This window comes from Zingiber officinale, chromosome 11A (genome assembly GCF_018446385.1).
Source record: "Zingiber officinale cultivar Zhangliang chromosome 11A, Zo_v1.1, whole genome shotgun sequence".
In the NCBI taxonomy this organism is placed as follows: domain Eukaryota; kingdom Viridiplantae; phylum Streptophyta; class Magnoliopsida; order Zingiberales; family Zingiberaceae; genus Zingiber; species Zingiber officinale.
In genome coordinates this window covers 64,383,601-64,455,689 of record NC_056006.1, presented here as the reverse complement: position 1 = coordinate 64,455,689, position 72,089 = coordinate 64,383,601, and the positions used below count along the sequence as shown (strand labels likewise).

The 72,089-nt window shown below is 39.0% G+C and overlaps 1 protein-coding gene and 1 non-coding gene across 2 annotated transcripts; both read right to left on the bottom strand.

The window, feature by feature from the left end:
- Nucleotides 1-38,383: 38,383 nt before the first annotated feature.
- Nucleotides 38,384-38,489, bottom strand: LOC122033096. The gene has a single exon (XR_006126357.1). It is a non-coding gene; the product is annotated as a small nucleolar RNA R71 (small nucleolar RNA).
- Nucleotides 38,490-43,311: 4,822 nt separating this feature from the next.
- LOC122031424 (translation initiation factor IF-2-like) lies at nucleotides 43,312-46,619 on the bottom strand. Its single transcript, XM_042590543.1, has 2 exons — nucleotides 46,606-46,619; nucleotides 43,312-43,924 (listed from the first exon to the last, which is right to left on the bottom strand). Exons 1-2 carry the CDS (start codon nucleotides 46,617-46,619, stop codon nucleotides 43,312-43,314), a joined length of 627 nt encoding a protein of 208 aa, XP_042446477.1.
- Nucleotides 46,620-72,089: the final 25,470 nt, after the last annotated feature.

Genomic DNA, 72,089 nt, shown 5'->3' with positions numbered 1-72,089 from the left:
GAGCATCCAACTACAACGAATCCCTCTACATGCTTCCATGTGCTCTAAACTAAACATGATCTAATATCCATTAACAACACTAACAGAACAGAGCAATAATAGAAGGATCTAGAGATACATCACCAAAGGAAACTCACCTAAATTGATCCCCACCTCTTCAACCGAGACCTCCACAGCTACTAGAAGTGAAGAGATAGTGAATGGCAACAGGGAAAGTCCACAATCCATGCCTTTCTCTATTCTAAAACAAGAAGAACATCACAATTGAGACCAATTAGGCAAGAACTTTGAATCTTTATGATTCTGAATGAAGCCTACCTTACTCCAATTTTGTGTCGGTAGCACGTCACACTCAGGATCAGCAGCTGATCAAGGCCGACGAGCAAGAGAAACCGGAATCCAGTGAAGTGGATCTCCCTGATCCAAGCTCCGACGATGAGAAGGCACTGGACACCCACAATAGGAAATTAGGGCTCGAATCTCCCCTCCCTCACCGAGCCCTAGCCTAGCCGTGCCCTAGCCTCGTCGTGCCCTAGCCACTGAGGAACAACCGATCGCGAGCAAGAAACCACTGAGGACGTAATCGCTCTGCCGGAGATGACGGGTACCGTCGAGTTCCGGTGACACCTTCCCTTAGATGACGCGTGATGACTAGATCATGGTGGAAGAAGTCTCTCTGTCGTCGTCGATGTAACAACCCACCCTTCTTACTTCTACTCTCTAAGGGCGAATGTTACCTAACTACAACTCTCTATCTAGTGTCACTGACGCTATTATTAGAGTCAGTTAGATTTATCACGGTTCAGAGGAATTCCTACCGAAAAATTTCGGCAGAGTCTCCCCTGTACCGGTGACCAAATCTATAATACACAAGAGATATACGCAGCCACATGCGGCTGGAACACATTTTATTCACAACCACGAAGTAATAAATTCATACTATAACCAAAAGACTAGACTAGCAACAAGAACTAAACACAACTCCCAGAATAGGACATAAATAAGCTACAATACGAATCAAACTCAATCACAATCATATAAACTTCATAACAGTATTTAAAGAAAAGAACTAAAGCATAAACTCTAATCATTAGGTCCTGCAAGTTTGCTAGCACTCTCTGGATCTCTCCATAGTCCAATCACCACACACATTCATCATCACCACCACCCTGTCGCCTCCCTTCATATCTTAGCTTTTCCTTTATCTGCAGTAAGAGGAAAGAAAATAGATCTATAAGCGAAACGCTTAGTAAGTACTAATCTATCTCACAAAAACTCGAAGTGCATAAAAAGTAATGCAATAATACTGAAACTGAAATGCTAAAGCAAATCTGCATGTACTCATGGTATACAGAAATAAAACTGAATACTAAACATGCTCACTAACTGACAGGAAAGTAATGAAACAACTACTGTAAGCTTAGAATTAAAGAACTAAACTTTTATTGATTCTAAGCATAAACTTGTTTCATTTTCTTATATCTTTATACCAAAAATTAATCTTTTAATTTCTCTTTCACTTTCTTCTTTTTTTTTCTTTTCTTTCTTCTTCTTTCTTCTTTTCTTTCTTCTTTGGGCCCAGGCTTAGTACCATCTTTGTTTTGCGCGCTCTCTAATAGTGACTGGGGTAGTGAGCCTCCAGCCCTATGAGGATAAGGACCTCGGTCTTACCAGGGCCAAGACCTCGGAATTGGTCTCCAGGATTTGTTTAACGACAACCTCGGAAGTCGGATACTAGCCTCTTACTTTAATTTACTAGTTATCTCTTTTTAACTAGACTCTAGTCTTTTTCTTTTTACTCAGTTTTCTCATAATCCTTTATTAGAGTTTATTAGAATCCTTTAGATATACCTAACAAGTGTAGGATTACAATTAACTAAGCATGCTATATAAAAACAATACAAGGGAAACAAATCTAGACTCTCTCTAAGCATGTTATAAAACAAAGCAACAGAAAAGCAAATCTGAACTTTCTAAACATGCGGTAAAACAAAGGAAAAGAAAGCACATCTGAACTTACTAATCATGCTCTAGAATAGAGCAAAAGAGATCTAGTTTGAACTTTTAAAACATGCTGTGATAAAAGCAAAAAGGAAACTAATCTAACCTCACTAATCATGCTACAAAGTAAAGCAAAAAGAAAACTAATTTGATCTTGCTAATCATGCTACAAAATGGAGCAAAAGAAACTAATTTGGACTTTCTAAACATGATGTAATGTAGGGCAAAATAAACCAACTTGGACTTACTAAACATGCTGTAAGATAGAGCAAAAGAAAGCTAACTTGGACTTACTAAACATGCTGTAAAAACAGGGCAAAAGAATGAAACTTTAAGCTTTCTAACATGCTGTAAAAATAGGGCAAAAGAATGCTACTTTGAACTTTCTAAACATGTTATAAATAAAGCAAAAGAATGCAACTTCAGGCTTCTTTAACGTGCTATAAAATAGGCAACAGAATGCTACTTCAAACTAAAAAGAAAACCTGCTGAACTAAAACCCCTTGCACCATATTCACAGCATAAGGCGATAAAAACTACTGCTGCTAACAATTTCTACACGTGGTGTACCAAAGCATGCATCACTAGATCTACACATGTTGACTCCTTTCCAACGAAGTAAAGCAACAAGAAAAGCTACTGCCGCTATCAACTTCTATCTGATAAAGAAATCTGTTCATCTATTTGCAATAGAATGATCAACTAATAGAAACTGAAACCACATGTTAACCCTAAACAATTTATTCATTCATCTCAGATTTCAAACAGAACTGAATCCCTAACAAGCATAGATTTGGCATAACACAATTCTACTTGCTCAATCACTCTAAACAATTTATTACACCTTCTTTGAAACCCACGGCAGTCCTCCTACACCCCTAAATTCAATCACTTTCAAAGCATGATCCGGAAACAAGGAAAACCACTTATCCAAGGTTCACCGCCGAATTCATCCAACCAGGGAACTCATGGCAGATTCACATCAAGGGGAACTACAAATCCGAAAACAAGGAAATGAAATCCAAAGATTCGGAGCAACTCCTACCGCAGGTGAGTAGTACTTACCTAGGGTTTCTTGCACTTACAACCGGAAAGAAGGAAAGGAAGCTTCTAGGGTTCGGGTAGCTACTTTTCCCGACGATCTCTTCGTGCTCCCAAGTTCTCCTCTGTCGAGACAACCACCCGCGGATGAAAACTAGTCGGGAGGAAGCTTCGCCGGCGCCGGAATTTGAAACCCAGACTTTTTTTCGCCGTCGCCCGAGCAGGAGCAAATCGCCGCGCCGCGCGTGAGAGGAGAGGAGATTCGGGAGAAAATGTTTGGTTTTTGGAAAAATCAAAACCTAATTCCCTTTAATATATTAGGGTTAAATCCAAAACTATGCTATAACTTAATTCTTCCCTTATATGGTTAATAAGAATCATGTAGCTCAGCTGGTTTGGGCTGGTTTTGCTTAAAGCCTAGCTCATGGGTTCGAATCCCAGCCGTGCACTTTTATTCCCCTTTTATTCAAAACGCTCTAACTATAGCTTAAATATATTCCACCTCCTATATAGTTAACAAAGCTTTCATAGACCGATTGGTTGGCTGCGCTTTGACTAAGACAGGGCTCGCGAGTTCGAGTCTCGGCTACAACTATTTTCCTTCCTATTTATTCTCTATTCCTAACTACTACTTATATACATATTGCTCCATATATAATTAACAAAAACTCGCTGGCTCAGCTGGTCGAGCCGCGTCCGGTTGGGTCGTGTCTGACCCGAGGTCACGGGTTCGGGTTCGAGACCTAGCTTCAACACATTTATTTATTTATTTTTTTTAAACTTCTTTCTCTTGGTAAAAATACCAAATGAACTCCAAAAATTAAATAAAAATACTCTAAAATTTTCTAAAAATCTCTAGAATATTTTAAAAGTATTTCTTAATATTTTTATGGACATTTGGAACTCGAAATAAGGAAAATTAGGTCATTACAATCCCCCATACCTTATAAAAATTTCGTCCTAGAACTTAGAATAGCTCTGGATACTTCTGTCTCATACTGTCCTCACGCTCCCAAGTGACTTCCTCGTGCTTCTGGTTCTACCAGATGACCTTCACTAGTGGTACTTCTTTATTTCTTAGTCTCTTGACTGCTCTGTCCACTATCTGTGTAGGTCTGCTCTCATAACTAAGATCCTCTTGGATATGCACTGACTGAGGCTGAATCACTTGGCTCGGGTCATGGGGACACTTCTTTAGCATGGAGACAAGAAATACATTGTGTATTGCTGACATGTCTTGTGGTAAGTCCAGCCTATAAGCTACTTTCCCAATCCTCTCTATAATCAGGTAAGGTCCTACATAGCGAGGACTTAATTTGCCCTTCTTGCCAAATCTCATCACTCCCTTCATAGGAGCAACCTTGAAGGAAAATGAATCTCCTACTTGGAATTCCAATGGCATACGGCGGTTGTCAGCATAACTCCTCTGTCTATTCTGGGCAGTCTCAATCCTCTGTCTGATCTTCACTTTGCTCTCTCTGTATGTCCTCAAGCAAGGTAGACTCTAAGGTCAATGCGGAGAGCTGTCCGTAAGAAATTTCAAGTCTAAAATTTGACAACTCCTTCTGCAGTGGCAGGGCTAATGATGACAGAGATATCAGGGATGCACTGGACTTTCTGCTTAGTGCATCTGCCACTTTGTTAGCTTTGCCTGGGTGGTAGAGATTCTCACAGTCATAATCTCTGACCAACTCCAGCCACCTGCGCTGTCTCATGTTTAAGTCCTTCTGAGTGAAGAAGTACTTAAGACTCTGATGATCTGTGAAGATTCTACACTGAACTCCATATAAATAATGTCGCCAGAGTTTCAGTGCAAAAACCACAGCTGCCAGCTCAAGATCATGAGTAGGATAGTTCTTCTCATAATCTTCGAGTTATCTGGAAGCATAAGCTATGACTTTTCCTTCTTGCATGAGTACAGCTCCTAAGCCCATCTTGGAAGCATCACTGTAGATGTCAAAACTCTTGTCGCTCGGTGGAACAGTCAGAATGAGAGCACTGATCAATCTCTTCTTTAGCTCTTCGAAACTCTGCTCACATTTATCTGACCATTCGAATCTCTTGTTCTTTCTGGTGAGGGTTGTTAGTGGAGAGGCTATCCTGGAAAAGTCCCCCACGAAGTTCATGTAGTACTCAGCTAAACCAAGGAAGCTTCTGATCTCTCTGACGTTCTTGGGTCTACTCCAGTTGTTGACCGCTTCCACCTTGGCTGGATCCACTTGAATACCTTTTTCAGAAATAATGTGACCTAAAAATGCCACCTGATTTAACCAGAACTCGCACTTTGAGAATTTAACATAAAGCTGTTTTTGCTGCAGAGTCTGCAGTACCATCCTCAAGTGCGTGTCGTGCTCCTCTGGGGTCCTTGAATAGACCAGAATGTCGTCGATGAATACGATGACAAATTTGTCAAGATATTCTCTGAACACTCTGTTCATTAAGTCCATGAAGACCGCAGGTGCATTAGTTACTCCAAAAGGCATGACCACAAACTCGTAGTGCTCGTATCTGGTCTTGAACGCCGTTCTGGGTATATCTCTTTCTTTCACCTTCAGCTGATGGTACCCAGAGCGTAGGTCTATCTTTGAGAACACTGTTGTTCCTCTTCATTGATCAAATAAGTCATCGATCCTGGGAAGGGGGTACTTGTCCTTAACTGCTACTTTGCTCAGCGTTCTGAAATCTATGCACATTAGCACGGATCCGTCTTTCTTCTTAACGAACAACTCTGGAGCTCCCCGGGGTGAATGAATAGGGCGAATGAAGCCTTTGTCAAGTAACTCCTGTAGTTGTTCTTGTAACTCCTTCAGCTCTACTGGAGACATGCGATACGGAGCTTTTGAAATTGGACCGGTTCCAGGAACCAATTCAATCTCAAATCCATTCATTTATTGGGAGGTAGTCCAGGTAGATCTGCTGGGAATACCTCGGGATATTCATAGACCACCCGAACCCCCTGTTTCTTACCTTCTTTCTGTTCTTCTGCACTTACTTGACTCGGGCTCCGGACTCCCTACTGTTTTGTCTTCTATCTTAACTGACTTGAACTCTATAAACTCCTCATAGTGCTTGTTGGTGATAGAACTCTTCATAGAACTCTAACTGAAAATCTGTCTAGCTCATCTAATCAGCTGCTCTCTTGATCTTTATCCTCTCCCACCTCATACGAGCATCTCCAGACAGGCAGAAAGAGACGCACTTGACCTTCTCGACTTCTGGCCAGTCACGAAGCTTCATAGTGCTCTCTAGTGTTTAAACCAAGCCTGGCCATCCCAGGGCTCAGTCGTGCCTAAGAAGCTCTCTGGTTTCAGCTTTAGCCACTGTATAAGATAAGCTTCTGGTCTCTGGGGTGTGGTGACGACTCCCTGAGTAGCTGGTGGAGTCTCAATTACTACTGGAGCCTCTGCAGTGATAGCTGGAGGAGGGGAAGGAACTGCTGGCTGATTTGCCATCAGATTGGCAATCACTTGCTGCTGTTCTGCTACTTGTCTCTGGAGTTAGGCAACAACTTCAGAGAGATTGGGCCCAGTTGATCTAAGCTCTTCGTTCTCCTGATCTTGGTTCTCAGTATGAACAGTACGGGGACATCCTTTTTCTTAACATCTAATTATGCAAAGAAAAGACTTGGTATCCTCTCTCTAACCCTTCTAATCATACATAAATATGAATAAAGAAAAGGGAAACTAAATCTTCTATCTTACTTCAGTACTAAAAAAAAAACAAGTACTCTATACTGCAGTTAATAATAAGGAAAGCAGAATAAAGAAAGGATTTAAATACTTTCTTACTTGGAGACGGCGACGATGATGTTGATGTGTGTGTGATGCTGAAGAATGAAACACTGCTCTGATACCAACTGTAACAACCCACCCTTCTTACTTCTACTCTCTAAGGGCGAATGTTACCTAACTACAACTCTCTATCTAGTGTCACTGACGCTATTATTAGAGTCAGTTAGATTTATCACGGTTCAGAGAAATTTCTACCGAAAAATTTCGGCAGAGTTTCCCCTGTACCGGTGACCAAATCTATAATACACAAGATATATACGCAGCCACATGCGGCTGGAACACATTTTATTCACAACCACGCAGTAATAAATTCATACTATAACCAAAAGACTAGACTAGCAACAAGAACTAAACACAACTCCCAGAATAGGACATAAATAAGCTACAATACGAATCAAACTCAATCACAATCACATAAACTTCATAACAGTATTTAAAGAAAAGAACTAAAGCATAAACTCTAATCATTAGGTCCTGCAAGTTTGCTAGCACTCTCTGGATCTCTCCATAGTCCAATCACCACACACATTCATCATCACCACCACCCTGTCGCCTCCCTTCATATCTTAGCTTTTCCTTTATCTGCAGTAGGAGGAAAGAAAATAGATCTATAAGCGAAACGCTTAGTAAGTATTAATCTATCTCACAAAAACTCGAAGTGCATAAAAAGTAATGCAATAATACTGAAACTGAAATGCTAAAGAAAATCTGCATGTACTCATGGTATACAGAAATAAAACTGAATACTAAACATGCTCACTAACTGACAGGAAAGTAATGAAACAACTACTGTAAGCTTAGAATTAAAGAACTAAACTTTTATTGATTCTGAGCATAAACTTGTTTCATTTTCTTATATCTTTATACCAGAAATTAATCTTTTAATTTCTCTTTCACTTTCTTCTTTTTTTTCTTTTCTTTCTTCTTCTTTCTTCTTTTCTTTCTTCTTTGGGCCCAGGCTTAGTACCATCTTTCTAATAGTGACTGGGGTAGCGAGCCTCCAGCCCTATGAGGATAAGGACCTCGGTCTTACCAGGGCCAAGACCTCGGAATTGGTCTCCTGGATTTGTTTAACGACAACCTCGGAAGTCGGATACTAGCCTCTTACTTTAATTTACTAGTTGTCTCTTTTTAACTAGACTCTAGTCTTTTTCTTTTTACTCAGTTTTCTCATAATCCTTTATTAGAGTTTATTGGAATCATTTAGATATACCTAACAACTGTAGGATTACAATTAACTAAGCATGCTATATAAAAACAATACAAGGGAAACAAATCTAGACTCTCTCTAAGCATGTTATAAAAGAGAGCAGATCCTCTGGTCCGCAATTTGCGGACCAGGGGATGGTCCACTATTGTAGACCGTTGATTTGGATGGACCCTACCAATTTAAAGATGGACTCCATCCAAATCAATGGTCCTTATACAGTGGACCATCTTTTGGTCCGCAAATTATGGACCAGAAGATCCGGCCCCGTTATAAAACAAAGCAACAGAAAAGCAAATCTGAACTTTCTAAACATGCGGTAAAATAAAGGAAAAGAAAGCACATCTGAACTTACTAATCATGCTCTAGAATAGAGCAAAAGAGAGCTAGTTTGAACTTTTAAAACATGCTGTGATAAAAGAAAAAAGGAAACTAATCTAACCTCACTAATCATGCTAAAAGTAAAGCAAAAAGAAAACTAATTTGATCTTGCTAATCATGCTACAAAATGGAGCAAAAGAAACTAATTTGGACTTTCTAAACATGATGTAAAGTAGGGCAAAATAAACCAACTTGGACTTACTAAACATGCTGTAAGATAGAGCAAAAGAAAGCTAACTTGGACTTACTAAACATGCTGTAAAAACAGGGCAAAAGAATGAAACTTTAAGCTTTCTAACATGCTGTAAAAATAGGGCAAAAGAATGCTACTTTGAACTTTCTAAACATGCTATAAATAAAGCAAAAAAATGCAACTTCAGGCTTCTTTAACGTGCTATAAAATAGGCAACAGAATGCTACTTCAAACTAAAAAGAAAACCTGCTGAACTAAAACCCCTTGCAACATATTCACAGCATAAGGCGATAAAAACTACTGCTGCTAACAATTTCTACACGTGGTGTACCAAAGCATGCATCACTAGATCTACACATGTTGACTCCTTTCCAACGAAGTAAAGCAACAAGAAAAGCTACTGCCGCTATCAACTTCTATCTGATAAATAAATCTGTTCATCTATTTGCAATAGAATGATCAACTAATAGAAACTGAAACCACATGTTAACCCTAAACAATTTATTCATTCATCTCAGATTTCAAACAGAACTGAATCCCTAACAAGCATAGATTTGGCTTAACACAATTCTACATACTCAATCACACTAAACAATTTATTACACCTTCTTTGAAACCCACGGCAGTCCTCCTAAACCCCTAAATTCAATCACTTTCAAAGCATGATCCGGAAACAAGGAAAACCACTTATCCAAGGTTCACCGCCGAATTCATCCAACCAGGGAACTCACGGCAGATTCACATCAAGGGGAACTACAAATCCGAAAACAAGGAAACGTAATCCAAAGATTCGGAGCAACTCCTACCGCAGGTGAGTAGTACTTACCTAGGGTTTCTTGCACTTACAACCGGAAAGAAGGAAAGGAAGCTTCTAGGGTTCGGGTAGCTACTTTTCCCGACGATCCCTTCGTGCTCCCAAGTTCTCCTCTGTCGAGACAACCACCCGCGGATGAAAACTAGCCGGGAGGAAGCTTCGCCGGCGCCGGAAATTGAAACCCAGACTTTTTTTCGCCGTCGCCCGAGCAGGAGCAAATCGCCGCGCCGCGCGTGAGAGGAGAGGAGATTCGGGAGAAAATGTTTGGTTTTTGGAAAAATCAAAACCTAATTCCCTTTAATATATTAGGGTTAAATCCAAAACTATGCTATAACTGAATTCTTCCCTTATATGGTTAATAAGAATCATGTAGCTCAGCTGGTTTGGGCTAGTTTTGCTTAAAGCCCAGCTCATGGGTTCGAATCCCAGCCGTGCACTTTTATTCCCCTTTTATTCAAAACGCTCTAACTATAGCTTAAATATATTCCACCTCCTATATAGTTAACAAAGCTTTCGTAGACCGATTGGTTGGCTGCGCTTTGACTAAGTCAGGGCTCGCGGGTTCGAGTCTCAGCTGCAACTATTTTCCTTCCTATTTATTCTCTATTCCTAACTACTACTTATATACATATTGCTCCATATATAATTAACAAAAACTCGCTGGCTCAGCTAGTCGAGCCGCGTCCGGTTAGGTCGTGTCTGACCCAAGGTCACAGGTTCGGGTTCGAGACCTAGCTTCAACACATTTATTTATTTTTTTTTTAAACTTCTTTCTCTTGGTAAAAATACCAAATGAACTCCAAAAATTACATAAAAATACTCTAAAAATTTCTAAAAATCTCTAGAATACTCTAAAATTGCATAAAAATAATCCAAAAAATCACATCAAGAAAACCGAATCACGAAATCCAAAACACGAATAACAGGCATCGTACCTGCTCTGATACCAAAAATTGTTATCAGATAATTCTGAAAAATCTAAAACAAAACAAAACAGGCATCGTACCCGCTCTAATACCACTAAATTGTCACGCCCCCAAAGGAGTCTCTGCCAGTCAAAAATCCGGCAACATCTCCCCTGTACCGGTGACAATCTGAAGCATAAGTACAAACAAAATATACATCAACCACATGCGGCTGGAATATTTATATACACAACCACGCAGTTATAATAACAGCCCACACGGCTGGAATGAAACAATCACAACCACGCAGTTATATATAAAACAGCCCACACGGCTGTACTAAAAACCAACACAGCGGAAAAATGAAAACGGAAAGCCCAATATAACACAATCAACACACTGCTAGCCGGCTAGGCTTTATACAACAACCACAACAACAAATACAACAACACACCAAATACAACAAATATCGAATACAAATAAAAGATATACAAAACCCGAAACGATCATCGGATGTGACGTAGGACCCGGCAGACAGGATACTCCGAGCGACACTCCAACCATCTACCTGTAAACATAAGGGTATACATGCGGTGGTGAGTATAGATAACTCAGCGAGTAATAGAAAAGATAGTGCATGGTCTATAAATAAACATAGAGATCAAAGGTATACATTCTCAATAGGGAATAAAAACATGATCATACTATCATAATCAATGCATCTGAACATACCTGACATATAAACTGTACAAATCACAACTAACATAATGACAGATACATACCCAATCTGGAATCAACACATGGTACAATGATCAGTAAACTCATCGGATCTGCAACAGATATACCCGTGACACCTGTGCAATATAAATACGACTGCATATACATGTAAAATAAATGACATGTATGCAGCATGACAACCAATGCAACAACCATATCTCAATCAAGTGCAACAACGACAATCACATGCAACTAGTATCTACTAGGCATGTATGCAAAGGCAGATGAACCGTGCATCAAATGCAAGAATAATAACTGCGTATGCATGCTCCATGGTCACCCCGACACCTCTCCAGACACCACGACCCCAGTATGGCCGAGAGGCTTGGGTCCGTGACAACCGTACAAGCCCCATACTCCAAACTGCTATAAAGCAGCTGAGGCAGACGGAATGCTAAGTAGTTATCTAACTACATAGCATCAGGGTCCCTGACTGCTCACAACGCCGGATCTCACTAAACCTCGTGACCGGGTGGCACGACAAGACGAGCGACAACTGCTCCAGATACCACTACCCATGAGTGGCCGAGTGTGCGGCGCTTAACCAAACCGATGACTCTCTCAACCACAAGGGAGATAATGGTCATCAGATGTAATGAATGATGAACATGATATATACATATATAATCATCATCCATGCAGCACCCCAAACCTCATAAATACCTCCAACATGAGTATAATCGTCATGATACCTCCACGTATCCCACCAAACATATGTACAGACTACACATGTATAATCAACTAAAACTCCAATAATCCCACCAGACACATGTACACAAAAATATAAGTTCAATCAACATGTATCCTCCAATAAAAACACAACGGACATGTGTATATACTCCAAACATACAATCAACACAACTTCTCCAAAAGTACATGACAAATACGTGTGTACATACAACATGCAAATGCACGGTCAACATGAAGACTCCTATAACACATCCCCACCTATGTACAGTGAACATCATATACCCAATCAGCGTGGTACTACCAACAACCTGACAATCCCTACTAGACATACTCTACACGTGTAATCACAACAGAGTAGATATCAAGAGTGTAGACTGTATATGAATTAAATAGATCATTACAAGGGTCAAGCATAAGTATCATGCAGGAAAAATAACAACCGATCATGATATAAGATAAAGCAACCTAATTCATTCAATAATAACCATGCACTAAGTTTCAAAGAAACTATAAAGAGGCCAAGGAAGAAATACCCGCCTTAAAATGTAGATCGTGCCAAGTAATCCCGCGTTGAGACTCTCGCCCCGAATCCAAGTCCTGCAGCAATCAATATATTTATATTTTATTTAGCTAAATTTATATGAATTAAATAGCTAAATAAAATCCCTAACCCAATAGGATCACTCCAATCAAAACTGATCTCTAACTAATCCTCCAAATCAACACATTATTTAATTCCAATAACAAATCCATCTCTTAAATACCAATCCACCACATAATGATATCCACCCACAATAACCTATCATAAAATTAAATCTCCATCATAAATCCACAACAACCTAACATCATCATCAACAACCAATTCATCAACAAAACGCACACTAATCTCCAAACACACAAATGAATCAATCCTACCTCACAATTAACACATCTTAAATCCAATTCACATAAGTCATCATCAATCAAACACTAATCCAAACTCATCATAAATCCTTCTAAACCCACTAATCACAATTTATCCAAACAACCCCATATCACGAAATCTCAAACATAATATAATACAAATCCTTATCAACCGACATCTCAATTGATTTCCTTAATTCTCACTAATCAATCACTAATCAAATCTCCTTATAACTCCTTCAACCTTTCCAAACATAACCTACCAGTCATCAATTAATCCAACACAAGAGCATCCAACTACAACGAATCCCTCTACATGCTTCCATGTGCTCTAAACTAAACATGATCTAATATCCATTAACAACACTAACAGAACAGAGCAATAATAGAAGGATCTAGAGATACATCACCAAAGGAAACTCACCTAAATTGATCCCCACCTCTTCAACCGAGACCTCCACAGCTACTAGAAGTGAAGAGATAGTGAATGGCAACAGGGAAAGTCCACAATCCATGCCTTTCTCTATTCTAAAACAAGAAGAACATCACAATTGAGACCAATTAGGCAAGAACTTTGAATTTTATGATTCTGAATGAAGCCTACCTTACTCCAATTTTGTTTCGGCAGCCCGTCACACTCAGGATTGGCAGCTGATCAACGTCGACAAGCAAGAGAAATCGGAATCCAGTGAAGTGGATCTCCCTGATCCAAGCTCCAACGACGAGAAGGCACTGGACACCCACAATAGGAAACTAGGGCTTGAATCTCCCCTCCCTCACCGAGCCCTAGCCTAGCCATGCCCTAGCCTCGCCGTGCCCTAGCCGCTGAGGAACAACCGATCGTGAGCAAGATACCGCTGAGGACGTAATCGCTCCGCCGGATATGACGGGTACCGTCGAGTTCCGGCGACACCTTCCCTCCGACGACGCGTGATGACTAGATCACGGTGGAAGAAGTCTCTCTGTCGTTGTCAAGTTGTCTGCTCGCGATGAAGAAACAGGAAAATGAGGGGAAGAAGAATCGGTAGTCGGTAGCCTGCCTCCTCAATGCTCCGGTGGCTGCCCTATGCCGGCGATCCCGAGAGGGGAGGAGAGGAGAATCGCTGGTGGTGAGGCTCGGGACGAAGAAGCTTCGCGCGAAGAGGGGAGAAGTCGAAAATTTAGGGCTAGAGTTATTTACTTAGGGTTAACTTTAATCAAACCATAAGTTAATTCCTCTATCAACTCCCACTCAAAGGTGTTCCAAACAGGCCTTCACTGTAACCCAAATTCATCCCCTCAAATAAAGACATACGGATTCCGTTTAAATCCTAAAAAATTCTAAAAATTCCTGAAAAATCCAATAATATTTTTCGTCTAATAATATTTATTTTAAATTTTACGATATCTTACAGCCTCTGTGGGTACTCTGTAAATCTTCACATCTCCTCTCTCGATAATCTCTCGAATGAGATTGAAGCGTCGTAGTATGTGTTTAGTCCGCTGGTGTGAGCGAGGTTCCTTCGCCTGTGCTATAGCTCCATTGTTGTCACAATAGAGCTCAATGGGGTCAGCGATGCTAGGAACCACCCCAAGTTCAGTGATGAACTTGCGGATCCAAACTGCCTCCTTTGCTGCCTCTGATGCAGCGATATACTCGGCCTCTGTTGTAGAATCAGCAACTGTGTCCTGCTTCGAACTCTTCCAGCTCACAGCACCACCATTTATGCAAAACACGAACCCGGACTACGATCGATAATCATCCAGGTCGGTCTGGAAGCTGGCATCAATGTAACCCTTTACAGCTAGCTCATCATTGCCTCCATATATCAAGAAATATTCTTTAGTCCTTCTTAAGTACTTAAGAATATTCTTGACCGCTATCCAGTGACTTTCACCTGGATCAGACTGGTATCTGCTCATCATGCTCAAAGCATACGAGACATCAGGATGAGTACATAGCATGGCGTACATGATAGATCCTATGGCTGAGGCATAAGGGATCTGATCCATGCGGTCTCTCTCCTCTCTAGAAGAGGGACCTTGAGTCTTCGAAAGACTCACGCCATGTGACATCGGCAGAAATCCCTTCTTGGAGTTCTGCATGGCAAACCGTAGGAGTACCTTGTCAATATATGTACTCTGACTTAGGCCAAGCAATCTCTTAGATCTATCTCTATAGATCTGTATCCCTAGAATGCGGGATGCCTCACCTAAGTCCTTCATTGAGAAACATGTCCCTAGCCAAGTCTTGACAAACTGTAGCAAAGGGATATCTTTCCCGATGAGCAGTATGTCATCCACATACAATATGAGGAAGACAACTATGTCCCCTACAACCTTCTTGTAGACACAAGGCTTATCTTCATTCTTGATGAAACTAAACTATTTGATTGCATCATCGAATTGAAGATTCCAGCTCCGAGAAGCTTACTTTACTCCATAAATGAACCTATGTAGTTTGCATACTCTGCTAGTATGTTGTGGATCTACAAAACCCTCAGGTTGTGTTATGTACACATCCTCGAGCAAGTTTCCATTCAGAAATGTAGTTTTGACATCCATCTGTCATATCTCATAGTCATGGTATGCTGCAAAAGCAAGCATGATCCGAATGGACTTAAACATCGCTACTGGAGAAAAGGTTTCATCATAGTCAATACCATGAATCTGCTTGAAACCTTTAGCTACCAAGCGACCCTTATAGATAAGTCCATCCATGTCAGTCTTTCTCATAAAGACCCACTTACACCCTATAGGTTTTACCCCTTCAGGTGGATCAACCAAAGTCCATACTTGGTTGGTGTACATGGATTCCATTTCGGATCTCATGACCTCTAGACATTTCTCGGAATCTGGTCTCATCACAGCTTCCTGATAGGTGGTAGGCTCATCCTCTATGAGCACAACGTCATCATGGTCAGACAAGAGAAATGAGTATCTCTCAGGCTGACGACGTACCCTATCAGACCTGCGAAAAGGTATGTCTACTTGAACTGGTTGTTGTTCCTCAACTCTTTGTGGAACAACATCATCCACAACACTTCGTGGTTCTAGTTCAACTTCCATCGAGGCTTCAGTGCTATGGCTCGCATCTTGAACTTCTTCAAGATAGAACGTACTCCCACTTGTCTTTCTAGAAACAAAATTCCTTTCTAGAAAGACCCCAGTCTTTGCCACAACTACCTTCTGCTGACTGGGAAGGTAGAAGTAATATCCCTTAGTTTCCTTGGAATATCCAATAAAGTAGCACTTGTCGGATTTGGGTCCTAACTTGTCTGAGACTTGATGTCAAGCGTAAGCCTCATAACCCCAAATCCTCATGAAAGACACCTAGGCATCTCTCCCAGTCCATATCCTATATGGTGTCTTTATCACGACCTTGGATGGAACTCGGTTGAGTATAAAAGCTGCCGTGTCTAGAGCATAGCCCCAAAGGAATGTCGGAAGATCTGTGTGACTCATCATAGATCGTATCATATCTAATAGGGTATGATTTCTCCTTTCGGATACACCATTCCACTATGGTATTCCAGGAGGAGTGACTTGGGATAGAATTCCACACTTAGCTAGATAGTCATGAAACTCATGGCTAAGGTATTCACTATCTCGATCTGATCAAAGTATCTTAATACTCTTGCCAAGTTGGTTCTGTATTTCATTCTTGAATTCTTTGAACTTTTCAAAGGATTCAGACTTATGTGTCATCAAGTACACATAAACATATCTACTGAAGTCATCAGTAAATGTGATGAAGTACCTATAACCGCCTCTAGCAACGACATTGAAAGGGCCACATACATCACTATGTATAAGTCCTAACAAATCAGTCGCTCTTTCGCTGTGCCCACTAAAGGGAGTCTTGGTCATCTTGCCTAGTAGGCATGACTCGCATGTCTCATAAGATTCAAAATCAAATGAGTCCAGCAAACCATCCTTATGGAGTTGGGATAAGCGCTTGTCATTTATATGACCTAAGCGACAGTGCCAGAGATAGGTTTGATTCAAGTCATTTGACTTGAACCTCTTGGTATTAATGTTATAGATAGGGATGTCAAGGTCTAGAATGTAGAGTCTGTTCATCAGAGGCGCACTACAATAGAATATATCTTTTAAATAAACAGAACAACATTTGTCCTTTATTATAAAAGAGAAACTTTTCTTGTCCAAACAAGAAACTGAAATTATGTTCTTATAAGTTAAAGCAGGCACATAACAACAATCATCCAACTCTAGTACAAGCCCAGAGGGCAAAGATAGAAAATAAGTCCTTACAGCAACAACAACAACCCGTGCTCCATTGCCTACACGTAGGTCCACCTCGCCCTTTGCCAATGCCCTGCTATTTCTCAGCGCCTGCACATTAGTACAAATGTGAGAAGCACATCCGGTATCTAATACCCATGATGAAGAAATAGATAGATTGGCTTCTATAACATATATACCTGAAGTGGAAGTCTCACTTCGCTTCTTCTTAAGATCTTCCAGGGACACCTTGCAGTTCCTCTTCTAGTGTCCGGTCTGACCGCAGTGGAAGCAGGTAGCATCCTTGGCGACCCCTCCTTTAGGCTTCAGTGCCTTGCCTTTGCCCTTGGCTTGGGACTTTCCTTTGCCTTTGGGCTTGCCCTTTCCCTTGTGTTTCTGAACCATCAGAACAGAGTGGGGCTTAACCTTCTTAAGGTTCAGCTCAGCAGTTCTTAACATGCTAAGCAGCTCGAGCAGTGGCTTGTCAATTTCGTTCATGTTGTAGTTTAGAACGAATTTGTTGGTGCGGGAAGCATCTAACGATCGAACCTGAGTTTTGATAATGGAAAAGGATTCAAAGTTAAGGTGTGTTGTGATCTAACATGTTGAATGAGTATTTCAGGAAAAGTCCTAGCTGTGGTTAGGCAAAGGAAAACCCTAGGGGGTGGTAACCCTAGGTCATAGGGGGTGGTAACCCTATGCGGAAAGTCTTGGCAGGTCGATGGCTTCAGGCAAAAGTCCTAGGGGGTGGTAACCCTAGGTGGAAAGTCCTGGTGTCGCGAACCAGGTGAAAGACTGGACTAGCCGGGAAGCGGATGTCCAACAGAAAGTCCGGAAGCGTCGAGTGCTGAGCAAAAGTCCAGTCGATCTGGAGGATCGCACTGGCAACAGGTAAATCTCCTGAGTGGAGTAGGTGAGGACGTGTTCCCTGTAGAGGGGGGTTTCCGGATGGGAAACCTGAAGTCAGACCCGGACAGTTCGAATGCTGTCAAAACTTTCATTATTATCATTCATTATGTTTCTGTGCTAACTTTGTTTTGCAGGGTATGTGTTTGGGACTAACACATTTTGCAGGAACAAAGGAGCAAGTTACAACTCGGATGAACAGTGTCCGAGGCGCCTCCATGGAGCTTGGAGGCGCCTCGGGTGCGAACCAGGAAAAGCCAGCGCAGAAGGTTGGAGGCGCCTTAGATGAAGTTCAAGGCGCCTTGGGTCGAAGGTTGAAGGCGCCTTGGGTAGGCTGAAGGCGCCTTGAACTGGATGAAGTTCGACCAAGTCTGTGCTGATCTCCGCGGGTGACTCGGCCTGTTTAAGGCGCCTTGAAGGGCTTCAAGGCGCCTTGAACACCCTTTATAAACGCTACAAGCTGCTCTAGAAACACCCAGAAGTGCTGTTACAAGTCCCCGACAACCCGGAGCTTCAGATTCTGCTACTTTATTGTTGTCGGTATAATTTGTTTTAGTTCTTTCAATTGTAATATCTTATTGTACATCTTACGAGCTTATAGTTGTTGCCCACGGAAAGCGATCAAGGATCGCGGGCCTTCGAGTAGGAGTCGCCTTAGGCTCCGAACGAAGTAAAACTTCTTGTGTCCCTCTGTGATTGCATTCGTTATTTCCGCTGCGTATATTTACTTTGATAGTTTTACGATTCCGATACGATCAAAATCGCCACGAGCGCTATTCACCCCCTCTATTGCGTCTCGATCCAACAATTGGTATCAGAGCGGGGTCATCTTGAATCAGTGCAACCACTATTCAAGACAATTTTCTTTTCGTGGTTTTGTTCGGAGTCAACTAGAATTTAGGCTCATAGCTATATTCTAATTTCTTTTTACGAATCGATTTTTTCCCGAAGTTAGTGCAACCCCACTCGAGCTCGTAATTATTACTATTCTCTTCCCACACTACTAATCCAAGACTCAGTCTTGGAATAGATCTTGTTGTTTTTTTGTTATTTTAGATCTAAATGGCCCAACAAGAAGGATATAGCACCGTTCGCCCCCCACTATTTTCCGGAGAAAACTTCGGATATTGAAAGGGGCGAATGGAAATATATCTAAAGATCCAGTTCGACACCTGGATGATCCTTAGAACAGGACTACAACTACCAACTGGTACCGATGGTAAGCCTACATCCTGTGAAAACTGGGAGCCCGCATTTATCAAGAAGGTGGAAGCCGACGCCAAAGCCACCTGCACCATCCAATGCAGTCTGACCAAAGAAGAGCTCAATAGAGTCGGTCCATTCTCCTCCGCAAAGGAACTATGGGAGAAACTGATCGAACTACACGAGGGCACCTCGGAAACCAAGGTAAGTAAGCGTGATTTGTTATTAAATAAACTATACAATTTGAAAATGCAGGAAGGCGAGACGGCAAGCTCTTTGCACGCCTGAATTCAAGATATCCTGAATTCTCTACATGGAATCGGGCAGAAGGTAGAAAACAGAGATATAATAAGGTATGCCCTTAACTCATTCCCTAGGAGTACACTATGGGCATCAATGGTAGATGCCTATAAAGTCTCTAAGGATTTGTCTTCCTTAAAATTAGATGAATTGTTTAGTGAATTCGAACTCCATGAACAGACTAATGCACGACCATCCGAGAAAGGGATTGCTTTGGTTGTAGGAACAAGTCGAACACGGGAATCAAGAGGACGGCGAAAAGTTGAATCGGAATCAGAAGACGAATCCGATTCAGAAGATTCAGAAGATGAACTAGCCGGCGAATTTGTGAATCTTGTAAAGAAACTCTACAAGAAGAAGAAGGGATTCAACAAGAAAGATCTGAAGAAGGCAGTTCAATCCAAGGAGGCCCAATCAAAGACAAAATTTGAAGTCACATGTTACGGGTGCAACCAGAAGGGCCATATCAAGGCCAACTGCCCCAATCAAAAGGAAGCCAAGAAGCAAAGAAGAAAGAAGGCCCTAAAGGCAACCTGGGACAAATCTTCTTCGGAGGACGAAGACGACGAAATCAACCAAACAAGTTTACTCGCATTGTTGGCCCGGGACCAGATCAGCGAATCCGAGAGCGAGTCAGAAGCCGACTCTGAGCAAAGCCACGGATCCGCATCCTTTTCCGAAGGACCAGACTCCGCTGTAAGTATTCCTAGACTCAATAATTTAGTGAATTATTTACTTCGCAAATTAGCTAAGTCAAATTTGAAAATTAAGTCACTTTTAAGAGAAATAACCACTCTTAAAGGAGTAACTAACTCAAAATCTTTAATTGAAGATTCAACTCAAGTTCAACGACTTGAGAAAGAAAATTCAAATCTGAAAAATCAGTTAAACAAATTAAAAATTACTCTAGAAAAGTTCTCTCTGGGTTCCAAGAATTTGGATCTAATTCTTGGGACACAAAGAGTTGTCTACAATAGAACTGGGCTATGCTACAAAAGTAAAAAGAAATATAAATACTATTTATCTTTAATAAACAAACAAAGTAGTAAATCAGTCCAAGCATGGGTCCCCAAGTCCAAATTGATCAATCAAGTTGGATTTGGTCAATACTGGGTCCCGAAGGATCAAATATACTACCTCGATAGACCACATCGAGGTTGTGATCCAGGGGGAGCAAAAAGAAAAACGATACTAAAAATAAATTAAATTTAAAATTCAAAATCTAAATTTAAAATTCAAATCTAAATTAAAAATTCAAAATTAAATTACAAAATCTAAATTTAAAATTCGAAATTAAACTATAAATTTAAAAATTCAATTCAAAATTCGAAATTAAATTATAAATTCAAAAATTAAATTCAAGAATTAAATTATTAATTAAAAATGAAATTCAAAATTTGAAATTCAAATTCAAAATTCAAAATTTAAAATTATAAATTCAAAAATTAAATTCAAGAATTAAATGAAATTCAAAATTTGAAATTAAATAATTAAATCAAATTAAAAGGAAGGCTCCAGATTATCTGGCACCTCCGAACTTAATCTACCCGAAATGGGTAAACAAGAGTAGACTACCCGGTAGGGTAATTAAGGATAGATTAAAAAAAAAAGGGTTAGATTTACCTTGAAACTTAGTACTGGTGAAATTTTTGGATGATAGTACGTTAGGGAAGCTTGGGCATCGCATGTCTAGGAAGATATGGCTTCGACCTGGTGCATTTGGCCAAGTGAAACTGACCGAAGCTACCCTTAAATGGATCCTAACTAGTTAGACCAAGGTTTTGTACTAAGTTCAGTGGGTAGGACTATTTGGAAACTTCGAAGGCATGGTTACTTTAATGAGTTCCTTGTGACTCACCACAACCCAGAAGTTTATCCAAAGAATGCTTACTTGTTGAACCCAAAGCTAAACCTGAAGCTAACACAAAGTTAAACCAGACCTTTAAATTCAACAATAAATCATCTCACATCAATTATAGGATTCCCTGATTGACAATTTAGATCGGGTGAGATGACTAAGAAATTAAAAGTAAAATTGAATTGAATTTAAATTATCTTAAATTATTAACTCAAAATCAATTTCAAAATTTTAAAAATCTCTCCAAAAATCATTTTAAAATCTTTTTCAAAACTTAATCTTTTCAAAATTAATTTCAAAATCATTTTAAAATTATTTCTAAACTAAATTTCAAAATCATTTTAAAATCATTTCAAAAATCATTTTAAAATCTTTTTCAAAACTAAATTTCAAAATCATTTTAAAATCTTTTCAAAACTAAATTTCAAAATCATTTTAAAATTATTTCAAAACTAAATTTCAAAATCATTTTAAAATCTTTTTCAAAACTAAATTTCAAAATCATTTTAAAATCTTTTCAAAACTAAATTTCAAAATCATTTTAAAATCCTTTCAAAACTTAATTTCAAAAATCATTTTAAAATCTTTTCAAAACTAAATTTCAAAAATCACTTTAAAAATCTTTCCAAAACTAAATTTCAAAAATTATTTTAAAGTCTTTTTCAAAACTTAATTTCAAAATTATTAAAAATATTTTCAAAATTAATTTCAAAATTATTTAAAAACCTTTTCAAAATTATTTAAAAATATTTTAAAAATTAATTTCAAAATTATTTAAAAATCTTTTCAAAATTTGTGAGATCTCGGAAAAATTTAAATAAATAAGGTTATTTGGGAAATAGCCTTATAGAATTTTTCCGAAATTTTTAGAAATTTTCTGGGAATTTTTCGGAGCTCGTACGGAGGGTTTTGAGGGGATCAACTTTGGGTTCGGATAAAGCCTGTTTAGGATACCCGTTTAAGTGAGGAAATGTGTTAATATATAAATTCATTTCCTTTATTTCTTTTCTCCCCCAAACCCCATCGCCGATTCACCCGACCTAACCCTCGCGATCCCGACCTTTCTTCCTCCCCCGACGCCGAGCTCTTCCTTCTTCTCTCCTCTCACTCTGATCTCTCCCGGTTTCTCTCACCTTCGCCGCCGATCCTGAGGAGCTCGTCGTCGGATCTCGACGGTGCCAAGGAAGTCCAGGCTATCTTCAGCAGAGGGGTCTCTGTCCGGTGGTGCTTGCAACCGAACGACAACCCCTTGATGGCTAGGGCACGGTGAGGAACGAGATTCGCTTCGTCTTCCAACCTATCGACTCCCTCATACGTATTCCTCGAGCTTTCCTCTCGGTTCTACCGATCCTTTCTTTCGTCGATCACTGATGCCACTGGATTGGGACTCGATCGCCGGCGTGAGGGGACAATTAGGGCTTCAAGGGTAAGCAATCGAACTTTTCCTCGCTGTGGTTGTGTTCTTGTTGCAATCCGTGCCCTAGATCCATCATCAGTGCTTTGCTCTGCGGATAATTGGTGCTGGATTGTTGTTTACCCTATCAGATCTTGATCCTCATTCTTCTTTGCGGCTGTTAGGTCACGGATTGGATCAGGTGACACCTGCTGGAGGCAACCGATCGAGTACTTGGACTTTCTCTTCTTCACTGTGAATGAGGTGTCGGTTGAAGTGGGAAAGATTTCCAGCAGGTGTTGTAATCTGTGATTTGGAATTGGGTGCTGTGGTGTTCTTGATCTCACTTGAACCCAATTGAGTAGGGAAGGATTTCAGGAGGATTATGTTCTGTGGAATCAGTGAGGTTCTGTGTTGTTGCTGTAGGGTTGTCTTGGTCCGGCAGCACCCCAAACAGTAGCTCTCCTGGTTTCTCCAATCAACAATGGCTGTTAATGGAGGTTCTTACTTGATTCCAGCATCCAGTAGCTGAGATTGAGGTAAGAAACAGATAATTGATATATGATGTGTAGGTTTTGTTCTTTGTTTTAGATGATTGATCTTAGTGTGGATGAACTAGGGTTATGATCATGTTGAATTAGGTATTTTTGGATTACTAGTTGTTGATTGTGATTAGATTTATTTACTTAGATTAAACTAATGGAATGATTAGGGTTAAGACAATTAACCCTAGTCAACTATTGGATTTAATCTAAGTTTAGATTTCTAATCTAATTGGTGATTAGAGGTTAGGTAACTAATCCTAATTGACCGTTAGATTTAACTAGGTAATGTGTTATTGTGTTGATTAGGGTTTTGCCCTAATTTGGTATTAGGGATTTTATTTAGCTATTCATTTGGATTTAGCTAAATAAAATATTTATACGTGTTTGACACAGGACGCTGATTCGAGACGGGCGTCTCGACGTCGGATTTGGATTGACTGTACCTTCTATTGGAGGCGGGTACCCTCTGACTTATCTTTTGATAATGTCTTATGATATGTGTAGCTTATATATATTTACTAGTGGTAGATAGTAGATTATTCTCCCCCTTGGTCTTAGCTAGTTGATACCTATCACATGCTTCATCTGCTAGTTGCTTTACTTTAGGATTGGACACTGTTACCGCTTGCCATGTGTATATGTTCATAGAGATGTATATCTATAGTGCTCTACTCTACTGATTAGTTGCTGTACATGTGTGATACATGCTCTCGGATTCATGATACTTATATCCTTGTTATATGTGAGGTCTTTGGATTTATGCTATTTTATATCATGGTTATATATATGCGTTTACCTTTTGGGCACACACATATATGGAGGAGGCTATGGTATGACATACTGTAGCCGCATGCACCATATTGCATGATTGCAGGCGATTGACGACTCCATTATTGTTGAGCTCGTCGGCTAGCTGGACCCGCACATAACGTGTTCACTGCATGGGTAGTGGCACAGCATCGGGGTGTGTAGGGTAGATTGCCCGTGGTGCTCCGCTAGGGCGCTCATGGGTAGCGTGGCAGGCGTGGTAGCACACCGGGTCCCTCCCGTCATTGCGTACCGGGAGATGAGAGCGTTACGCTCCCTCACTATGTTTGAGGCGGAGGATAGGTGTACTCCGACAACATCCCGTCCACTCAGGAGCAGTGACGGCAGAGTGCATGGTTGTCACAGACCCTACCCACTCGGTCTCACCATTGTGTGTGAGACGGCTGAGCATGGCAGTAGGGGTGACCAGGACATGTCATTTGCATCATATGCACAGATTGCATTATTTATGATTGATGCATTTTGGTGATTGCATATGATTGACATGCATACAGGTTATATGATTTTGCTCTGACTATTTTTATCTGTGTATGCTCACAGTCATTCGCCCGAGCCTCGCAGGTGAGTATAGTTTATTTCAGTTATGCACTTCTTATATTCTTGCAGTAGATTGTATTTCATGCTTATTGTTGGTTACTGCAGTTTATTTAGTCTTGCATACCTGTTATACTTAGGAGACTGTACTATATAGATTGTACTGTCAGGAAACTGTACTATAGATCCTATGGTTTAGGAGACTGTACCTTAGGACATTACTGGTAGTTATATATTGTTGTACATGTCTATTGGATTACCAGCTGAGTTCGTTGAACTCATCCCGTTGTTACTACTTTTCAGGTTGAGACCGTCGGGAGATATTACAGTCGCTAGCCCCATTATCGCGAGGATTTTCTTTGTCGGATTATATTTTGCTTTTGCATCTTATATACTTGTATTGTGGGTTTGTATTGTGGACATTGAACATTCGGGTTTACTACTATTGTTTTCCGCTGCAGATATTTTCATTACTTCGTGGATTTGGTTTTTCCTTCGATGTAGTGGAGTAGGATGTTTACATATATTTTCGAGATTTTATATCGTCTTTTCTTATTAAACTGCGTGGATTGATTATATGTTGACTTATGTGGAATGTTGATATAAACTGCGTGGCTTGTTCTTATTTGTATTGTATTATTCCGGCCGTGTGTGGCCGAGGTATGGAGATATATGTATACTGTGCTTCATATTGTCCACCGTACAGGGGAGATACTGTCGAAATTTCTTCGGACAGGGACTACCTGGGGCGTGACAAAATTAATTTCAAAATTATTTAAAAAATCCTTTCAAAAATAATTTCAAAATTATTTTAAAAAAAAATGCCTTAACTTGACTAACCAAGTGAAAGCTATTGTCCTATAGACAATCAGCAAGTAACTCAAGGTTAGACAGTTGGCAAAGGATACTCAATCTTTTAGTTAAAAATGCCTATACTTTAGGGCTCTAATATCTGATCAACACCAATTACATTGCTATTCAACTTGACTCATGCTTGGACTTAAGGACCAACTGAATAAATAACCTAAATTAAAATTTTAGCTACTCTCTCTCTTCAACTTAAAAATTAACAAGTTTTTTTAATTAAGCTAAGTCACTTTTCACTTAAGCTACATTTTCAAAGTTCAATGTTTGCAAAAGGCTTAGCTAAGTGGTTCATAGAGCAACTTTCAAATTTTTTTTTCAAACTTAGCCAACCTTGAAACCTAACGTTATATATTATTGCTAAGATATTTTCTAGGTTACCCTTCAGATAGTTTTGCAAAATTTTAACTCAGTGCTTTCAAAATTTAAGGTGAAAAGTTATTTTTCAACTTAGCACTTATCCTGTTTCTTTATCTAATTTATTTTTCAAAAAGAAATATTGAAACTGGCTTATTTTTTGATAAAGGCAAAGGGGGAGAATAAGAAAATTCAAAAGTAAACTTTAAAAGTAAAAAGTAAAAATTTAAAAAGGAAACCCTGTATTAAGGGGGAGCTTCACAAAAGTTTAAGTGTTAGCTTAAGTTAGGCGTTGATTTGATTTTATATACTTAAGCTTGCTCACTTAAAACCTTTTTATGCATTTGTTTTTACTTAACTTTGAATTAGGGTTGCCATAATCAAAAAGGGGGAGATTGTTGGTGCGGGAAGCATCTAACGATCGAACCTGAGTTTTGATAATGGCAAAGGATTCAAAGTTAAGGTGTGTTGTGATCTAACATGTTGAATGAGTATTTCAGGAAAAGTCCTAGCTGCGGTTAGGCAAAGGGAAAACCCTAGGGGGTGGTAACCCTAGGTCATAGGGGGTGGTAACCCTATGCGGAAAGTCTTGGCAGGTCGATGGCTTCAGGCAAAAGTCCTAGGGGGTGGTAACCCTAGGTGGAAAGTCCTGGTGTCGCGAACCAGGTGAAAGACTGGACTAGCCGGGAAGCGGATGTCCAGCAGAAAGTCCGGAAGCGTCGAGTGCTGAGCAAAAGTCCAGTCGATCTGGAGGATCGCACTGGCAATCTCCTGAGTGGAGTAGGTGAGGACGTGTTCCCGTAGAGGGAATAGTAGGCGTCGGGTCGACCTAGGGTTTCCAGTGGAAACCCGAAGTCAGACCTTTCATTATTATCATTCATTATGTGCTAACTTTGTTTTGCAGGGTATGTGTTTGGGACTAACACATTTTGCAGGAACAAAGGAGCAAGTTACAACTCGGATGAACAGTGTCCGAGGCGCCTCCATAGAGCTTGGAGGCGCCTCGGGTGCGAACCAGGAAAAGCCAGCGCAGAAGGTTGGAGGCGCCTTAGATGAAGTTCAAGGCGCCTTGGGTCGAAGGTTGAAGGCGCCTTGAACTGGATGAAGTTCGACCAAGTCTGTGCTGATCTCCGCGGGTGACTTGGCCTGTTTAAGGCGCCTTGAAGGGCTTCAAGGCGCCTTGAACACCCTTTATAAGGGGTCTCGAGCAGCAGCACCAGAACAACGAACTCCAATCAATCCTTACACTACAAGCTGCTCTAGAAACGCCCAGAAGTGCTGTTATAAGTCCCCGACAACCCGGAGCTTCAGATTCTGCTACTTTATTGTTGTCGGTATAATTTGTTTTAGTTCTTTCAATTGTAATATCTTATTGTACATTTTACGAGCTTATAGTTGTTGCCCACGGAAAGCGATCAAGGATCGCGGGTCTTCGAGTAGGAGTCGCGTTAGGCTCCGAACGAAGTAAAACTTCTTGTGTCCCTCTGTGATTGCATTCGTTATTTCCGCTGCGTATATTTACTTTGATAGTTTTACGATTCCGATACGATCAAAATAGCCACGAGCGCTATTCACCCCCCCTCTAGCGCGTCTCGATCCAATAGAATTGACTATAGTTATCCGGCAAGGATTGCAAGATCAGGTCAGTGGCCAGCTCTTGGCCAAGCGGGAATCCATTTTGAGTACATATGGGCCTACAGGAGCCCCATCTGACATCTTGCACTGTAATAGTGCCCTTGAGATCTCAAATCTCTCGTGCCTCGCTTGTCCTTGATACAGTTGACGAAGATGTTCAACCATATCGTAAGCGCCCATCAACTCGTGTTGTTTCTGAAGCTCAGAGTTCATGGTCACGAGCATTAGACATGATACATCTAATGCGTCATCTTGATGCTTCTTGTAAGCATCTTTGTCTGCTCGCGTGGCACCAGAACGTACAGTTTACGTTCTTGGGTGAGAACTATTCTCAGATTCCTGTACCAGTCCAGGAAATTTGCTCTGTTGAGCTTGTCCTTGTCAAGGACAGAACGCAGAGAGAAGGTGTTCGTGTTTGACGTCATGGTTATCTATAATAGAAAAATGCAGAAAATCATATTCTTTTAAATCATTTAATTAGGCCTTTAACTAAATGATTCTCCCACTGAATTCTATAATTCAAGTGGAACAAGATCCACATCATACTAACCCTTAAGTTAGCTTTGGCTAACTGAATTTTATAATTCAAGTGGAATAAGATCCACATCATACTAACCCTTGAGTTAGCTTTGGCTAATACGCCCATGATTTAGTATGATCGGTAGGTAACGATTTACTAATTACATCTCTATGCAACTCTTGTTTATAGGATCATTATCCGCAGTTATATTAAAACTTGAGTTAGCTTTGGCTAATACGCCCAAGAATTAATATAAATGTGATTTAAGCACTATCTTTCCAACCGTTGGAAGAATGCCTACAGTTAAACTCGATTTAACTAGTTGTACTCAATCAAATTGAGTCTCTACTCACCCATGCGTTGATAGGCGGGACCAAGATTGTCCCTCTGTACCCTACCAAGATAATATGTGTTGCTCTACTTTGGCAGATTGAACAACACATGTGATCGAGGTAGTGATAGGTATCACGGCACAGTAGGCATTTGAGTTGACGTGATTGAGATCTAATATAATCGATAGGGTGCATCTTGTACACGATTTAGATCTAATCTAATCGTTAGGCACTAATTAATTACTAATTATGCATCACATACACACAAGCAATTAATTAAATTATTTGTGATTAGTCATGGCCCTACTACGATCTTCTCAAGCCAATGAGAAGATCGGATGGTCAACCTAAGGTCAACATCTTCTCAAGCTCCTCCCTTTGACCACCTTGTGTTGCTCGCGCCCTCCTCGTAACTCCATCTCGAGTGGACCTTCCACCGCTCCAATTTTGTACATTACAATTTTTGAAACTTGAGTTACATTCGAGTCTAAACTAATTTATAACAAGAGTATAAAATAGAGAAAGGCACAACGCGCAGGTCGCGAATCAAATATACAACACGCACATCATATGACGACACGTAGGCCGTTTTATGAATTACAACACATTTCCAATCAAATTGGGTCTTTTGGGCCATGACTATCACAAAATAATACATAATTATAAATTATGTATTTTCTATAATTTTATGTAATTTTTACTACAATTTTTACAATTTTTAAGAGTAAAATTCCCGGTGGTTCCGTTTAGCGGGTTTTCAAGCGCAATCGCGGAACGAATCACCTTGCGGGGCCAGGGTGTAACGACCCAATTTTCCTTATTTTGAGTTCTAAATGTCCTTAAAAATATTTGGAAATGCTTTTAAAATATTCTAGAGATTTTTAGGAATTTTTAGAGTATTTTTATGTAATTTTTGGAGTCCGTTTGGTATTTTTACCGAGAGGAGAAAGTTTAAAAAAAAAAAAAAAAAGGTTGTAGAAGCTAGGTTTCGAACCCAGCTCCTCGGACCCAAGCAAGACCGGCCCGACCAATCGAGCTACGCTCGTTTTGTTAACCAGATATGGGAATCAATAGACTTAAGGTATGGTTTTGTTTAAACCTAGTATAAGAAAAGGAATTTAGGTTTCTTTTCGGAAAATCAACATTTTCTCAAAAACATCTCTTCTCTTCTCGGCTGCGTGACGGCGACAAAACCACGGGCGAAACCGCGGCGTCTCCTAGGGTTCCCTCCGGCGCCAGCGAAGCTGTTTTCCGGCCAACCTCATCCGTGGTAGTCATCCCTACAGAGAGGAGCACGCGTGATCACAAGAGGAAGCCGAGAACTTCATCTTTCCGAAGCCCTAGAGTTTGTCCCGATTGGTTGTAAGTCCAAGCAAATCACGGTGAGTTGCTTCTCACCTGCAGTAGGAGTAGTTCCGATTCGTTTGGTGTTTTCTTGTTTGTTCGAGTTTTACTGGGAAGCATGATCAGGAATTTTGTTTTCTGCCGAGAGGGTTTAGGAAGATGAAGAGGTTTTTGTTTGGATTAGATTTTTGGATTTAGCTTATTCCTGATTTCGAGTTAACCTGTGAAGTTTGATGATTAAGGTTTGCTGCCGTGTACTTTAAAAAGCTTGACAAAATCCTTCTGTGAAGCTTAATCTGTGAAGAGTCCTTCTGTTAGACTTAACAAAAGCTTAATACAAAATTATTGATCTCTAATCTATAAAGAACCATTTGTATTTGCCATGTGGTGTAGTTTTCTGTGGTTTCGGGTTGCTTGTAGTAGTTGCTGCTATGATCATTAAATCTGAATTTGCTAGGTTGATTATGGGATCATTTTATTGTTGAGTAAATCAGATTTGGGTTTGTGCCATGCAATGGGTGTAGATCACTCTTATTTGGGAGTGCTGTTGGTTTTCTTTTAATGGCTTGGTTTCCTTGCTTAAGTTTTGAACAACATTAGGATAGTTTGGAATTAAAAGAGTAGTTTAAGGAATTATTTTGCATTGATTTATGTTTTGGTTCCTTATATGTTCTAATGTTCATGCATCAATTTTTGATAGCAGCAGCATTCTTTTTAGTAGATAACAATATTAAAGCCTTAATCAGAGTTTAAAGAGGTTGATGAGACGGTGATACTGTGCTCAGAATGCTTATGTTTCTTTTACAAGTTTTATTAGTTTTGGGTTGGTTTTAATAAGCAATGAACATAAGATAGTTTGTTTAAATTTTGAGCATGTAGTTAGTTTTCTTTATTGCTGTTAGATTTAAGTTTGAACAACCCTTATAGTTAGCATTTCAGATTTAGATTTCCTAGTTATGCTGCCATGAACCTCAATTTTAAGTTTTTCCTATGTTGTTTAGATTATTTCCTTGCTGTTTAGTTTTCGTTTGCTGTTAGTAAAGCATGAGAAATTTTCCATTTGCTAATAATTAAGCATGATCAGTTCCCTTTGCCATTAGATGTGCACGGTGATACTTTCTAGTCTCTTTTGCTATTTGAATATCTTGAGCATGCAATTATTAGTTTCTTTACTTTTACCCAAGCATGAGTTTCTGTTTAAGAACTATAAGCAAGAAAGACTAAGGTTTAGACTTGATTTCAATTCCAGAATATTGAATATCAAAAGCGCACACAAGGTGTTTGCTTAAATGCCAAGTAAGGGCAAGTATAAAGAAGTTATAGTTAAAAAGAAAGTATTTTACTTTTAAAGGGCATGTACCGGACACAAGGTCCAAGGGATGGGCTCCAAGTTGCCCCTAGGCACAAGGCCTAGAAGTATCTTAGTAGTTTCGGGATTAGCTACCTCGATTCTTATTAAGAATGCGCGCAAAGTGGTACAATGCCGGGCCCAAAAGAAGTTTATTATTATTTTGAAGTATTAAAGTATAAGTTTTGAAACAAATGAAATGAGCTTCAAATCTGTCTAGAATTAGAAAGTTAGTTTTCTTGTTATTTGAAGCATGCAGTAGTAGTTTCAATTGTTTCCTTGCTACTAGATTATTCAGCCTGTTTAGCTTTACATGTTTAGTTTTACATGTTTAGTAACTTTACATGTTTAGTATGCTTCTCTTATTGGTTTATGAGCATATTTAGCTATACAATGATTAGCATTTCAGTTAGCATGATTTCCTTTGCTATATATGAGCATGAGTAGTTTTATATGTTAGCATTCAGTTTTAGCATGTTTTTATTTATATACATGCATATCGAGTTTTTGTGAGTAGATAGCGCTCACTAAGCTTTATGCTTATAGACTGCACTTCCTCCTACTGTAGATAAAGGAAAGGAAAAGATTTAGCAAGGAAGGCGACAAGGTGGTGGTGATGAAGGTGTGTGATGACTGGACTATGGGGAGATCAAGAGTTTGCTAAGGAATTATTAAGACATTTCTGTTTAGAGTTCTTTAGTTTTCTTTTAATGCTATTATGAGTCAATATTGTATTTAAGTTTATTCCGCGTTTGTAGTTGGGTTCTATTGATGGAGTGATATTGATGTTTGCTATTGATAGGGTAGTTTCTTTCTTTTATTTGTGATATTATACTGCGTGGTTGTGAAGATATATGTTCCAGCCGCCTGTGGCTGAGTATATTATGCTTGTATTATGGGAAATGGTCACCGGTACAGGGGAGACTCTGCCGAAATTTTTCGGTAGGGTTTTCCTAGAGATTTTTAATAAACCGGTTAAGTAGAGTAGTAGATAAGTAACGGTCACTCTTAGAGAGTAGTAGTTGTAGTAAGAAGGGTGGTCGTTACACAGGGGCAGCGCCCCTACCCGCGATCTAACCATTGCGAGTGTTCCTTAGCGATCCTATAGCGCCTTAGCCCGCTGTCCCAAAAATATTTTGGGCGAAACCTTGCCGTTTCAGAAAAATCTTCTCAGTAGTCGAAGCCTACAAGTGTCAAAACACTTGTGCTTCGCTTCTACGAGAAAAATACCCATCAAAACTATCTAAATAGTAAATTTACAGAATATTATAGAACTGATATTTTTCATAAAAATACAAAATAAACTCGTACAAGACTTCGCACGTGGCTCTGATTACGCTGTTGGAAATTTCGGGCCGCGAAAACCCCGAAAGCCCCGTCACCGGATCCGTGTGAAGTAAAATTAAAACAAAAATTCGAGTACGAGTTTACTAAAGCCTAGATCTACACTAGGAGAAGGAAGTTACCCTTGATGCAATGCTCTTCGCAATCCCGCTCTTCCAACGGTTCACCGGATCTCGAGATCGTCAAGCGTACGATCCTCTAGAAGTATCCACACGAACAAACTAGGTGGAGAGGCCAAACAAAAATGTGTGCTAGCACCTATAAAGTGTTCGGCCAAGGAGGAGGAGAGGGAGAAGAGAATGAGAGCAAGAGGAAGAAGATGGAATAAAATGCCTTGAATGAAAAATGAATTCCATTCATCACAATAAGTGGTCGGCCACTATTGTAACCTCCTCTCATTTAATGTGGCCATTAAAATGAGGAGGAGATTTTAACCTCCATGAGGTGGCACACACATGTTCTAAACATGATGATGTGTAACACCATTATTGGCCACTTAATGCCAACTCACAAATGATGTGGCATAAAGTCAAGTCAAACTTGACTTTTCCTCTTCCTCTCTAGTCAAGTCAAACTTGACGTTATAACTCCCATGGTTGATTTAATCCAACCATTTGATTCAAGCCAATTTAATATAATGAATCTAATTCATTTAATTAAATTGATTCAATGAGTCATAATCTAAATTAGACTCATTGAACACATGAATCAAATTGAGTCCAACTCAATTAGCCCAATTAGGATTACTCTTAATCCAATTTGATTCATCACATGAATCTAATCCTCTTGGTTCATCATATGAACCTAATCTCCATCTAATTGTCCTTTGTGTGTGACCCTATAGGTTCTTATAACTTTGGCAATGCTCCTAAACCAATTTAGAAGCATAAGTATGAGCGGTATCTAGCAACACATCATTACTACCCAAGTTATAAGAATGTTGAGATCCAACATCACCTTGTGACTACTAATTGTGACTCCTCACAATATATGACAAGTGCCCTTCTATCCTTGACATTTAGATTGATCAATATGAGGCATAGACCGTGTCATCCTCTAATCAATCTAAATCTTGAACTCCAAGTAGACTCACTAAATCAAATGAGCTCAATATCTCATATTGACTCATTTGGGCATGGCCATGCACTTCGTGGTCTCACTCTATCAAGAATATCGATGTCACTCCCGTCATATAGGAGGGATAGATCCCATCTACATCACTCACATCCCTCCGCATAATTTATTACATACCCAGTAATCACCTTTATAGTCCACCCAATTACGGGTGACGTTTGATGAAACCAAAGTACATAACTCCTTATGTAGGGATCCATGGTGACTTCAGGTCTAAGGACTAGTAGTCATACTAATAGCCACATGAGAAAGTATATGACACTCATATAACGATCCATGATACTTTCTCATGGTGGGTCATTCAGTATACATTCTCCAATGCAAACCCATGTATCAACTTGATATCTCTATATCCATGACTAGTGATATCAAGTCATCGAGTTGACCTACATGCTAGTCTTATTGCATTAACATTGTCCCTGAATGTTAATTCTCGACTATGAATGATTAAGAGTAGTGTTCCCTATATCATTTCACTATCGATTTAACCAATCGATTGATATAGGTAAGAACCTTCTACTCAAGGACGCTATTATACTTAGTTTATTTGGCACCAATACAAGTAAGTATAATAACCAAAACAAATGCCTTTATTTATATAAGAATATGATACAACAAGTCCATAATACAGACTCCTTCCTACAAGAAAAATGTTAATTCGAGGCACTCATATACCCTGCAAAACAGATTATTAGCACTGTTTATAATTCAATAGAAAGAGTATGACTTAGTTTCCATCTTTCCGAGACCAGAATCCTGTCACGATCTTGACTTAATAGTTCTTAAATGATTCTAAGTCAGATCGGCGCCTAAGTTCCCTTCCTGGGAACGCATCCTCACAGTCACTCCCCTCAAGTGACTTACTTTTACTTATCTGCCAGACGTCCGGTCAGCCTTTCGACCCATCTGGACATTGCGCTAGCTATCCGGTCAGCCCGTCGACCTTGCTGAACTTCATGCCAAACGTCCGGTTAGCCCGTCGACCCGTTTGATCTTTGAGCTAGCTATCCGATCGGCCTGTCGTGCTAACTGGGCTTCGTGCCAGACATTTAGTCAACCCGTCGACCTGTCTAGACTTCTCCTGCACACTCGGTCAGAGTGTTAAATCAACAGTAAAACTAACTTAACCTATTTTGTCATTCATCAAAATTTGGGTTCGACTATTAGTGCTAACCCCACCAACAGCTGCATCTTTATCTTGTAGTGCTTCATCATATGTCCAGGGATCTGCTTCATGTTCACCAGGGATCAAGTCCGAAAACTCTCCCAAAAACATGAATCTTTCAGGTTGTCTAACAACCCTCCCACTGCGATGAGACACTACCTATAATTACGCATCATTTGTGACACGTGTTGTAGTTACTTGTAGTATCTCATCTTGTACCATTGGTATTAAAGTAGAAGTGTCATCTCTTATTTCCTCAAGAATAATTTTACTCATGGGCTTGTGGTTCATTACATAGTCCTCTTCTAAAAATTGGACATTGGTGCTAACAATGACCTTCTGATCTTTAGAACTATAAAGCAAAACCACCTTTCGTTACTCTAGGATATCCCACAAACAAACAAACTTCTGTACGTCATTCCAACTAATCTGCGTCTCCCTTCAGCACATGTGCTGGACTACCCCAAATCCGAATGTGTTTCAAACTAGGCCTACGTTCATTCCACAATTCAGTGGGAGTATAGGGTACTGACTTAGAAGGTACCAGGTTCATAATGTATGCCGTCGTTTCCAGAGCATATCCCTAAAATGAATTTGGTAATTTTGAATACCTCATCATTAATCTAACCATTTCCATAAGAATCCTATTCCTTCGTTCCACCACACCATTCTGTTGGGTGTACATGGTGTAGATAATTGGGATTAAATCCCAGCCTCTGATAAGTAACTCCTAAACTCTCTTAAGAGGTACTCTCCACCACGATCAGACCGTAGTGTATTGAAACTTTTACCATGATGTTTCTCCATATCAGCCTTGTACTCTTTGAACTTATCAAAGCAATCAGACTTACGGCGCATCAAGTAAATGTACCCATATCTCGAATAGTCGTCTATAAAAGAGATAAATATTCGAAACCACCTCTTACCTGGATAGTTATAGGCCCATACAAATTAGAATGAACCAAGTCCAACACTTCTTTGGCTCTATACCCCTTTGCCTTAAAAGGTCTCTTGTTCAATTTTCCTTCGAAGCAAGACTCGCAGGTCGGAAAGTTTACCACTACCAATGAACCCAAAGGTCCATCGGCTATTAACCTTTGAATTCTACTCAAGTTAATATGACCCAACCTTAGATGCCAAAGATATGTTTGGTTCATTTCCGAAAGTTGCTTTCTCTTATTAGAATTAGAAGATATATTATTAATTTCCATTTGTTGCATCGTGGGAGTTATTGGATTAAGAGTATACAAATTGTCAACCAACGCAACAGAACAGATAACCACCCTATTTTTCTTGACAACCACTTTGTCATCAAATAAAACAGAATATCCATCCATAAATAATTTAGAAACTGAAATCAAGTTCTTCCTAAAACATGGTACATAAAAATAATTTTTCAAAATCAAAGTTTTATTCCTATCAAAAGATAAATAAACATCTCCCACTACAACAACTGCCACTCTCATAGCATTGCCCATGTAGACGGTGATTGATGTGTGTAGATTATATACACTTTTATGCATGCTTTAACACATATCTACTTGTATTTCATTATCATAATCTATATTTATTGCACCATATTTCATTATAATGTCATACTTCCATTATATTTTGTTTGAAGATCTACTCTTTGCTTGTTTTGATTGATAGGACGTGATTTGAAGTAAAAACTGAGCCTAAATGAAGTCTAGAGCTTCCAGAGTGTCACGGGCATGCGAAAACTAATTTCTTCCTATTTTGGCCGTATGGAGACCACAAGTCCATGTGAAGGTCATGTGGGGGGCGTGTTGAGGCCGTGTGAATGTCACACGACCGTGTGAAGGCAGTGTGGAATTTTCAACACTGCAGATCAAAAGTAAAATGACCATAACTTTATGTTCGGTTAGAGTTTTGGGCTATTCTTTATACTGATTTATAGATAACTTGAAGATATACAACTTTGATAAATACCTAAATTCAAGAATACCACGTTAAGATGTAATAAAATGATCTACAACTCCACACGGCCTTGATACACAGCAGTGTCAATTCCAGAGTAGAAGGAAGGCATGGGCATGCCAATTCGCATGGTCGTGCGGTGTAACTAGAGTAGAAGGAAGGCACGGCCGTGCAAATTCGCACGGCCATGCGGTGTAACCAGAGTAGAAGGAAGGCACAGTCGTACAGATCTCGCACGGTCGTGCCACTCAACCCAGAGGGAGGATGCACTTGGTCGTGTGGATCTCGTACGACCGTGGCATGGGTCGTGCGGTGCCCATGCCCTAGCCCATAAAAGGGTCAAGAACCCTATTCTTGGGATCATCTTTGGTTCGAGACTTCGCCCCTCTCATCGAGAAAGGGTTCTCCCCTTCGGGGGAAACACTAGAGCTTCATCCACCACCATCCCTTGACATTCCGTCCATCTCTAGAGCAAGGAGGCATCCCCAAGACATCGAAAACCTCAGCAAGCATCTCTTCTTCCCCTTCTTCTCACATCAAGGGTTGTAACTATGCTTTACTTTATGTTTTAGGGTTGTTCTTCCCTCAAAATGGAGTAGATCTCCTTTTCTATGGATGTAGGGAGTAGTTTTGGATAGGGTTTGATGTAAGACTCATGTTTATGCCTTTACTTATTGGATGATTTTTCTTACTTTGTTTCTATTTGATATGCATGAGACTTGCTGAGATTATCTCTTCATATTGATCGATTGTGTAGGAATTGCTAATTTCATAGAGAGAGAATCTTAGATCGTACACTCGAGGGGCCCTAGTGAGAGGGGTAACCCATTCACGGACATCTAGGACACTCCTTTGAAAGGAGATGCAACTTCTCCATAAGCAAGTAAGAGACCGAACTAAACCCTTATCTCTATCCTTAATGATACTGATTGGATTTGCATTCGTGTGATCTACCGAGGCACCCTAGTGACAGGGAATAATCGTAACAGGATTTCACAGGGATCATCTCCGTTTAGTGCTTAAGGATAGCAACTTTAACTTCCGGCGAATGCATGTCGATTGACAATGAGGAAAAGATAGAACATGATACATCAGGTTCCACCACAATGAAACCGAAATCCTATAATCCATTTCCCAAAGCTCAATTCCCTCCAAGATCGATTCTCTCATCTTTCTCTTACTCTCTTCAATCCCTCTCGTTAGTTTACAAATGCCAAAGCCCACTTTCGACCGTCTAGATAACTTACTTTGAGACATCTCTAGTGCTTAATCAACAGTCCCTGTGGTTCGACAATCTTATATATTACTGACGACGAATCCGTGCACTTACGGAATCATAACATGTTTTTGGTGTCGTTGCCGGGGATTGTTTTCGATTAACATTAGTTAATTAACATATGAGTTATTCTAGACATTTTTATTTTTTTTTTGTATTTTATTTATTGTTTTCATTATGCATTTTATTTCTTGTCTTTAATTCTACATTTTTTTAAAAAAAAATTCCTTATAATTTTTTTAGATACCATGAGCACTAACATGTCAAGCAGGTCCTTAAGAGATTTCTCTACCCCATTTCTGCAAGATTTTTATCTCCCATTGTGCAGCCTCATATTGAAGCAGAAAGTTTTCAACTAGACCCGGAGTTAATTTTCATGATACAAGGTCACAAATTTGGAGGAGAAGTATCAGAAAGTCCTTATCTGTACCTTGAGACATTTCTAGAACTCTGTGATATGGTGAATTGTGAAGGAGTGTCAGTAAATGTAGTTTGATTGATAGTATTTCCTTTCAGTATCAATGATAAAGTAAGAACTTGGTTATATTCCCTCTGTCCTCAAAGCATCACAAGTTGGAAACAATTGGAGAGGTAATTTCTGGATCATTTTGTCCCTCTAAGTAGAACAATTTATATGAGGAATTACATCACAAATTTTGCTCAGGCATATGGAGAATCATTATTTGAAGCATGAGACAGATTCAAGAGTCTACAAAGATAGTGTCCTCATCATGGTTTGGAAAAATAGCCGACCCTGCACATATTCTATAGGGGAATTTCTTTCTCAGGTAAGTGTTTGTTAGATTCATTAGCTGGAGGTTTTTTTATGGACAAGAGTGTAGATGAAGCATATACATTGATTGATCAAGTAGCATTGAACCTCCATGAATGGTCAAGCAAAAGTTGGATGGAATCTCCCTCAGAAATTCATGAAGTAGAAGCCATATATACAAGAGAGTCTGTCAAACAAAATGCAGTTCAACCACCCAAGAATGTTGAAATTCACAAGTCACAGAATGAGGAGTTCAAACATTAGGGGGAAAAGATTAATAGCATAGTTTCAAAATGGTTCAAGGAAGACCTTCCTCCTACACAGACAAGATCTAGTGTAAATGATAATAATTTTAAGTTGAGAAGTGGCAAGAATCATCACTATAAAAAAACATAAATTTGGGGACAAACGTTTGGAACGAAAATTATTCATCCCAAAATTGAGACAAATTTAGGGTCGAAAACAAATTTCGACCCAAATAACCAACGAAACTTGCAACAAAAAAATTTCATTTCAAGTTTGCAACAGGAAAAAATTTCGTTGCTAAATTTGTCGCCAAATCTGGAACGAATTCAGAATTTGTCCCAGATTTTGGGACAAATCTTAGATTCGTCCCAATTTCTGGGACGAATTTAGGATTCGTACCAAAATCTGGGACGAATTCAGGATTCGTCCCAAAATCTGGGACGAACCTAGGATTTGTTCCAAAAATGAAATTATTTTTGAAAAAAAGACAATCAAGTATCGAAGGCTTACATCTTGACCTAGAGACATTGGAATTTGATGAAACAAGTTTCTATGCATTCGTATCATTAACCTGATCGTAAATATGTCACCATCCATAATTTTTAGTTAATATTTTAAGTGATTCAAATTTTTAACCCCAAATTAGGTCAAATTGAAATTAAAAAATTCCAAAAATAAATATATTTGGTCAAAAATATTTTTATGGATATATTTACGATCAGAACAATGATACGAATGCATAGAAATTTGTTTCATCAAATTCCGATGTCTCTAGGTCCGTATTTAAGGCGTCCCATTTTGTTTTTTTTTAAATAAATAAAATTTTGGGACGAATCTCTGGATTCGTCCCAAAATTTGGGACGAATTCCTGGATTCGTCCTAGAATTTGGGATGAATCCAGGATTCGTCCCAAATTTAAGAAAAATAAAATTTAAAAGAAATATCATTCGGAAGGCCTAAATATGGACCTAACGATCTCGAAATTTCATTAAACAAGTTTCTTTGGGTTCCTAATTTTCTCATGATCTTAAAAATATCCGAAATTTGAATTTTAACCTAATAAATTAAGTGTGGTGATTTTTTAACATGAATATGACCTAATTCATAATAAAAAATTTACCTCACTCAGTATAATATGTTAAAATTAAGGATGAAGATATTTTTAAGATTATAAGAAAATTAGGAACCCATAGAAACTTATTTCATGAAATTCCGAGATCGTTAGGTCCATATTTAGTGAAACATAGATAGTTTAGTATTAAAAAAAATAAAAAATATAAGGAAAATCATTCGGAAGACGTAAATATGTGCTTAACGATCTCAGAATTTTATGAAATAAGTTTCTATGGGTTCCTAATTTTCTCATGATCTTAAAAATATCTTCATTCATAATTTTAACCTCATATATTTAGTGTGGTGATTTTTTAACCTGAATTTAATATAAATCGTAATAAAAAATTAACCGCGCTTAATAATATTTTAAAATGATGGATTTCGGATATTTTTAAGATCATGAGAAAATTAGGAACCCAAAGAAACTTGTTTCATGAAATTCCGAGATCGTTAGGTCCATATTTAGGCCTTCCGAATGATTTTCCTTTTAAATTTTATTTTTCTTAAAGTTGGGACGAATCCTAGATTCGTCCCAAAATCTAGGATGAATCCTGGATTCGTCCCAAATTCTGGGACGAATCTAGAGATTCTTCCTAAAATTTTATTTATTTCAAAAAAAACAAACTGGGACGCCTTAAATACGGACCTAGAGACATCGGAATTTGATGAAACAAATTTCTATGCATTCGTATCGTTGTCTTGATGGTAAATATATCCATACAAATATTTTTTACCAAATATATTTATTTTTGTAATTTTATCATTCCAATTTGACCTAATTTGGCTTTAAATATTTGAATCACTTAAAACATTAATTAAAAATTATGGATGGTGACATATTTACGATCATGTCAATGATGCAAACGTATAGAAACTTGTTTCATCAAATTCTGATGTCTCTAGGTCCATATTTAAGCTTTTAGACATAAATTTACAACCGTTCACTGCACAACACCTTTTTAGTTAGTAGAAACCTATATATGTTTTAAACAATATCTACCTAGAGACATCGGAATTTGATGAAACAAATTTCTTTGCGTTCGTATAATTGTCCTGATCGTAAATATATCCATAAAAATATTTTTGACCAAATATATTTATTTTTGGAATTTTTTAATTCTAATTTGACCTAATTTAGGGTTAAAAATTTGAATCACTTAAATTATTAATTAAAAATTATGGATGGTGGCATATTTAAGATTAGATCAACGATACGAACGTATAGAAACTTGTTTTATGAAATTCTGATGTCTCTAGGTCAAGATATAAGCCTTTGGTGTTTGGTTTTATTTATTTAAAAATATCTTCAGTTTTGGGACGAATCTCTGGATTCATCCCAAAATTTGGGATGAATCTAGGTATTCATCCCAAAGTTTGGGACGAATCTTTAGATTAGTCCCAAAATTTTAATTATTTTAAAAAAAAAACAAAATGGGACGTCTTATATCTTGACCTAGAGACATCAGAATTTGATGAAACAAATTTCTATGCATACGTATCATTGACCTGATCATAAATATATCCATACAAATATTTTTGAACAAATATATTTATTTTTGGAATTTTTTAATTTGAATTTGACCTAATTTGGGGTTAAAAATTTGAATCACTTAAATTATTAATTAAAAATTATGGATGGTGATATATTTACGATCATGTCAACGATGCGAACGTATAGAAACTTGTTTCATCAAATTCTGATGTCTCTAGGTCCATATTTAAGTTTTCAGACACAAATTTACAACCGTTCACTGCACAACACCTTTTTAGTTAGTAGAAACCTATATATGTTTTAAAAAATATCTACATAGAGACATCAGAATTTGATGAAACAAATTTCTATACGTTCGTTTCGTTGTCCTGATCATAAATATATCCATAAAAATATTTTTGACCAAATATATTTATTTTTGGAATTTTTTAATTCAAATTTGACCTAATTTGGGGTTAAAAATTTGAATCACTTAAATTATTAATTAAAAATTATGGATGGTGACATATTTACGATTAGATCAACGATACGAACGCATAGAAACTTGTTTCATGAAATTCCGATGTCTCTAGGTCAAGATTTAAGACTTCGGTGTTTGATTTTATTTATTTAAAAATATTTTCAGTTTTGGAATGGTATTCTAATGACCTAATTTGGGTAAAAATTTGAATCACTTAAAATTTAATTAAAAATAAATGCATATATCTTGACCTAGAGACATCGGAATTTGATGAAACAAGTTTCTATGCATTCGTATCATTAACCTGATCGTAAAGATATCCATACAAATATTTTTTACTAAATATATTTATTTTTGGAATTTTTTAATTCGAATTTGACCTAATTTACGGTTTAAAATTTGAATCACTTAAATTATTAATTAAAAATTATGGATGGTGACATATTTACGATCATGTCAATGATGCGAACGTATAGAAGCTTGTTTCATCAAATTCTGATGTCTCTAGGTCCTTATTTAAGCTTTCAGACACAAATTTACAACCGTTCACTACACCACCTTTTTAGTTAGTAGAAACCTATATATGTTTTAAAAAATATCTACCTAGAGACATCGGAATTTAATGAAACAAATTTATATGCGTTCGTATCGTTGTCCTGATCATAAATATATCCATAAAAATATTTTTAACCAAATATATTTATTTTGGAATTTTTTAATTCGAATTTGACCTAATTTGGGGTTAAAAATTTGAATCACTTAAATTATTAATTAAAAATTAATGGATGGTGACATATTTACGATTAGATCAATGATACGAATGCATAGAAACTTGTTTCATGAAATTCTGATATTTCTAGGTCAAGATATATGCCTTCAGTGTTTGATTTTATTTATTTAAAAATATTTTCAGTTTTGGGACGAATCCAAGAATTCATCCCAAAGTTTGGGACGAATCCAGAGATTCGTCCCAAAAATTTAATTATTTAAAAAAAAAACAAAATGGGACGCCTTATATCTTGACCTAGAGACATCGGAATTTGATGAAACAAGTTTCTATGCGTTCGTATCATTGACCTGATCAAAAATATGTCATCATCCATAATTTTTAATTAATATTTTAAGTGATTCAAATTTTTAACCCCAAATTAGGTCAAATTGGAAATAAAAAATTCCAAAAATAAATATATTTGGTCAAAAATATTTTTATGGATATATTTATGATCAGGACAATGATACGAATGCATAGAAACTTGTTTCATCAAATTCTGATGTCTCTAGGTCCGTATTTATTCCTTATGATTTTGTTCCTCTTTTATTAAAAGAAAATTAAATTCTGGGACGAATTCCTGAATTCGTCCCAGATTTTGGGATGAATCCAGGATTTGTTCCAAACATGGGGAAGAATCCTTGGATTCGTCCCAAATTTAGGGACGAAAATGGGAACAAAAAATATTTGATGCTAAAAACCTTAGATCTAACTCAACCCCGATTCTTTTTCCATTCCCTCATTTCTTTCCTCTCTCACTCCCCTGTTCCCCCTCCCAGCTGCGATTTCCTGGGTTTCGGCCACATCTCCGACGCGTGATCTACGATGATCGCTTGATCTCCCGCGGTGGAAGTTGTTCGTTTGGTAAGCCGTCGGATCTCCCTCTCTCGGCGTCGCGTGGCTGCATGCCGGCGTGGGCTGGCCGCGGGCAGGCGCTGCCTGGGCGCGGCTAGGCGCTGCCTGGCCAGGTGCGAGCATGGCCGCCGGCGCCAGGCGATGCCTCCCCGCCGCTGCCTGGCCCTGCATGGCCACCGGCGCCAGGCCCTGCCTGGCCGCCGGAGACAGGCCCTGCCTGGCCGCCGATAACAGGGCCTGCCTGGCCGCCGGCGCCAGGCCCTGCCTGGCCGCCGGCGCCAGGCCCTGCCTGGCCGCCGGCGCCAGGCCCTGCCTGGCCTCCGACACGCCCTGCCTGGCCTCCGGCAGTCCCTGCCTGGCCTCCGGCACGCCCTGCCTGGCCTCCAGCAGTCCCTGTCTAGACACCGGCAGGCCGCTGCCTGGCCGGCGTGTGGCTGGCCGGCGTCTGGCTGCCGGCGTGGACCTTCTGAATTTTTATTTAATATTCGAAAATTATTGCCTGAATTGATAATGTTGTTTGTGCAGGTCTCATTTTGCCGTGATCTCAGTGTAGTTGAAGATAGCTGTATTTGTTGACTTCTTTTCGGTATTATTAAGTTCATTATTATGCATTTACTAATTTGTATATAAAGTTAGCTTTAAATAATTATATTATAGTTGATTAATTGCATTCCTTCTTTTTGATTAGCTGTTGTTTTTGTTTTGTCTTCAATGATAAGATTTATCTATAGTAACTTTTAATAATGTTTAACTGAATAGTTGAATTCAGGTAAAATGCAGAATGAGCGAAGTTGGATGTATAACAAGAATTTGCCTAATCATCAGGGGTTAACTCCTTAGTTTATCACTGGCCTAAGGCAATTTTTGAATTTTGTATCTAGTCAAGTTATGTATATGGATGGAAAGAAGATAAGGTGTGCGTGTAGAAAATGTCACACTCTTGATAAATACTGTGATGGATATCACTGGAAAAACAAAAGACAATCTCAATGCAAGAAAAGATATGCGACTCATATGTAAAAGACCCACTCTTGATGTTGATGAAAATAGTAGGGGACCAAAGCCAAAGGTAGTTTATACATTAAATAAGGATCAACGACGTGTCCTATGTGAATTGTTGAAATCTTTGAAATTTCCAGATGGGTATATCTCTAATCTTGGAAGATGTGTCGATATGAAAGAATGGAAGTTAATTGGTATGAAAAGTCATGATTGTCATATCATAATGCAAAGACTGATTCCTATAGCTTTTAAGGAACTCTTACCACAATTTGTATGGGGAGCGATTACAGAGTTAAGTATTTTCCTACATGATATTTGCTCAACAGTTTTGAGACGTTCACACATGGAGAAGTTAGAGAGAGATATTCCAATCAATTTGTGCAATTTGGAAAGGATATTTCCACCCTCTTTTTTTGACTCCATGGAGCATCTTTTGGTTCACTTGCCATATGAGGCCAAAGTTGGAGGACCCGTCCATTTTCGGTGGATGTATCCATTTGAAAGGTAGATTGTCTTATTTGTATAATTCGACTGTTTGAATGGAAAAAAATAAATTACTTCTACTCCTGGATCATATATATATATATTTTATATAATTTTTTATATCTTCAACAGATTCTTATATCATTTGAAGAAAAAAGTGAAAAATAAAGCACGAGTTGAAGCCTCTATTGTTAATGCATACATTGTGGAGGAAGTCACCACTTTTGCATCATATTATTTTGAACCTCATGTTCAATGCAAAAGGTGAAGACCGGGCAGAAATGATGAGGGTCCTATTGATCCAAATGTTACCTTATTTTCAATTTTTAACTACCTTGGTCGACCAAGTGTACCTTGTAAACAAAGATACTTAACTGGTAAAGAATGGCGGGCAGCCCAAACATATATTTTACTAAATTGTCCAGAAGTATCGTCATATTACGAGTAAGTATATATTTTTATTTTTATTTTTATTTTTTTTATTTTTTCAATTGTTTGTGTAACAATATGTTTTTTTGAGTAGGATATTTATCAACTTATATTCTGAATTATCGACACAAGAGTTCGATCGATTTTGTGAAGAAGAATTTGCTGCATGGTTCAAATCATATGTAAGTAAAAAATTTATATTTTGTTGATACATATGCATACTTTTAACAATTTGTGTTTTGACCTTAGGTTCAAGCTAATCAAGCTCACCTTGAGCAAGAATGGCTAATCCATCTGTCATGTGGTCCAAATTCATGCGTACGCACTTGGCTAGCATATTTCAAAAATGGATATAATTTACATACTCAAGACTATGGAATGGGCAAGAATACCATGAATAGTGGGGTGTGCGTATCGTCATCCAATGAAGGAGGTGCAGCAATGATTTTTATGGTTTGTTGGAGGAAATTATTGAAGTAGAATACCCAGGGCCATAAATGCAAGTTATATTATTTATGTGTCGCTGGTTTGACCCTGTTAGAGGGATGAAAGTGCATCCAGATTATAATTTAGTTGAAATAAATCATAAGAGATTTTATAAGAGATATGAACCATTTGTGTTGGCACAACAAGCAATTCAAGTATTCTATTCTTCATATCCGAGTTTGAAACGCGATAAGATTGATTGGTGGGCTATTTGTAAAACCAAAGCACGAAAAAAAATTGAGGTACGTTGGGAAAACATTGCATATCAGCAAGAGGAAGTTTCAAACACCTTGTGGATCGACTACAGATCCACGAGAGGAGTAGTATACGAGATTGATTGATGATGGAGGAGGAGGAGGAGGAGGAAGAGGAGGAGGAGAGAAGGAGGAGGAGGAGGAGGATGAGGATGATAATGATAATGATGACTTTAATTTTTGATGATGGGTAAGTTTTGTTAGCTTATTTAAAGAAAATTTCCCATATTTTATTGTATATCTCTCTTTTATAATTTTATTTACTGTTATACACATAACACATTATACATTACTTTGATCGGGTCACGATTTCATAAATTTCCTCCTTTTAATCTTTACATAAATGGTAAGTTTTTAATTATCCTTTATTATGTAGTATCAGACTTTATTAAAATTATTGAAATTTCCAGATATATTTGTGGACGGAGCGGTGTGACGGTGACCAGAGACATCCATCCATCGCCCGGTGAACCTATGCCCACCGCCCACATACCCAGACCACTCCATGCTGCAGCATCATATTCCTATCATCAATGTACCTATGCACTTCTATGTAACCTTCTCGCCCATCTCATGCTTACGACCGGTGCACGGTGTTTCGCTCACCAGTACCAGCCCAAGAAAGCTGTCCTCTCATCCTCGACTCGGAAGAAACTCATTTGCTGAGTTTAGGAATGATAAAGCTCCTTTAGTCCCCATCGGTGATTTATAAGTACTATAAAATATTTTATTTGTTAGGCCTATCTTAATTATTTAACATCGTTATTTTGTAATTTAAATCAGATTTGAAAATCCGGTACTAGTTGTTCAAGAAATTAATAGAATCATGAACAACCATTGGGGAGGGGATTCTATGACTTATTAAAGCACTCCACCGGCCACAAAACAACTTTGGTGGAGCGAGTTCAAAGTATATTTTCTTGAGTTTACTTCAATCTTACAGTTATTATATAATAAAACATATTTCTATTTCAGCGCTTAAATAATTGGGACCCGAATGACGAAATGGAGATACGAAGAATATTTAAAAAGAAATGTGGCGATCACATTAGACATATATTAAGTCACGCAAAGATTCGGGGGAAAAAGCCAAACTTCATCACTGAAGAAAATTGGGAGAGGATTGTAACGACCACCCTTCTTACTACTACTCTCTAAGGGCGACCGTTACCTAACTATTACTCTACTCACTAGTGTTACTTGTGCTATTATAGCAACACTTAGATTTATCACGGCCCCAGAGGAAGTCCTACCGAAAAATTTCGGCAAAATCTCTCCTGTACCGGTGACTAAATCTACCATACAGACACTATATACACAACCACAGGCGGCTGGAACATACTTTTTCACAACCACACAGTATAATAAGACAAAAAGAAAAAGAAACTACCCTAGCAATAGCAAACAACTATATCACTCCAACATTAGGACGTATCAAACTACAAGTGTGGAATAAACTTAATTACAATCTAAACTCATAATAATATTTAAAGAAAACTAAAACAACTCTAAACAAGTAGGTCCTGCAAATTTGCTAGCAAACTCTGGATCTCTCTATAGTCCAGTCATCACACACCTTCATCACCACCACCTTGTCGCATTCCTTTCATACTTTAGCTTTTCCTTTATCTGCAGTAGGAGGAAAAATAGATCTATAAGCGAAACGCTTAGTAAATACTATACTATCTCACAAAAACTCGAAGTGCATAAAAATGCAAACGATACTGAAACTGAAATGCTAAAAGAAAAGCTACATGTACTCATCTAATAGCAAGGTACTCAAATAAACTACATACTCATGAAATACCAGAATAAAGCTGAATACTGGAAATAAAACAAATCATGCTCACTAAACTGATAAGAAAAGTAATGAAACTTATGCTGTATGCTTAGAATTAAAGGAACTAAACTTCTACAAATTATAAACATAGGTGATACTTGTTTCATTTACTTATAGCTTTATACTTAAAATTAATCTTTTAATTTCTTTTACTTTTACTTTTCTTTCTTCTTCTTTTTCTTTCTTCTTCTTTTTCTTTGGGCCCAGGCTTAGTACCATCTTATGCGTGCTCCCTAATAGAGACTGTTGTAGTCCCACAGGATAAAGACCTCGGTCTTACCAGGGTCGAGACCTCGAAAACGGTCACCTGGATTTGTTTAACGACAATCTCGGAAGTTGGGTACTAGCCTCTTACTTTAATTTACTTGTCACGCCCCGGAGGAGTATCTGTCCGAAGAAATTTCGGCAGCATCTCCCCTGTACGGCGGACAATCTGAAACTTTTCTACAAGCACTATATACCTCAGCCACATGCGGTTGGAATAATAACAATAAAAGAAAACAAACACCACGCAGTTAATAATAAATTCCAAAACCAAAACACAAAACTGCTAGCCGGCTAAGCTTACACAACCAATAACAAATACAAAACACCACATAACAACATCAACTCTCCAAAAATAAAACCAGAGTACCGAGCTAAACAAACTGATACATAAAAACAAGCAAAACATACGTGAAACCGATAAGTCCTCTGATGTGACGTGCAAACAGGATGCTCCAAGCGACACCATAAATAACCTGGTACCGAAAATATAGAGTCCACGGGGTGAGTTCAACAACTCAGTGAATACCAATAGACATGCCTAGTAAGATATATCTAACGAATAAACATGGAATACGACTTCCTAATCATATATCTAGGAAAGATGCAAAACTGAAAGGTAACTAAAGTTGTACTCACCAGAACTCCTATCCAAACAAAAGGGTCGTTAAACCGAAAGTGCCTACATGCATGTCAAACATATGCATCCAACCAAATGCAACAAAAAGCAAACACAATCACAAGAAATAAATGCATCAATGCATATGATGTCAATGATGCTGGTCACCCCGACGCGCCACTATCTCACACAAAATGGCGCGAGTGGGTACAATGCACTGTGCCTGAGGTGACCGAGTGGACGGATGTCAGTACTCGCCCTGTGACCCCAAATCATAAATGGGGAGCTCAATGCTCTCAACTCCGGTACACGATGACGGCCGGATAACACGTTGTGTCACACTACCCATGAGCGGACCAACGTAGCCAAAGTCCCTGCTGCAACACACTCTGCCAGAATCGACCACTAACCCATGAGTGGTGGTGTGTGGAGACACTGGCGATGTGCTCAACAACAATGGAGTCGACTATCGACATGCAATCATGATGCATGACACTAAGCATGGCAAAACCGATCAACATAACCATATCCATACATACAAAATGGGTAAAAGCGATGGTCACATACCAAGATTTAGAGTACACAGGTCGATAGAATATCAATAACCCTATGTCCCGAACATAATAAGTATGGAATATCCTGATCAGATAGAAAAATCCATAATATGGGTACCACAGTATCAGTAAGTCAAATCCACGGATCTAGGGTATACAAGTCCTCTAAGGTATAACAACCTAGACCCAAATCATATCCCTCTTCCATAGCATATGTACCAACAATATACACAGATCAAAGAATCAGAGTCTAAACACCCGAATCATATATGATATACAAATAGAGGTACACAAATCTGATATGGCACAAAAACCTAAGTATCAGATAATCTAGATACACAGGCCAGAAACAACAATCCAAATCCTAGTCCTAACCTCAGTAAGCATGGTATGTCACTCTAGAAACTAAGATACTCATGGTAACAAGATAATCATGGCAACAAATCACGAGATATAATCACAGGTGACAAACCTAACAAGCTATGGATATCAAACAGTGACATACCAAAGGCAAACATGTTCATTGCATGTAGTTATAAAATACTATACATATCCAATGACAATATCATAAAAGATAAGTCAAGAGGTACCCGCCTCCAATAGAAGGGTCCAATCCGATCCAAATCCGACGTCGAGATGCTCGTCTCGCGTTAAAGTCTTGTATATCATTTAATGTACAGTTTAGCTAATCTTATAAGCAACGACTAGCTAAACTCAAAACTCAATCCTAATTCGGTTAGGTATTCTCATTTAATTCCACCTAACAATCCAAATCAAATTAGATAATTAATCCATCCTTAATCCATCGAACAATTCCTTAACTTTCTCAAATAAATCACTAAATCAAATGTCATCATTCTATCACATACTCCAATTGAATTAATATAGAAGTAAACTAATAACCCAAATGGAAATATGTAATGAACATATCATCCTCAATAGGAATTCAAAGAGAGATCACAGAAATAAGCTCACCTGAATTTTTTGAACCATGATCGGATATCACACCTCAGCAACAGCTTAGTCTCATTAATATCAAACCTAGAAATCAAGCAACCATAACCAAACAAACTCACCCAAATCTTAGATGCTCCCTCATTGATTCACCACTGGTGAACCTTGCTGCTGGAAACCCTCTTCATAGCCCTCCAAAATCTCAACTAGGGAACGAGTGAGATCGGCTGCCGGTGCTAGGGAAAAGGGAAAGCGGAGGATCGTCAACTGTGGTGCTCGGGCAGAGGAGACAGTAGAGCGGTGACAATCGACGATCTACCGTGAGATAGGCAGAGGCTAGAGTCTGGGAGATCGGCAAGGGCTCGTCTGCGCCAGGAGGTGTCGGCGGTTCTAGGCTGTGCCGGCCGATCAACAGCGGCAATAGCCAGTGGCGAGAGGGAGTCGGGTGGTGGTGGAGACAGCTAGGGTAGAGGGCTTCCCTGGGCTGATGGCTGGTACTCGGGAAAGGAGGCATGGCGTCGGGTGAGGGAAGAAGAACAGAAAAAGGAAAAAGAGAAAAATAAATAAATCAACTTTTCCTCACTAAAACAGGGTAGCCTAAACAGGCTTTTCCAGACCCCGTTTTTATCCCCGTTAACTCGTCTGTACGAGCTCCGGAAAATTTCCGAAAAATTTCCAAAAATTCCTAAAAATTCCCTTATTAATATTCTCCTATTTCCGGTATTTTACATTCTCCCCCACTAATAAAAATTTGGTCCCCAAATTTCATTATCTACCATCAGCTAATACCAACAACAGGTAACGAGTATAAATGCTGAACGGTAAATAAAATCACATATATAAAATGAAAAATGGGGTATCGAGCTCGGATAGTATCCTCGAGCTCCCAAATAACATCCTCGTCCAAACGATACTGTCATCCAACTTTAACCAGTCGGATAGTCTTGTTCCGCAACTAATGCTCTTTCCGGTCAAAAATCCGTACTAGATCCTCCTCATAAGTGACGTCAAGCTGAACGGGAACAAATATATATCTGTCAGCACAATGCATCGGTCGGGTACGTATCTTCTCAGCATAGATACGTGGAATACATAGTACACGCCTACCAAAGACGGTGGCAGTGCTAGCCAGTAAGCTACCGCTCCAATCCTCTCTAAGATCTGGAAAGATCCAATGTATCGCGGAGCTAGCTTACCTCGGGCCAAATTTCTTTACTCCTTTCGTGGGTGAATCTCACAGAAATACATGATCGCCAATAGAGAACGCTAGGGGTCTGCGTCTCCGATCAACATAACACTTCTGGCGATCCTGCGCCTCTAACATTCACCGTCTGATAATACGGACCAACTCTTCGTTCTGCTGAGCTCTATGAGGTCCCAACAACTGGGTCTCCCCAACCTCATCCTAGAGGTTGGGTGTCCGACAAGGTCTACCATATAACGCCTCAAACGGTGCCATCTAGACAGGCGAATGAAAACTGTTGTTGTAGGCGAACTCTACCAATGGCAAATGGTCCTCCCAACTGCCCCTAAAATCCAATACACAAAACCTCAGCAAGTCCTCTAGAGTCTGAATGGTCCGCTCTAACAGTCCATCCGTCTGCGGATGGAAAGTTGTACTGAAACAGAGTTGCGTGCCCAAAGGCCTACTGCAGACTTTGTCAAAAAAACGAGACGTGAATCGGGGTCTCCATCCGAAATAATAATCAACGGGACACCACGTGATATGATGATCCCCCGGCAAAACAGATCTACCAATCGATCCAGGAAATCTGTCCTCCGATTAGCCAAAACGTGCGCGGATTTGGGTAATTGATCAAAGATTACCCAAATCGCGTCATGGTCTCATCATGTCCTCGGCAAACTCACCACAAAGTCCATGGTAATATGTTCCCATTTCCACTCGGGAATAGGAATCCACTAAAATAAACCGACAGGTATCTGGTGCTCGGCCTTCACCTGCTGACGGACAAGACATCTAGCTACAAAATCCGTGATGTCTTCCTTCATGTTGTTCCACCAATAGAAACACCTCAAATCTTGGTACACACAGGTACCGTCTGGGTGGACAGCAAATCATGAGCGATGAGCCTCCGGAAGTAACTCTTATAAAACCGGATGAGACTGAGGTACGCATAATCTACCTCGGAAGTATATAATACCCTCCTCGTCTCGTATAAACTCGGTCTCAGAATACCCTACTCTGTAGATCCCTGATCCTCAGTCTAACTCGGAGAAACCATGGTAACCAAGTCTGTGACCGCAACTCGGTGGCAAGCCAAAGTCACTCTAGACTTCCAGCTAAGTGCGTCGACAACCACATTAGCTTTCTCTAGGTGATAGCTAATGGTACAATCAAAATCCTTCAGGAACTCCATCCATCTCCTCTGTCGGAGATTAGGTTCCTTCTAAGTAAACAGATATTTGAGACTCTTATGGTTAGTGAAAATCTCAAATATAACGTCATATAAATAATGTCGCCAAATCTTCATGGCAAAAATAATGGCGACTAACTCCAGATCATATACAGGGTAGTTCTTCTCATGCTCCTTCAACTGTCAAGAAGCATGGGAGACTGCCCTGTCGTGCTGCAATCAGAACAGCGCTCAACCCTGAATAGATGCTTCGGTATAAAGCACGAATCCGTCCTCTCCAAAAGGAAAAACCAAAAATCGAAGCCGACACTGGTCTCCACTTCAGCTCCTAGAAGCTGGTCTTGCATTCCACAGTCCAAGTAAACTTCACGCCTTTCTTGATCATGCGTGTAAATAACATAGCAATCCGTGAGAAACCCTCAACGTATCTCCGGAAATATCGAGCCAAACAAAGGAAGTTGCGAGCCTCTTCTATAGACTCCGTCTACTCCCCAACGGTAATAACCTCGATCTCCTGTGGAACCACGGTATACCCCTACTGGTGACCGTGTGTCTCAAACATCTCATAGAATAAAACCAAATCAGCACTACTGATAATCACATATACATGTTCTCGTCGAAACATCTTTAGACCTATGCAAAGGTAGTGTACGTGACTCACCTCAAAAATCCGTAATAAATCACAACATCGTCAACAAAGACAATGGAAACTGATCCAAACATTCTAGGGATACCCCAATCATCGAGTCCATGATAACATCTAGGGCACCACAAGCACTAATGGTAAAACTAAAACACATAATGTCCGTCTCACAGACATTCCTAACCATAAGATCCTCAACAATAAACAGATCTAATCACCAACGATATATAATCACCAAAGAATAGAACCTCTAGTGTGAGAGCAATGCTCTATCACACGAAATACCACAAATGTGGGAGCAACGCTCTACCACAAGAAATCCTCCCTATGTGGGAGCAACGCTCCACCACAAATAATCCAAAATATGTATCCACAATAAATATGGGAGCAATGCTCCGCTACAAACAATCCGTAATATGTGGGAGCAACGCTCCACCACAAACAATCCAGAATATGTGGGAGCTACTCTCTACCACAACAATACATAAGTGCCCAAGCACCTAACTATCTAGCTAGAGACTGCACAAGATCTCTCTACCACAGATCACTGCGGGTAGCCTAGGGTATAACCCACCCAATAAGCAAATCAAATCCATAGTCAACTCTATCATCCTCCTAGTGGGTCGGTCACCTACTAATGGGAGAATTAGTTGACAGGGTAAAACAACCAATATCATAATGTAGACATTTAACCTTCTACATTCAACATAGGTATAATCATCATGATTCTACCAACCATACATCTGGCACACGTGCACCCACAACATATGTATGATCGACATAATCCTCCATTTAGTATACACCAAACATACTCATAACAAAGGTATAAATCATCGTGATACTTCCAACAATGTATACCGAACCCGTGTGCATATATCGTCGTAGGTAAAATCAATAATACCACTCAAACAATACTCACATGACAAATACACACATATGCCAAGAGTATAATCAACATATACTTCCAATAAAGGTGCATTCACAAATCACACATAATCAACAAGATACCTCAAATATGTCAATCAGGCACGTACAGCTAACTAAATAGCTATAATCCACAAGGAACCTACAATAACCATATCTAGATGGAAAATATCCTCACTATACACAAATGAACTATCTATCATAGAACTCCTTCAACTCATAACAACCATATGTACACTTCATATATATGCATAATCAACATATTTAATCCAATCTATCACACAAATCATATGCCACCTTCTAAGTTATCCAATCAGGTACATACAGTCTAAAATTAAAGTATCCATAGAATATGATACATCGATCCTCCATAGACTGACCAAAATCGACAATGATATACGATCAACTCTGTCTTTTCCACATCAGTACAAAACATGTACTCAAATGTACTTTAGATACCAAACTAAGCACAAACTACCCAAAGATTCAGATCGGACCAATAAAGCTAAATCGGTCATCTATTAACTAATCAAGAATACCTTAATCCTCCATAAGCTACTAAGGTATATCAATCTACGACTACCCAAGTCGACAAGCGTAAGTCAGTCTTTCACTGACCCATCTAACAAGAGTAAACCAGTTATCTACTGATGTAATTAATTAAGATAAAATGATATACTACTGGCTAGATCAACATGAAGATATAGATATTATCCACTACCCAGCTAATACTAGCAAAGGCTGGTATGTGCCTCAATCTGCTAAACAACTAGTAATAACAGAAGCTAAATACTACTGGTGTATGATATAATAAATCACCAGAAATTGTAATCCCTCACATGTAATATGGCTACAACATCAGACAGATACCAGATACAAAGTGTCATAACTCTCACAGTCAACAATGCATACTCTAACTAAATAGAAGGATAACAGTATACCAACATACCTCCTATAGCTTGGAGATGTCCTGCTGCTGCCAGGTCCCAAAATCCAAAAAGTCACATCGAGAAGACCAAAACACAAAATCCGAAACACCGGAAAAATAAGACACGTAAGTCGATCTCTGATACCAAATAAATTGATATCAGACAAATCTCGAAAATCCAGCACACATAGCAAGTATCGTATACCTGCTCTGATACCACTAAATTGTCACGCCCCGGAGGAGTATCTGTCCGAAGAAATTTCGGCAGCATCTCCCCTGTACGGCGGACAATCTGAAACTTTTCTACAAGCACTATATACCTCAGCCACATGCGGCTGGAATAATAACAATAAAAGAAAACAAACACCACGCAGTTAATAATAAATTCAGCCTCTCGGCTGTACCAAAAGAAAAATAAAGCAACCCACTCGGCTGTACCAAAACCAAAACACAAAACTGCTAGCCGGCTAGGCTTACACAACCAATAACAAATACAAAACACCACATAACAACATCAACTCTCCAAAAATAAAAACCAGAGTACAGAGCTAAATAAACTGACACATAAAACAAACAAAACATACGTGAAACCGATAAGTCCTCTGATGTGACGTGGGGACCAGCAGACAGGATGCTCCAAGCGACACCATAAATAACCTGGTACCTGAAAAATATAGAGTCCACGGGGGTGAGTTCAACAACTCAGCGAATACCAATAGACATGCCTAGTAAGATATATCTAACAGCCATAAACATGGAATACAGCTTCCTAATCATACATCTAGGAAAGATGCAAAACTGAAAGGTAACTAAGGAAGCTGTACTCACCAGGAACTCCTATCCAAACAAAAGGGTCGTCAAACCGAAAGTGCCCTAAATCCTGTATGCATGTCAAACATATGCATCCAACCAAATGCAGCAAATAAATGCAGCAAACACAATCACAAGAAATAAATGCATCAATGCATATGATGTCAATGATGCGTCCTGGTCACCCCGACGCCTATCTCATCTCACACAAATGGTGAGACCGAGGGTGGGTAGGTTGTGACAACCGTGCACTCGTCGTCACCGCTTCCGATGAGTTGGACGGGATTCGGGACTTTGTCGAGTGCGTCGTGACCCCAAATCATAAATGGGGAGCTCAATGCTCTCAACTCCAGACCGGATGACGGAGCCTCGGGCTCAACACGTTGTGTCACACTACCATGAGGCCAACCCAAACAGTCCGAACCGCAACACACCTTTGCTGAATCGACCACTAACCCATGAGTGGTGTGTGCATCCATGATGCGCTTTCAACAATGGAGTCGACTATCGCAATCATGATGCAAGCATGACACTAAGCATGACAAAAGCGATCAACATAACCATATCCATACATACATAAAATGGGTAAAAGCGATGGTCACATTACCAAGATTTAGAGTACGAATCGAATGAAATATCAATAACCCTATGTCACGAACATATAAGTATGACGATATCCCGATCAATAGAAACAATCCATGGAATACAAGATATAGACCGCGAGATAAGTCAATCTAGGTAGGGTATACAAGTCCTCTAAGGTATAACAACCTAGACCCAAATCATATCCCTCTTCCATAGCATATGTACCAACAATATACAGATCAAAGAATGGGTCTAAACACCAGAATCATATATGATATACAAATAGAGGTACACAACCGATATGGCACAAAAACCTAAGTATAGATAATCTAGATACACGAAAACAACAATCCAAATCCTAGTCCTAACCTCAGTAAGCATGGTATGTCACTCTATAGAAACTAAGATACTCATGGTAACAAGATAATCATGGCAACAAATCACAAACCTAACATGCTATGGATATCAAACAGTGACATACCAAAGGCAAACATGTTCATTGCATGTAGTTATAAAATACTATACATATCCAATGACAATATCATAAAGATAAGTCAAGAGGTACCTCAATGCCCAATCCAATCCAAAGTCCGCCAGATGCGCGTCTCAAGCGTTATCCAACGCTGTCATCTAGATTAAATGTTTTAGCTAATCTTATAAGCAACGACTAGCTAAACTCAAAACTCAATCCTAATTCGGTTAGGTATTCTCATTTAATTCCACCTAACAATCCAAATCAAATTAGATAATTAATCCATCCTTAATCCATCGAACAATTCCTTAACTTTCTCAAATAAATCACTAAATCAAATGTCATCATTCTATCACATACTCCAATTGAATTAATATAGAAGTAAACTAATAACCCAAATGGAAATATGTAATGAACATATCATCCTCAATAGGAATTCAAAGAGAGATCACAGAAATAAGCTCACCTGAATTTTTTTTTTTGAACCATGATCGGAATCACACCTCAGCAACAGCTTAGTCTCATAGATATCAAACCTAGAAATCAAGCAACCATATCCAAACAAACTCACCCAAATCTTAGATGCTCCCTCATTGATTCACCACTGGTGAACCTTGCTGCTAGAAACCCTCTTCACAGCCCTCCAAAATCTCAACTAGGGAACGGGTGAGATCGGCTGCCGGTGCTAGGGAAAAGGGAAAGCAGAGGATCGTCAACTGTGGTGCTCAGGCAGAGGATAGTAGAGCGGTGACAATCGACGATCTACCGTGAGATAGGCAGAGGCTAGAGTCTGGGAGATCGGCAAGGGCTCGTCTGCGCCAGGAGGTGCCGGCGGTTCTAGGCTGTGCCGGCCGATCAACGGCGGCAATAGCGGGAAAGGAGAGGAGACCGGCTGCCGGCTCTCACATGTTGGCCCGGCTAGGGCATGGCGGTCGGCGCGCGAGAGGGGCGGCAGAGAGGCTTCATCGTCGCGGAAGCAAAAAGGGGAAGAGGAGAGGGGTTTTGCGGCGCCGATTGGGAGCGGTTAGGGCAAGAGATGGCGTCGCGGGAGAAATAGGCACGGCGTCGGGTGAGGGAAGAAGAACAGAAAAAAGGAAAAAGAGAAAAAATAAATAAATCAACTTTTCCTCACTAAAACAGGGTAGCCTAAACAGGCTTTTCCGGACCCCGTTTTTATCCCCGTTAACTCGTCTGTACGAGCTCCGGAAAATTTCCGAAAAATTTCCAAAAATTCCTAAAAATTCCCTTATTAATATTCTCCTATTTCCGGTATTTTACATTACTTGTTATCTCTTTTTAACTAGACCTTGATCTTTTTCTTACTTATAACTGCTCATTATAGCAAGGAATGTCCAAACTAAATGCTATGTGCTTACATGTATATGCTAAATTCTGTTCATGCATATCTTAAAGCAAAGGGAAACAAAAATCAGCATACTACTATATGTTATAATCTGTTCATGCACATCTTAAAGCAAAGGGAAACAAAAATCAGAATGCCACTATATGCTAAAATCTGTTCATATGAATACTAAAAATCTGCACATGTGAATAATAAAAATCTGCACACGTGAATCATTAAAAATCTGCGAATGAAACAGAATTAAAAACTAATACTGCTCATGCAATTCTAATACTGCCTACTTTAAATAAAGGCTGCCCTTCTAAGTAAATAAGGGTTGTTTTTGCCTTTGAGTTGCAAGGAAAATGCTAAACCATTCTAACTAATTAAAGGGCTGTTCTTGCCTTTTTGAGTAGCAAGGAAAATGCTAAACCATTCTAACTAATAAAAGGGCTGTCCTTGGATAAGGAACTACTCATGCTTATTAAGAAACTTTTCTACTTAAAACAAAGCTGTGAAATTCCGAAACTGAATCACATGTTGAAATGAAAAGGAAACTAAGCAATTGAAATGCAAAGAGACCAAACACTAGAATGCTAGATAAGGTAGCAAAATAAGCTAACTCTGAATTGTTATAATAAGGTTGTTTATGCCCATCTGTACAGTCCCAAAAGAAAGACAAACTTGCTGGAATTTATGGGCAGCAGGTAGATACACAAGGGTACAACACTGAATTGCTAAAGACATGCTTAAAACATAACTAGGTGCTGGGACTAGAGGCTGTTCAGACATCAAAAAAATTTGAAAACAGAAATACTATGGCAGGAAATGCTCTAATCTACATGGTATAAAGAACTAACAGCATAGGCAGAACATGCTATCACTTAACTGCATAAGGAAATTAACAGCATAAGCAAGAAATGCTACAATCTACACGGTATAAGGGAACTAATAGCATAAGACAGCTACATATCAAACCCAAAACCTTTCCCCTCTTGTATCCTTAATGAACTCACGGCAGGGGCTTTTTAAAACCATTTATATCCTTCTTTGAACCTCATGGCAGCAAACATGAACTAGGCGATCTGTACAGTATGACCCAAACACAGGGAAAGCAAGGACACAAACCGAAACATAGAATGCATGGCAAAATACCTAGCAGCAACTGAAGGGAAGAATGAATAACAACCCTAGCATCATTTATTCGGCACTGCAAATTCCGTGAGCAAGGAAAATGAAAACCTAACGTTCAGAGCTACTCCTACCACAGGTGAGTAGTACTTACCCTTGCTTTTAGAACTTACAACCGAAGAGAAGAGGCTTCTAGGGTTCGGATAACTCGAGTTTTCCGACCACTTCTTGCGCCCACGTCTTTTCCTTGCCGAGAGGATTGTGAAGATGAATAAATCTCTCAGACCCAAGCAGCGCCGTCGCGTGAAGGAGGAGAAGAAACTTTCGGGTTCGGGAAAAAATTTTGGTCTTTTTAAAACTAGGGTTTTCCATTATAACTATACCTTAAATCTATTTCTCTCCACACTTGGTTAACAAAACCCGCATAACTCAGTTGGTTAGCTGCGTCTGGTTGGGTCAGGTCCGGCCGGAGGTCTTGGGTTCGAGTCTCACCTTCAACGTTTTTTTATCAAAACTTCTTTCTTTTTGTAAACCTACTAAACGACCTCCAAAAATTACGTAAAAATACTCTAAAAATTCCTAAAAATCTCTAGAATATTTTTAAAGCATTTCTAAATATTTTTATGGACTTTTAGAACTTGAAATAGGGAAAATTGGGTCGTTACAATCCCCCATACCTTATAAAAAGTTCGTCCTCAAACTTAGAATAGTTCTGAATATTTCTGTTTCATACTGTCCTCATGCTCCCAAGTGACTTCCTCGTGCTTCTGGTTCTGCCAAATGACCTTCACTAGTGGTACTTCTTTATTTCTTAGTCTCTCATAACTAAGATCCTCTTGGATCTGCACTGACTGAGGCTGAATCACTTGGCTTGGGTCGTGGAGACACTTCTTTAGCATGGAGACATGAAATACATTGTGTATTGCTGACATGTCTTGTGGTAAATCCAGCTTGTAAGCTACTTTCCCAATCCTCTCTATGATCAGGTAAGGTCCTACATAACGAGGACTTAATTTGCCCTTCTTGCCAAATCCCATCACTCCCCTCATAGGAGCAACCTTGAGAAGGGCTGAATCTCCTACTTGGAATTCCAATGGCCTATGGCGTGTGTCAGCATAACTCTTCTGTCCGCTATGGGCAGTCTCAATTCTCTGTCTGATTTTCTGGATCACCTGAGTAGTCTCATCTATCAACTCTGTCTGAATGCCCAGTTCCACTTCCATCTCTCTTCTTTCACCTGCTTTTTGCCAGCAAATGGGTGATCTGCACTTCCTACCATACAACGCCTCATAAGGTGTCATCTTGATGATGGCTTGATAGCTATTGTTGTAGGTAAACTCAGCTAAGCATAGATACTTGCACCAACTTCCCTTGAAATCTAGTGCACAAGCTCTGAGCATATCTTCTAGAATCTGGTTTACTCGCTCTGTCTGTCCATCAGTCTGAGGATGGAAAGCTGTGCTGAACTTGAGTTTGGTGCCTAGTGCAGTCTGAACACATTCCTAGAAGTGAGAGGTGAAGCGTCCATCTATGTCAGACACAATAGATTTAGGAACTCCGTGAAGTCTGATCACCTCCTTAACATATAACTGTGCCAACTGCTCTATAGAGTGGGACACCTTGATGGCTAGAAAATGAGCAGACTTGGTCAATCTATCCACTATAACCCATATCGCATCATATTCATTTGTAGTTCTTGGGAGGCCTGTTATGAAGTCCATGGATATGTCTTCCCACTTCCACTCTGGTATAGGAAGAGGCTGTAGAACTCCTCTTGGTCTCTGGTGTTCTGCTTTGACCCTCTGACATGTCAGGCAGGTACTGATATATTTAGCTACATCTCTTTTGAGTCCAGACTACCAGAACCTCTATTTCACGTCTTGGTATATCTTGGTAGAACCAGGATGCATGGAATAGGGTGTACTATGAGATTCCTCTAAAATTTTCTTTCTCAGCTCTTCATCATTGGGGACACAAAGGCAGCTCCCCTGATAAAGAATTCCACTGTCTGATACTCGAAACTCCAAATTTTCTTCTTTCTGTATCCCTTGCTTGATCTTCCAGATCTTTGGATCTTCACTTTGCTTTCTCTGTATATCCTCAAGCAAGGTAGACTCTAAGGTCAATGCAGATAGTTGCCTATAAATAATTTCCATTCCAAAGTCTGACAACTCCTTGTGCAGTGGTAGGGCTAATGATGACAAAGACATCAGGGATGCACTGGATTTTCTACTTAGTGCATCTGCCACTTTATTAGCTTTGCCTGGGTGGTAGAGGATTTCACAGTTATAATCTTTGACCAACGCTAGCCACCTACATTGTCTCATGTTTAAGTCCTTCTGAGTGAAGAAATACTTAAGACTCTGATTGTCTGTGAAGATTCTGCAGTGAACGCCATACAAATAATGTCGCCAGAGTTTTAGTGCAAAGACCACAGCTGCCAACTCAAGATCATGAGTGGGGTAGTTCTTCTCGTAGTCTTTGAGTTGCCTGGAAGCATAAGCTATAACTTTTCCTTCCTGCATGAGTACAGCTCCTAGGCCCATCTTGGAAGCATCACTGTAGATGTCAAAACTCTTGTCACTCTCTGGAGCACTGGTCAGTCTCCTCTTGAGTTCTTGGAAACTTGGCTCACATTTGTCTGACCATTCAAACCTCTTATTCTTTCTGGTGAGGGCTGTTAGTGGAGAGGCTATCCTGGAAAAGTCCTCCATGAATTTCCTGTAGTACCTAGCTAAACCAAGGAAGCTTCTGATTTCCCTGGTGTTCTTGGGTCTACTCTAGTTGTTGACCGCTTCTATTTTGGATGGATCCACCTGAATGCCTTCTTTAGAAATAATGTGACCTAGAAATACCACCTGATCTAACCAGAATTCGCACTTTGAGAATTTACCATAAAGTTATTTCTGCTGTAGAGTCTGCAGTACTATTCTCAAATGCGTATCATGCTCCTCTAGGGTCCTTGAATAAACTAGAATGTCGTCGATGAACACAATGAAAAATTTGTCAAGGTATTCTCTGAACACTCTGTTCATCAAGTCCATGAAGACCGCTGGTGCATTAGTCACACCAAAATGCATGACTACAAACTCGTAGTGTCCGTATCTGGTACTGAACGTCATTCTGGGTATATCCCTTTCTTTCACCTTCAGCTGATGGTACCCAGAGCGCAGGTCTATCTTTGAGAATACTGTTGCCCCTCTTAACTGATCAAATAAGTTGTCGATCCTGAGAAGGGTGTACTTGTTCTTGATCGTCACTTGATTCAGAGCTCTGTAATCTATGCACATTCGCATAGATCCATCTTTCTTCTTGACAAACAACACAGGAGCTCCCCAAGGTGAGTGACTAGGGCGAATGAAGCCTTTGTCAAGTAACTCCTGTAGTTGTGCTTGTAACTCTTTCAACTCTGCTTGAGACATGCGATACGGAGCTTTTGAAATTGGACCGGTACCAGGAACCAATTCAATCTCAAACTCCACTTCTCTGTTGGGAGGTAGTCCAGGTAGCCCTTCTGGAAATACCTTTGGATACTCACAGACTACCCGAACATCTTCCTGCTTGGGTCTTTCTTGTTATCTTTGTCCTTCCAGTTCTGATTACTTGACTGGGTTCTCTGTTTCCCCACTGTTGTCTTCTATCTTGACTGGCTTGTGTTGCGTTTGTTGTGCCTTGTTGCTGTTCAGATAGTGCTCACTAATTCCCTGCTGACCAGCTCTTCACCAATCTATGGTCGGTGAGTTTCACTACTCACATTAGGTGCTATTTCTGGTCTCAACATTCAGAGCGTTAGTCTGACTCGTTCTTTCACTGTACTTACTAACTCTAGGCAAAGGTGAGCTAGCCTATTAAATCTTTTGACCGCTTCTTCTACTGGTAGGTCACCTTGTCTGAATTCCATAAGCTCTTCATAGTGCTTATTGGTGATCCGTTAATGGAAGAATTCTTCGTAAAACTCTGTCTCAAAGTCAACCCAGCTCATCTGGTTGACTGCTCTCTTACTCTTAACTCGCTCCCATCACATACAAGCATCTCTAGATAGGCAAAAAGAGGCACACTTAATGGTATCAACCTTCTCGACTTCTTGTCAGTCAAGAAGCTCCATTGTGCTCTCAAATGTCTTGAACCAAGCTTGGGCATCCCACGGCTCAGTCGTGCCTGAGAAGCGTTCTGGTTTCAACTTCAGCCACTGGATGAGGTATGCTTCTTGTCTTCTAGGTGTTGTGGCGACTTCCAGGGCAACTGATAGGACTCCAGTCACCCCTAGAGTCTCCACATTAATGGTTGGGGGAGTGGGAGGAGCTGACTTCTGATTGGCCATTAGATTGGCAATCACTTGCTGCTTGAGCAACAACTTCAGAGAAAATAGGCCCAGGGGTTCTGGGCTCTTCGTTCTCCTGAACTCGGTCCTCAGTATGAACGGTACGGGGACGTCCTCTTCTTAACATCTAATTATGCAGAGGAAAAGGCTTGATAGCTTCTCTAACCCTTCTAATCATACTTATATATGAATATAGAAAAGGGAAACAAAATCTTCTATCTTACTTAAGCATTCAAAAACAAATACTCTATACTGCAGTTAATAATAAGGAAAGCAGAATAAAAAAAAAATTAAATACTTTCAAACTTGGAGACGACAAGACTGATGCTGGAGAATGGAACGCTGCTCTGATACCAACTGTAACGACCACCCTTCTTACTACTACTCTCTAAGGGCGACCGTTACCTAACTATTACTCTACTCACTAGTGTTACTTGTGCTATTATAGCAACACTTAGATTTATCAAGGCCCCAGAGGAAGTCCTACTGAACAATTTTGGCAAAATCTCCCCTGTACCAGTGACTAAATCAACCATACAGACACTATATACACAACCACAGGCGGCTGGAACATACTTTTTCACAACCACACAGTATAATAACACAAAAAGAAAAAGAAACTACCCTAGCAATAACAAACAACTATATCACTCCAACATTAGGACGTATCAAACTACAAGTGTGGAATAAACTTAATTAAAATCTCAACTCATAATAATATTTATAGAAAACTAAAAGAACTCTAAACAAGTAGGTCCTGCAAATTTGCTAGCAAACTCTGGATCTCTCCATAGTCCAGTCATCACACACCTTCATCACCACCACCACCTTGTCGCCTTCTTTTCATACTTTAGCTTTTCCTTTATCTGCAGTAGGAGAAAAAATAGATCTATAAGCGAAACGCTTAGTAAGTACTATACTATCTCACAAAAACTCGAAGTGCATAAAAATGCAAACGATACTGAAACTAAAATGCTAAAAGAAAAGCTACATGTACTCATCTATTAGCAAGGTACTCAAATAAACTAAGTGCTAAAGACTGAAGTGCTAAAGACATGCTTAAAACATAACTAAGTGCTGGGACTAGAGGCTGTTCAGACATCAAAAAAATTCGAAAACAGAAATACTATGGCAGGAAATGCTCTAATCTGCATGGTATAAAGAACTAACAGCATAGGCAGAACATGCTATCACTTAACTACATAAGGAAATTAACAGCATAAGCAAGAAATGCTAAAATCTACATGGTATAAGGGAACTAATAGCACAAGACTGCTACATATCAAACCCTAAACCTTTCCCCTCTTGTATCCTTAATGAACTCACGGCAGGGGCTTTTTAAAACCATTTATATCCTTCTTTGAACCTCACGGCAGCAAACATGAACTGGGCGATCTGTACTGTATGACCCAAACACAAGGAAAGCAAGGAAACAAATCGAAACATAGAATGCATGGCAAAATACCTAGCAGCAACTAAAGGGAAGAATGAATAACAACCCTAGCATCATCTATTCGCACTGCAAATTCCGTGAGCAAGGTAAACGAAAACCTAACGTTCAGAGCTACTCCTACCACAGGTGAGTAGTACTTACCCTTGCTTTTAGAACTTACAACCAAAGAGAAGAGGCTTCTAGGGTTCGGATAACTCGAGTTTTCCGACCACTTCTAGGGTCCACGTCTTCTCCTTGCCGAGAGGATTGTGAAGATGAAGAAATCTCTCAGAAAAAACCCTCCACCGACCGTCGGAGTGAAGCCCTAGCCTCCGCTGTGTCTCCGGCCAAGCAGCGCCATCGCATGAAGGAGGAGAAGAAACTTTCGGGTTCGGGAAAAAATTTAGGTCATTTTAAAACTAGGGTTTTTCCATTATAACTATACCTTAAATCTATTTCTCTCCATACTTGGTTAACAAAACCCGCGTAGCTCAGTTGGTTAGCTGCGTCCGGTTGGGTCAGGTCTGGCCGGAGGTCTTGGGTTCGAGTCTCACCTTCAACGTTTTTTGTCAAAACTTCTTTCTTTTTGTAAACCTACTAAACGACCTCCAAACATTACGTAAAAATGCTCTAAAAATTCCTAAAAATCTCTAGAATATTTTAAAAGCATTTCCAAATATTTTTATGGACTTTTAGATCTTGAAATAGGGAAAATTGGGTCGTTACAAGGATCACTATATTTTGGGCAACGGAGGAAAGTAAACAAAGGAGTGACCTGAATAGAATGAATCAATCTCACAATTCTGGTGACTCAAGTGCTATATATGCGGGAGGCTCCATTAACATAGATGAGCATAGATGGAGAATGGTAATTTTTTCACTCTTTCTCAAATTTTTAATATATAGCAAATTATTTCATTATTTGAAATAATGTTTTTTTAGTCCAAGGAGATAGGGAAGGAGCCTTCTTTCATTGATACTTTCACCCGCACTTTAAAAAAAAAAGATAACACATGGAGTGGGGCGAGAGCTAAAGTAGTCAAGGTTCGAATTAATATTTATTTTATCTTAATATATGGTTTAAATTTAATTAGTTACGTACCATTATTGTCTTAATATTATATGTGTTTCTATTATATCTAATCAATATCGTATGTGTTTTACAAAACAGGAAAAATATGATCAACTCGAGCTCTCCCAAACATGCTCACAAGCTGGTATCGATAGTCAGGGGTATGAGGAGTCTGTTGGCAATAATTTGAGTTTATGGTTAGAGGTCAGTGGAGGACCAAAAGGGGGAAGGATATTGGGGATGTGTTCCTTGAGTAGAACCTAAAGATTAGTTGGAACTTCTTCCTCCACATTAGCACTTATGACCTAAATAAATACCTTGACTGATGAGGTTAGCCATCTGAAGGAAATAATATCGCAAAGAGACCAAGAAAGGGTGCAAAGAGACCTAGAACGGGCTAATTTGGAGAAAGATATTAGAGATATGCACCGACAACAAGAATTAATCATGCAACACCTTCAGTTGAGCTCCGCTCAAAGTCAGAATCCTCCCAATGACGACGATGATGATGCCTACGATGATAACGATGATGGTGGTGATGGTTTTTGATTTTTTTAAAATAATGTATGATGAATTTTTTTCTCATGTTTACTGTTTTACACATTAATCAATGGTTTTTTAACTTTTCTAATTTTTATTTTATTTAATATTGTCAATTTGTTTTTAACAGGGTTGCTGAGCCGAACTAAAGGTCAGAGAAAAAAGTAAGTATTAAGTAACATGTTAAACTTTTAATTTTATTTATTTATTTTTTTTACTAATTGCTTTTATTTTATTAAATTTATTATTACTACATTATTATTTCAAATTCCAAATTATGATTACAGTTTACCTAGCAACCAAGTTACCATGAGTACTAAAAGACTAGTATCACCAAATTAAGTTTAACTAGTTTGTGTTTTCTTCATTTGAGCTATTTTCATATGTTAGGAAATTTTAAGATTACCTTTCATTCTCTCCATGTCACATGGACATAGAATATTTGTAGCTATTGATTAATATGGTGAAATATGTATTATCATAACAATTTCAATAGTTAAAACTCATTATCATTGTAAGAAAATTGTTTTCTATTTACAATATTTAAGATAACAATTAAACATAAAAAAAACCATTTGACAATAAAATATTTACTACATTCAATCCATCGCTATATTAAGGCCCTCGTACTGTGTAGAGAGAGGAAGCGATTTGTCAAACAAACTCTTGACGAGCGGTGCTCGCTTGCAGATGCTCATGTTTTCTATGTTCAGTCCCTAAGAAATGTTGGAATTGCATTTACAAAATTTGTAGATTCTGAAGCTTCTGTTGATTCTTCCTGGAATGTATCAGCCTATTCGACAACTGAGCTTCTTGCTATAACAGATAGGCATATCTAGGTTATATAGTATATTGGGCATCAAGAGTACCTGCTTATTGCCCAATAATTGATATAGTTCTCTGATTTGTTAAACTTTGCAATATTCTTATCTCATTTAAGGAATTTTCAATGTAAACATAATAGGTTTGTTGAATTCTTAAAGCATGTCTCTTTAATCAGATTTGCTAAACAGGGCTATTGAGGTTTGAAGTGTGCTTGAACTAGAATTAATGTTTTGCTTCAAGCATGGGTGTTTTAGAGTAGAAGGCTGAATGCACTCTTAGATGACCAACCTTGTAACTATTGCTTGGTGAAACCCTATATATCTCTTAGTCTCTTGAAGAATTTTTATCCATTTGCAATATTCTGTTCATGTTCAATAAGACTCTCAAAACAGAAAAAACAAACTTGTAGAGTGATTAAAAATTTCCTATCTCAGTTAAGTAATTGAATTGCTGACATACTAGGCTTTCTAGATTCTTAAATCATTTCTCTTTAATCCGTAGAGGTTTGCAAAACAAGGCTGTTGAGGTTTAAAGTGTGCTTGAAGTAGAATGAATGTTTTGCTTCAGGATGAGTGTTAAAAGAGTATAAGGCTGATTAGAACCTAAGATGGTCATTCCTATTGCATATCATGGTGAAACCCTATATATATCTCTTAGCCACTTGAAGAATTTTATGCAACCGCAACTTTGTAATTCATATCGTTGGTAAATAGGGCATTTATTTGAATGTTTAAGGAATTTCACAATTATGTCTTGTTTCCAATCATTCTTGTTACATGGTCATATTGTATCATATTTACAATCTTTCTTGTTACACATGATCTGGTTTATTTGTTTGTTGTTATGTAGGCAAAGGAGATTTGATGGGGAGCAAAGCTTTTGTGGCAAGCTTTTGTGGCAGACGAAGATGACTTGATGTATTCTTAGTTTATTTACCTTCTTGGATGGATGATGGACTTATAAAACATTGGGTTGTTTAACTTTGTATCATATTTTCTAGTAGCTTGAACAAGATGGATCTTGTAAACTTTGTTGAGATCTTTATATTTGTTGAATTATGAGTTGAGTTCAATTATTAATATTGTATGTTAAATTAGGATGTGTTGAATGTATATTATTTGTTATTTGAATTTGGTGTTTATGTATTTATGGATTGGATTGCAGAAATAAATTGAATCTGGAAAAAATATTTAATATAGGGACGAATTTGGCGACGAAAATGATTTGTCCCAATTCTATCATAATTTGGGACAAAAATATTTTCGTCCTAGATTTCGTCCCAGATTCTGGGATGAATTTTGGGACGAATCCACATAATTCGTCCCAGAATCTGGGACGAATTCTGAGACGAATCCACAAAATTTGTTCCAAAATTCGTCCTCGAATCTGGGATGAATTCTGTGTTGGGGTTGCAAGGTTGCAAACATAGTCCCATATTGGAAACACATGGGAATGATCATGGGTTTATAAGAGAAAAGATATCTCCATTGGCATGAGGCCTTTTGGGGAGAGCCCAAGAGCAAAGCCATGAGGGTCTAGGCCCAAAGTGGACAATATCATGCTATTGTGGAGATATCTAAATTCTTTTCGATCCAACAATTGGTATCAGAGCCCGGACTGCCAGAAGGTTTAACCGCCAACTGTGCACAAGAGCTATGGTTTGATTGAGCCATGTGGGTACAATATTGACCTCGAACAAGGAAAGTGGGGGATCCTATGTTCTGATCAAGAGGACCAGACACCAGGCAGGAAGTCCTAGTTGCGACTAGGCAAGGAAGTCCTAGTAGGTCGGGTGGACCGAGGGGCAGAAAGACCTGGTGGGTCGAGGATCGGACGGGAGAAGCCTATGGTCCTTTGTTTGAGGGGGGGATTGTTGGGGTTGCAAGGTTGCAAACATAGTCCCATATTGGAAACACATGGGAAAGATCATGGGTTTATAAGAGAAAAGATATCTCCATTGGCATGAGTGTTGGTTGCTACTCAGAAAACCTAGAGGTTCCACTGTACAAAAATTTTGTACAAACGTCTGAACCTTTTCCTAACTACCATGTGTTCTTTTAAATTAAATTTTGGATCGCCTGTGGAACTTAACACGTTTGATCCAAAACTTAATTTATTTGTTTTTTTAGGTTTTGACTTGGATCTCCTGCGGAACTTAACACGTTTGATCCAAATCACCTAAGTTATTAATTCCATTAAATATTAATTTCCAAAATTGGTTCCCAGTACTGACGTGGCGAGGCACATGACCTTCTTGGATATGGGAGCAATCACCACCGACTAGACAAAACCTTTTAAGGAAAGCTAATATTTAATTTCCTAAAATAATTTTAGGTCAACCGAAAAGAACAATCAAATCACAAGGAAAAGAAAAACAAAAGAACACTATATCGAAAACAAATTAGAAACACTAGAATCGTATACCTCTTGTATTTAGTATTATTTCCAAAAATAACTAGTATGATGTGGAAAGAAAAATTACTAGTTATACCTTTTAGAAAGACCTCTTGATCTTCTACCGTATTCCTCTTCTAACCTCGGACGTTGTGTGGGCAACGATCTTCCGAGATGAGAAACCACCAACCACCTTCTTCTCCTCCTAGCTAGGTTCGGCCACAACAAGGAAGCTTCACCAAGGAAGAAGATCAAAACCCCAACCAAGCTCCAAGAGATGCTAGCTTTCTCTCCTTCTTCTTCTTCTTCTCCAAGTAGTATCCGGCCACCACAAGAGCTCCAAGGGGAGAGAGAGCTTCGGCCACCACAAGAGGAAGAGAGGGAAAGGATGATGATGGCCGGCCACACCAAGGAACAAAAGAGGGAGAGAAATAATAGAGGTTCTATCTCATGAAGGCACCCTCACCCCTTCTTTTATATTCCTTGGCCTAAGCAAATTATGAAATTTAATTACAATAAAATTTCCTTAATTTCCTTGACATGATTTAATTGAGAAAAATAAAATAAAATTTCCCCAATTAAATTCTAATGGCCGGCCACATCATGAAATCAAATTAGACAAGTTTCAATCAACAATTAAAACTTCCTAATTTATTTTCAGAAATTTTTAAAATTAAAATTTCTCTTCAAAATCTCTTCATGGTTGATAAAAAGAAATTTCCATAATTTTAATTTTACAACATGTAAATAATTTTTAAAGAGAAAATAAAATATCTCACCAATCTACAAATAAGGAAAGAGATCTAATCTCTTTCTTTAATCTTTTGTAGATCTTTTACAAGAGAGATAATTTAATTTTAATCCTCTTTAATAAATTATATCTTCCACATAATAAAAATTAAAATTAAAATTCTTTTTTAATTTAATTTGGCCGGCCCCTCTAGCTTGGGTTCAAGCTAGGGCCGGCCACCCCAATTTATACCTAGGCCGGCCCTAGCTTGGTTCCCAAGCTAGCTTGGCCTATAGAAGGTGGGTATAAGTGGGTATAGTACTCTATAAATAAGAGGCTACGATAGGGACCGAGAGGAGGAATTGGTTTTGGTCTCCCGATAAAATTAAGTATCCCGTGTTCGCCCCGAACACACAACTCAATTTTATCAATAATAATTCATTCCACTAAAGAACTATTATTGAACTACCGCACCAATCCCAAATTACATTTTTTGGGTTCCTTCTTATTATGAGTGTGTTAGTCTCCCTGTGTTTAAGATATCGAATGTCCACTAATTAAGTGAGTTACTGACAACTCATTTAATTAATATCTTAGTCCAAGAGTAGTACCACTCAACCTTATCATCATGTCGGACTAGGTCCACCTGCAGGGTTTAACATGACAATCCTTATGAGCTCCTCTTGAGGACATTATCAACCTAGTATCTCTAGGACACAGTTTCCTTCTATAATCAACAACACACACTATAAGTGATGTCATTTCCCAACTTATCGGGCTTATTGATTCATCGAACTAAATCTCACCCATTGATAAATTAAAGAAATAAATATCAAATATATGTGGTTGTTATTATATTAGGATTAAGAGCACACACTTCCATAATAACCGAGGTCTTTGTTTATTTATAAAGTCAGTATAAAAGAAACGACCTCAAATGGTCCTACTCAATACACTCTAAGTGTACTAGTGTAATTATACAGTCAAGATAAACTGATACTTAATTACACTACGACCTTCTAATGATTTGTTCCTTTCCATTTTGGTCGTGAGCTACTGTTTATAATTTATAAGGTACTGATAACATCATCTTCTGCATGTGGCACCACATACTATGTTATCTACAGTATAAATTAATTGAACAACTACATTTATCACAAATGTAGACATTTGACCAATGTAATTCTTGTTTCTAGATAAATGTTTTATACCAAAAGCTAGG